This window comes from Mesoplodon mirus (genome assembly GCF_964341445.2).
Source record: "Mesoplodon mirus genome assembly, chromosome: 18".
NCBI classification, from domain to species: Eukaryota; Metazoa; Chordata; class Mammalia; order Artiodactyla; family Ziphiidae; genus Mesoplodon; species Mesoplodon mirus.
The window spans coordinates 31,016,263-31,088,041 of record NC_138994.1 but is presented as its reverse complement, the minus strand read 5'-3'; the positions used below and the strand labels follow the sequence as shown (position 1 = coordinate 31,088,041).

The 71,779-nt window shown below is 44.7% G+C and overlaps 2 protein-coding genes across 2 annotated transcripts; one reads left to right on the top strand and one right to left on the bottom strand.

Annotated features, from left to right (window-relative positions):
• Nucleotides 1-2,726: 2,726 nt before the first annotated feature.
• Nucleotides 2,727-5,680, bottom strand: LOC309793221 (forkhead box protein J1-like; the record flags this gene model as incomplete). Its single annotated transcript, XM_082603595.1, has 2 exons — nt 2,727-3,494; nt 5,183-5,680. The coding sequence occupies 2 exons, from the start codon at nt 5,678-5,680 to the stop codon at nt 2,727-2,729; spliced, it is 1,266 nt and encodes a 421-aa protein (XP_082459721.1).
• A 16,583-nt stretch (nt 5,681-22,263) lies between these two features.
• LOC309793387 (RAD52 motif-containing protein 1-like) lies at nt 22,264-50,636 on the top strand (the record flags this gene model as incomplete). The annotated part of the gene is made up of 6 exons (XM_082603859.1): nt 22,264-22,269; nt 45,468-45,590; nt 45,967-46,135; nt 47,086-47,184; nt 48,835-48,920; nt 50,382-50,636. 6 exons carry the CDS (start codon nt 22,264-22,266, stop codon nt 50,481-50,483), a joined length of 585 nt encoding a protein of 194 aa, XP_082459985.1. The 3' UTR covers nt 50,484-50,636.
• Nucleotides 50,637-71,779: the final 21,143 nt, after the last annotated feature.

Below are 71,779 nucleotides of genomic sequence, written 5' to 3'. Positions count from 1 at the left end.
CTGCAACTTACTGTTAAGGGCGCAAAATATATATTGACTGGGATTACATCGAATCTCTAAATAAATACGGAGTCACTGAACGTTTTTTCAAAAAGCCACCCAGCCAAGGGCCGGGGCAGGGATGAATAGGAGGGACAGGATCCACTCACGCTTCCCGCCTCCTCCACCGCCAACCCCCAAACGCTGCCTGCTGAAAGGGTGTGTGAAGCCCTGTGTTGTGGCCGCTTCGGAGCCCCCTCTTACCTTTGGCTGCTCGTTGGCAGCATCCATGGACCCTTAAAAGTGCCAGTGTTTGGGTCCCAGCCCCAGAGACGCTAGTCCCAAGCATAGGGATTTTCAGGAGCTCCTGGGGATTCTTCCTGACAGCCAGAAGCTTCTTCAGCCTTTCCTTACCTGGCAGGCAGTTCTGCCAGCCCCTGACCTTGCCCCTCTTCCCCCAGCATGGGCCCAGGCAGAGGGTGAGGAGGAGGGACAGTGACCAGCCCCACCTGTCAATCCAGGGTGTACCCCTTTTGTCGGGGGCTGGAGGCTGAGCCTGGGGACCAGTGGAGAGGCTGGAGCCCCCATGTTCCCCCAGTGCTGGGGAGCGTGGGCAGGAAGGCCGGAGGGTGGTGGGGAGAGGGAGGGAGTCGTTGCTTAGGGGGTGAAGGGAGTCTCAGAGGGAGGTTGGGGCAGCCTCCTCAGCAAGCGGTGGGAAGGGGATGGGCTGCCTCCTGAGCTCTGTAAGGCCCCAACCCGCCTGGCCCTGCAGTGTGCGCACCCTTCGGAAATATTTTGAGTAATTAGCAAGGGAAAGCAGCAAGTTGGCGGGGGAATGCCAGGTTGTCCTGGAGCCAGCCTCCAGTGCAAGGAAAGAAAGGGGCTTCAGGAGAAAGGGGCCCGTGGAGGCTGGGCAGGATTGTGTAGGACAGTGCCCGTTTGTGTGTGTGTGTGTGTGTGTGTGTCTGTGCGCACGTGCACGTGAGTGCTGGGGGAAGGGGCTGTGCACCACAAGGGCGTGCTGGCGGGGCCAGGTGCGGGCTCGGGGGAGAGATGGGTTCCAGGCAAAGCTGGGGTGAGGGGGTGGAAAGGTGCCTGCTGAGTGTCACATATTTGCTGTGCCTCAGTTTCCCCATCAGAACTCTGGTACGTTGATTCCTCACAGGCTGGAGCTGTAGGGTCTAGGCACCCCGTCTTCCGTCTGCCCTGATGGCCTCCCTCAGCCCCAACCTGCATTGGAGGGAAGGCCCTGGGCGGGGTGAATGAACCCCAGGGTGGCAAGTGGGGCCCCAGGGGCTGGGGCCCTCTGACCTCACACCCTGTCCCTTCAGGAAGGGACCAAGGGAGGGAGGAGCTGGAGACAGGCCCAGGCGAGGACCGCAGGTGAGTCTGGGCAGGCCCTCAACTTGGGCGAGGTGGGGAACGTGAGCCGAGCCCTGGGCAAGAACGGCCTTTGTGAGTGAGTCCCCAGGGCCAGGGAGGGGGCTGTGCCTCCTTTGCCGCCTGCTCCTCGGGGCTGTGGGTACAGTCTCCCCATTGCACATAGAGAGGTGCCGAGGCCCTGGCTGCAGGGGACCCCCGAGGGCCGCCTCTCAGCCCCTTTCTCTCTGGGCACCCAGAGATCCTGAGGAGTGCATCAGGGGACACTCTGCAGGCCTTTGGTGCCCCCCATCTTCCTCCCAGCCATTCCCCCTTGGGCCGTGGCCTCCCCAAAACTGGCCCATGCTTTTCCCCAGAGAAAGTTGCAAGCAGGTCCATTTTGAGACTTTTTAAAACTTTACTTTTAAAAATGTTTTTATTGTAAATCACTTTCTATGAAAAAGGTTAAATTACCCGATGGGTTAGGAGAGGGGATGTGGGATGCAGCCCAGGGCGTTTATGGTGGAGCAAGACACTCCCCTGCAGGAGTGCAAGCAAGGGCACGGGGCCATCCCCCCATTCTTGGTCCCAGTGGTTCTAGCAAGCACTGCGTCCCTCCCAGTTAAGCCTCAGCTCTAGCTACACTCACTACATTAGTCTGTCTGTCCCCTTTCCCTCTGCAGCTTGGCTGCCCCAGCCCCTAACCCCCAGATCCCCATCTCCCCGCTGCTCTCAGCCTCAAGTTGGGCTCAAAGATTAGGGACACATACCCTCTGCCCCACCTCTAGGGATGAAGCCAGAAGATCCCAGAGGCCTTAGAAAATCTCCTGGCTCCACCCGGCACCCCGGCCTCCTTTCTGTCTCCTCTCTCTTCCCCCCTCCGCCTAGCTCCTCCTCACAGACTGCCAGGAGAGGCCTCTTGGGTGTTCATTTGCAGTCACCTAATCAGCATTGGTTGTACCTGGGAACTTGCTCTGGATAGAGACCTGGGGAGGAGAGCAGGAGAGAGAGAAGCTTGGAAGCTAAGGTGTTCTGGGGCGGACCCTGTACTGATGTTTCCAGCTTGGCCAGGGCCCCTCCAAGCCGCAGCTCTCATAGTGCAGGGCCCTTAGCGTGTCTCTGGGGCAGGGAAGAAGTGGATCAGTGAAACACTGTGTGTATGGGGGGCTGGGGAGCGGAGGCAGCAATTTGGGTCCTGGGCCCCAATTCTCAGCCTGCTGGACTAGAATCTGAGGATGGCCTGGGCTGGGGGCCGTGTGGCCTGGTGGGGTGAGCTGGCCCAGCCCCTGCCTGGGCGGTAGGGTGTCCATGGGCCTGCACTGGCGGGGAGGGGGGCAGTCTGGGCCCAGACTTCGGTGCTGTCTGGAGGTGGGGCAGGGCCTGGCTTCTTACAAGAAGGCGCCCAGGCTGGCCCAGTCATGCAGGTCAGAGGCCAGTGTGGCATCCCCGGCCTCAAAGAGGGGCTCGGGGGGCAGGGAGCTACGGGTGCTCTCGTCCCAGGGGTGCTCCAGGAAGGATGTGGCCAGGAAGGTCTCATCAAAGTCCAGGCTGTCGGTAGCCTGCTCCGCTGGAGGCCCCCAGGTAACAGGGCAGTCGATGTGGTGGCCATGGATGGTGAGGTCCACGTCCCCGTGTGAGGCAGGGCTCAGCGGCGGGATCAGCTCCGAGGTCTCCAGCGTGCCCAGCTCCCCGTCCAGCGTGCCAGCGTCCAAGATGGCCTCCCAGTCAAAGTTGCCCTTGAGGGGTTCCAGCTCACCCTGCTCCTCCTGGGTCAGCAGCAGGGGGCTGGAGGGCCGCGGGACCTTGGCCTCCTGCTTGGGCAGCGGCTGTTGACGCTTACGCCCCAGCCTGCCCTCGCCAGCACCCCAGCCCGCCTCCCCAGTGGCCTCCTCGAACTCCCGCAGCAGCTGCTGGGCCTCGGTGCTCACGGTCAGTGGCCCGGCCCATGGGGCGGCGCTGGGCTCTGGCGCGGCCTGGCGGGCAAAGGCCGGGTGGATGTGGACTGGGGGCAGCCGCCGCTTCTTCAAGGCCCCACTCAGCAGCCGCTCGGCGTACTGGGGGTCGATGCGCCAGAAGCCCCCCTTGCCTGGCTCGTCCTTCTCACGAGGCATCTTGATGAAGCCCTTGTTCAGGGACAGGTTGTGGCGGATGGAGTTCTGGACACAGGGAGGTAGGAGAGAAGGAAGACAGCTGGGAGAGTGGGTGGGGTCAGTGATGGGGGGCTCCTAGCGCCACTGCCAGTCCCACCACCACCTTCTCTCCGATGGGGGCAGGGGAGACAGAGGCGCTGCTCCGAGCGGGAGGCTCTGGGACACCAGCCACGGGGCACCAGGAGCTGGGAGTGCTGTCGGGGGCTTTTGTTCCCTTTGGCCAGGATATCTGCCTGCTCGGTCATCCGAGCCCTGAGCCGCAGGGTGGCTCTCAGTGCCAGCCTGTCCTGCCCTCCCTCCCTTACCCCGCCGCTTGCGGCCTCTGGCCAAAGGCCTTGGCTCCCCCAGGTCCTGGACGGCCATCTCCCTCTGCCCGGGCCTGGCTGGCCTTCTCTGTTTGTGAAATGAGTGAGTGGGTGTGAGGGTGTGTGTGTGTGTGGGGGGGATGAAGTGTGGGAGGATCTGATGACTTTCCTTGTTTCTAGAGCCGGCTGCTGGCCTGGGCCCTCACCCACCATGTCCCCCTCCTCCCACCCCAGGCTCTGAGGCCTCAGTTGATTATTACCCAGCCAAGAGCATAGCGCTCATTCCTGGGGCCTCTCAGGCTTGGGGTAGGGTGGGGGGTGGTGGAGGGTCTCTGCTTTCTCACCAAGGTTACAAATGGTACCTGCCCCAGGGTCAGGGCCCAAGCAAATGTGGAATAGCTGTGATTACACGAACTCTGATCCTGTGACCTGTGCCACAGGGAAGGATCTGTGCATCCTCAGGGTCTCTGTCCCCAAGTAGCCCCTGATCCTGATGGTCGAAGAGGCTCAGGGCCGTGTGTGCCCAGCCTGAATCACCATCCTGCCTTGTTCACGCCTGGGTGCACAGTCCAAACCACGCTGGGGCACAGGGGTCTGGGGCCTGGTGGGTGGGGCCGGCAGGTGAGTAGTGCCCCCTGGCAAGACTGGGAGGTTTACATGGTGGTCTGTGCCCTTTGGCTGCTCTGTGCCAGGTTCCGGACACTTGGAACATGAAGCCAGTGTGGGAGGAAAGAGCCCCTGTGGAAAGCACGTGGCTGAGGTAATTGTCCCCCCAGGGAGGTTGATGAGAAGAGGGGGAGGAGTGTAGGCAGGAAACTAGGGAGGGCTTGGGGTGGGGGCTGGCACAGCAGCTTTCGGAAGGCCCCGTAGCCCTTCCACTGGGACACAGATGGCCTTCACACACCGCAGCACGCCCCTCTCCCCTCCCAGAGCCCCTCCAGCCAACTGAAAGCAGGCGGGATGCAGAGCCTGGCAGGAACGATGCTCTGCCTCCAGTCAGGCCCTGACAAACTGACCTTGAGGAGGGTAGTGTCGAGGAATTGCAGGACTTGGGACAAAAATGTGTCCCTCAGTCCATCAACCTACCCTGGGAGGCTGTGTCCACGCATAGTTCAGCCCTGGTCTTTGGGCTGAGCCTGCCAGACGAGTGACAAGTTCTTTCCACTTGAACCTCTATGTCGGCACCCCTGCAGCCCTCTGAACATCCTCCCTCCTCCACCTCTGAAGTCAAAGGGGCAGCAGTCCAAGCACTGGGCTCCCTTGAGGTCCTTCCTGGACGGCCTTCCTCTCTCGGGGCCCTGGCCATACCGCGCCTACTTGGCCTGCGGATCTGGGATGTGAGTCCAGTCCTCGCAGGCATGGGGAGGGAGGGAGGGAGTGCCTCCCTACCTGCCAGGTGGGATCAGCGTGGCGGAAGTAACAGAAGTTGTCCGTGATCCACTTGTAGATGGCCGACAGGGTGATCTTGGTGGCCTTGCTGGCCTGCATGGCCATGCAGATGAGCGTGGCATACGAGTAGGGCGGCTTCACGTGCGGGTTGGTGGCGTAGTCCACGTCGTCGGGAGGCGAGGCCTGCAGCCCCGAGGGGGCGCTCCGCGGCGTGCAGGAGGACGTGGGCTTGCCGGGTGTGTGCGGCTGCCCCAGGCAGGCGGGGTCCGCCGCCAGGGGAGACCCCGGCTCGGCCGAGCCTGCCAGCTCGTGGGAGCCGTGGGGGTCGGTGTCCCCCGAAGGCAGGGCGGGGAGCTCGGCGTTGAGAATGGAGAATTCCTGCAGCCACTGCAGGCTGGTCAGGCTGTCATTCAGGGCGTTGGACTCCTCCAGGCCGCCTTCCGGTCCGGCCTCCTCCGCTGCCCCTGCTCCCGAGACGCGTAGCCAGCTCTCCGCCATATCTGCGGGGACTCTCCGAGGGGGCTGTCAACATCCACGAGCCGAGCCGAGGGTGGCCGCCGAGCTCTCCGGCCCGCTGACTCCCGCGGCTTCAGTTACGCAGCCTCCCGGAAGCGGGCTTCCATCCCGCGATCCGGGGGTAGCCTCCTCCAAACGGAATGTGGTGCCTGCGGGGACCAGAGCGGGAACTGAGCCCTCTTTCCCCACCCCCGAGGGGAGAGTGTGGGCGAGGGGGGAGGCTCTTACTAAAATCCTTCCTGCAGCCGGGGAGGATCTTTTACTGCCGAGGTCTGGGAAACAGAAGGTGTGCCCGGGAGTCCGACCCACACGGGGTTCGCCTCGCTCTTTTCCTCTTGGATCTTTTAGAGGAGACTTAATTAGCCAAACGAGGGAATAGTGTAGGGGCATGCGAGGTCACCCCTTTCTCCCTCAAAGCGGGGAATTAACCCCCCTCTCTCCGTCCACAAACAATGGAAATGGGGCGAGAGAGTCCAGGAGGGCAGTACGACGGGTCGGGGGGCGGGGGAGGTCGTCTGATCTTTGAAAAGGGATATTAGGATGGGGCTCAAGGGGAAGGAAGGAAACAATACAGAGAGTTATAAGGGGGCGGGAAGTGAGTGTCCCCCAAACGCCTCTGATGTCAGTCCCCGGGCCCACCACTTCCGTCGGGGACGGATGGGAGAGCGGGCTGGTACTGACGCCCTCCCTTCCCACGGCCGGCAGCCCTCCCCGTCCCTTACCTGGCTCAGAGCGCAGCCCGGGCCAAAGGAAGCTTCTCAAAGAAATTCCTCCCACCGCCCACCCTCACCGCGGCTCTCTGCTCCCAGCTCCAGGGCCCAGCTAGCAATCCTCGTCGCCACTCACGCCCGCCGGCGCCTCTCTGAAAGCCAGCGGCCGGGGACCGGCACTCAGTAGCCGCTCGCAAGGCGTCCCCTGCTGCCGTGGCGACGCCCCGCCCATATAAACAGCTTCCGCTTCTGCCATTGGCCAGGGCATCTCCACAGAGACCGCGGGCTCTTAACCGCTCTCTCACGCGGTAACTCTCTTCCAGCTCCCTCCTGCCGCCCTCTCCCGCGCGCGACCCAGCCCCCTACCCGCCACCGCGTCCCGGCTCCGCGCATTCCCGCCCGAGGGCCCCGCGCAGGGCTCGGAGAGGCGCGCGGCTCGGCGCTCCCGCAGAGGCCCCGGGGCCCTTGGCGAGCAGTTCGCCGCGGGAACCGTCCCCGCCCCACCCCCTTCCCATCTGGGCTGCTCAGAGGTGGCGACGGCTCCTGGGACACAGCCCGTGGCGCGGGGGCCAGGGCTGGGTGCATGCTTGGGGCTTTCCTTTCCTCTCCTCTCCTCTGGGCTGCGAGTGGCACTTCCTCACGTTTCTTCGGCCTGTCCCGGTCTCCCGACCGAGTGTCGTCTTGGTGCCCGCAAGCAGGTCTGACTCTCCGATGCCACCTGCCGCTCAGGTCCGCAGAAACCGCAGCCCCGGTCGCAGGCACCCCAAGGCGGCTAGGGTAATCCAGTGTTCCCCGGTAAGCGCTCCCTCCCCGCCCCGTCCTCAGCAAGATTCCCAGAAGCTGACATTCCAGAGGCTTCTTCGGAAGTGCTCTCCCTCCTTTCCAGATAGCCGAGGAAACAGAGCCGCTGGGTGAAAGCCAGGAAAGCCGTGGACTTGCCAAATTCTTTGACTGGGGTCATTTGCCCCATTCATTTCACCAGCCTTTAAGTGACGGACTAACGGTGGACTGTGGTCCTTCCTCCTCCCCTCCCCCAGCCTCCCTCCAGTCACCAGCTTTCCTGCTCTTCAGTTATTGAGGAGCTGCAGTTGGAAGTTCTCTGGTTGAAGGGGGTGGGTGGAGGTGAGGGCTCCTTATCAGGCCTCTGGGCAGGAGCTGTGCCCAGGGGATGGTACACCTGTTCCCACCCAGAAATATGTCTTTCCCTCTACCCCTTGCCCTCTCTCACTCCTCCATGTCCAGCTTGTCTTGAGGCAAAGTTTTTTTTTTCTTCCCAAGTATTTATTTTTATTTTTATTTTATTTTTATTTTTTTATTAGTTTCTGCTTTATAACAAAGTGAATCAGTCATACATATACATCTGTTCCCACATCCCTTCCCTCATGCATCTCCCTCCCTCCCACCCTCCCCATCCCACCCCTCCAGGTGGTCACAAAGCCCCGAGCTGATCTCCCTGTGCTTTGCAGCTGCTTCCCACTATCTATCTACCTTACGTTTGGTAGTGTATATATGTCCATGCCTCTCTTTCGCTTTTTCACAGCTTACCCTTTGTTGAGAGTCCGCCTGCCGATGCAGGGGACATGGGTTCGTGCCCCGGTCCGGGAAGATCCCACATGCCACAGAGCAGCTTGGCCCATGAGCCATGGCCGCTGAGCCAGTGCGTCCGCAGCCTGTGCTCTGCAACGGGAGAGGCCACAACAGTGAGAGGCCCACGTACCACAAAAAACAAAACAAAACAAAACAAAAACATTTGTATTTCCACTAATAAACTCAAATTATCTTTGCTTTTTCCCATCGCACTCCCCAGAGCCTTTTCACAGAATTGTCACTGGTCCCCTGGCCACTCTCCTGCCGCCTGTGTTATACTCCATCAGATTCCTTGGAGGCCCGTCTACCTAGCACAGCCTCGTGATTCTAATCGGCTCACCACCTACAATGGTCAACTCAGATTTCCTCCCTTTGTGAACCTTGCAGAACAATCTCAGAACATACCATCGCACCCCCCCCCCCCCCGCCGCACCGCATTGGTCTTGGGGCCAAAGAAGACCCAGAGGCTTCTTAGCGGAAGAGGTGCTGGAATGACACAGGTGCTTTCTCAACATCACTCCCACAAGGGTGATGAGAGCAGCGAGGATGGGGACCTGAGCCATCCTTGCCGCGAACTGGGGCTCCTGGCAGAGCACCTGTGGGCCTGGGGAGGGTGGACCATGGTATGCTCCCCGGGCTCCCTCTTTGTGGGAGCTCCGTGAGGGGAGTGGCATCCGTGTGGGGAGGGAAACAGCGTGGAGAGGGAGACCAAGTGCCTGAGAAGCTGTCCTGATGGCCAAGCCAGCCTGAGGCACATCAGTCATAGGATGGAACTTTGAACTTACAGCTGAGCGTGGTGAGGTCTGTTGATTCCACGGGAACTACCACAGTGGATGCTCCTGTCATTAACCTGACATTAACCCGACAGATGCTTCCAGAGAGTTCCCCAGCTCTTTACTACCAGTGTGACGCTAACAGCAGAACCCGAGAAACATTTTACCAAGAGAGCAGATGCACTTTCCTTCTACCGTAAGAGCCCTTGAGACCTCGGGGTGAGGCTACGATGCGACCCTCAACTCCCTCTCCTGGCAGCCGCCACTGTCATTCGGTTTCATGTCTGGCCTGAACGGTGAAGCCAGTTTAATCTGAGAATGGCTGGCTCTCGAGATCACCATAAAGAAGCCCAGGCATTGTTTTCCTTCCAGGTCTCGCTCCCCTGCCGCAATCCCAGAGTGGAATAAACATCCACCAGCAGGTTGGCCCGAAGGAGTTAGGGAGAGGAGGAAGCACAAGGCCTGGGGTCAGTTTCCACCAGCATGGGTGGCTGAAACATTTCCCAGGAGCTCTCTCTGCCAAACACGGGGGTTGGTGGGGAGCCACTGCGGGGAGGCAGGAGCCTAGATTCCTCTCTTGAAGCCCAGTGAGCGGCTGGCCGGCACAGCTGCCACAGACTCAGGGCGGAATGAGGGCAGAGATGGCATCTTCCCCAACTAGTGACCAAAACAAATCCTGCCTGTAACCTTTGCCACAGAAGCATCCCCGCTTTTGTGGAACAGGGATTAATCTAGTCTCACAAATATTTATTTTTCCTGGAAAATTTCAGCATATTAAATACAGGCTCTTGCCAGTTAGGAACGGAAGCCTCAGCGAGGGCCCCCCGGATGTGCACGCGCCCAGCAAGCTTGGGGTTGGGTGTGGGTGAACATGAACTTTCACACGAAGTCTGGATAACCTAAATGAGTTTCAAAATAAACAAACCGGACAGACAGACGTACATTTGGCAAAAAGACATGAGAAACAAATGGACAGACAGAAGCCAGGTAAAGAGTAGGAAGGCAGGAAGTGAAGTGTACCCTGGACCTCAGCCACTCTGGCCCAGGCCTGGCTGGGTCAACGCTAAGTGGGAAGGGACCGGAGAGCCCCTGGGAAGGCTGTGGGAGGCGTCTCTGGGGATTACGGCTTCCTCCACCACAAGCCTGCATGGGGCCAGAGGGGTGAGGACCTGGGTCTTTTGCAAGCTGATGGAGAGTGGCAACCACAGGAGTTTGTGTCCCTCCAGCACCTGTAACCACGTCGCCAAGAGAGTAAAGCACTGGACCCATGACGGGACGTGGCTGTCCTGAAGCTTAAGTATGTCCAGGGCATGTTTAAGAGATTACAAACCACGCAACCTGAAGGCAGTCTCTGCTGTGAACCCAGGAGGGGCAATTTCGACCTAGTCCACCGGGCAAGATGTGGCTTTAGAGCCATGGTTGTTGAAGCCCTTGGTGAGCACGGAGCAGAGAGACATCAGTGCGCAGAGTGTGACTGACAGGTGGGCTCCTCCTGAGAACTCATCCCGGATTCAGTTTAGTGTCATGAGAAGGAATAAGGGGCACGTTGATGGCCCTGATCGAATTTATAGACTTAGGGCTCCAGGGAGAAGAGTCACCCTCGACCCCTGATCGTTCCTTTGGGATCCAAATCTAGGGAGCACAAGGCAACTGGTGGTAGCCCAGGGCTCACTGGGTCACAGAGCTAGTCTATAAAATGCAGGCTTTGAAATTCCTCTCTGATCCTAACTAAACACTCTCCTCTGAGGGGCTACAGGTTCCCTTTTCAAGGGCTCAGGCTCTCTTTCCAAGACCTTATCACAGAGGCCGCGTCTGCCTTAAACTGCCTGTTGATGGAAACAAGACCAGGCCCCCTGCCATGGGATCTGCAAGATCATGATGGAGGGGGCACGGTCAGGCCAAATCGGAAGGCTTTGGAGGTATTTTTGCGCCTTTCTCCATGCCCAAATAGATTCATTTAGAGCAGAGTCGCAGAGCTCTCTCGCTGCACCCGGGCAGTGAGGACACCAGCGGCCTGGCCTTGCCCTCACCAAATAGGGTTTAGATGGAAGGTTTTCCAAGGTTTGGCTGCTTTATATTTTAGAACTCCAAACTCAACCTCAGGGATGAGGGATTTGCTTTTCCCTGTCATAATGTTAAAGAAACACTTATGACAGCAGGACTGGGAGTGAGATACCTGCTTCTCCCCCAGCTCAGCCGCTAGACCGCCCTCTCATTGCAAGGGAGCGAGTCTCACTTCCTCTCAAGCTGGGGCCTATTTTGTCTGCCGCTTAGGTATTAAAGTGCTGCTCCCTAGTCCATCCGGGAGGACTCGGCTGACGGGGAAGGACCTGCAGTTGTTCCCACCCACCATCATGTACCTTCTGGGGAGGAAATTGTGGAGGAGAGAGGCGTCCCCGTGCAGGACGACTGGTCAATAGCTCCTTTCGGTGACAAGGTCAGGTTCTCACTTTCTGGGGTGATGCCACATTCCTGGGTGGGAAAGAAGTAAGCGCCAGTCAAATATGTTAGAGGGGAGGAGTCAGGGCAGGGCACCCGTGCGAGGAGGAGGAAAGGGGATCTGGGAAGGGCGGCAGGAGGCGACATGCAGAGGGAGGGCTGGTCTCTCCTCTCATCACTTCTGTGCACCCCTGACCCGGAGTGGCTGTCTCCCGGGGGGTGATGCAAGCACATCCTGCCCGAGGCCCAGCAGCTGCTGGAGCCACACAAAGACCGCAGCTCAGGTGACACTGGTCACCCAGTAGCTGTGACACGGGAACACCCCAGGTTTCCCCAGGATTACTAACAACTCTCCTTTTTTTTTTTTTTTTTTTTTTTTTTTTTTTTTTGTGGTACGCGGACAAATAGCTCTTCTTCTGAAGGGAGAGAACACAGAACCAGCGGAGGCCCCGGTACCTGCTGGGTTTCTCCTCTTGGATGGAGGGTTAGTTCCAGCTTGATGGATCTAATACAAACACCGCCTGTCCTTCAGCCCACGCCCGGCACCCCCATCAGTCACCTGGGCTCGCAACCTCGGTGCACCCCAGGGCAGATGCAAAAGCCTACTGATTCTCTTTCTACAGCCACAACTAAAAGTTCACATGCCACAACTAAGGAGCCAGTGAGCCATAACTAAGGAGCCTGCTGGCAGAAACTAAGACCCAGTGCAACCAAATAAATAAATAAAGATTAAAAAAATAAAATAAAGAAATGAATCCAGACTCTACATTATATATAGGAACTTGCTTTTTTTTTTTGGTAAACGATGTGGTCCTAGATATATTTGCACCTCAGTGGATACAGCTCTACTTTAGTTTTGCCTGAATACCAGTTCATAGTATAGATACACTATAATTTATTTAACAATTCCTGCCTGATGTGCGGAAAACCCACACACATCTAGTGTCAAAAGTGAATCAGGAGGGACTTCCCTGGTGGCCCAGTGGTTAAGAATCTGCCTGCCGATGCAGGGGACATGAGTTTGAAACCTGGTCTGGGAAGACCCCACATGCCGTGGAGCAACTAAGCCAGCGTGCCACAACTACTGAGCCTGTGCTCTAGAGCCCGTAAGCCGCAACTACAGAGCCCGTGTGCCACAACTACTGAAGCACGCATTCCTGGAGCCCGTGCTCTGCAAGAAGAGAAGCGACTGCAGTGAGAAGCCTGCACACTGCAATGAAGAGTAGCCCCTGCTCACCACAACTAGAGAGAGCCGCATGCAGCAACAAAGACCCAATGCAGCCAAAAATAAATAAATAAATAAATAAATAAATTATAAGTGCATTGGGGAAAAAAAGTGAATCAGGGACTTCCCTGGTGGCACAGTGGTTAAAAACCGCCTGCCAGGGCTTCCCTGGTGGCGCAGTGGTTGGGAGTCCACCTGCCAATGCAGGGGACATGGGTTCCTGCCCCGGTCCGGGAAGATCCCACATACCGCAGAGTGGCTGGGCCCGTGAGCCATGGCCGCTGAGCCTGCACGTCCAGAGCCTGTGCTCCGCGACGGGAGAGGCCACAACAGTGAGAGGCCTGCGTACCACAAAAAATAAATAAATAAATAAATAAATAAATAAATAAAAATAAAATAAATAAAAAACTGCCTGCCAATGTAGGGGACACAGGTTTGAGTCCGGGTCTGGGAGGATCCCACATGCCATGGAGCAACTAAGCCAGTGCACCACAACTACTGTGCTCGCGTGCCTCAATTACTGAGGCCTGCGCACCTAGAGCCCATGCTCCACAACAAGCGAAGCCACTGCAAGGAGAAGTCTGTGCACCACAATGAAGAGTAACCCCTGCTCACCACAACTAGAGAAAGCCGGCGCATAGCTAACGAAGACCCAACGCAGCCAAAAATAAAATAAATAAAAATTAATTAATTAATTAATTAATTTTAAAAATGTGAATCAGCATTGTAGGAGAATACTGAGAGCAGAGGAAACACACAGGCGTATGTTTTTCCTTTACATGGACACTCAGAGAAGTGAAATAGCTGGGCCACAGCTGAAAATTTACTAAATATTGCCAAACTGAATGCCCAAAACAAAAACAGTTGTACTACAGTTATAAAGGAAGGAAGAAGGAAAGAAGATAGCAGACAAAAGGCAAAAAATCCAGTCTAATACACACACACACACACACACACTCGGTAAAGAGGCCCATTCCTTCCATGGACTTTACATTGTGCTATGGACTCATGTCCCCCTCCCCCATTCATACCTTGAAGCCCAACTTCCAATGTGACTATATTTGGAGATGGGGCTTTTGAGAGATAATTAGGGTTAGATAAGGTCATAAGGGTGGGCCCCTCCAGATGGAATTAGTGGCTTTATAAGAACAGAGAGAGAGATATCAGTCTCTCTCTCTTTTGTTTCTTTTTGGCCACACCGTGAGGCTTGCAGGATCTCAGTTCCCCAACCAGGGACTGAACCCGGGCCACGGTAGTGAAAGCCGGGAATCCTAACCACTAGGCAACCAGGGAACTCCCAGTCTCTTTCTGTCATGTGAGGACACAGTAAGAAGGCAGTCATTGCAAGCCAGGAAGAGGGCCTTCACCAGCAACCCAGTCTGCCGGCACCTTGATCTTGGAGTTCTCAGCCTCCAGAACTGTGAGAAGTGAGTATGGGTTGTTTAAGCCACCCAGCCTGTGGTATTTTGTTACGGCAGCCTGGGCAGATGAATACAGGCTCCAAGGCAGTAGATACTGGGGTACTTGTGACCAACCGGTCTGGTTACACTGGGGCCTGGGCACAAACCAACCTGCAGACAAAACCCGTGCAGAGGATCCCATTTAAGTGGTAGCTGCCCCCAGGGACTGCTCCTCCGTGTCCTCTGCCTTAACTTCTCCCCTTCCCTCAACTCACACTGCCCACAACTTTTGAATCTGCACCATCCTTATTTTTTAATGCTGCTATCCTAGTTCAGGTAGTTTTCATTCTTAACTAAAACTATGACCTCTTAACTGGTCTCCTTAATCTCCTCCCTTTCTGATTCACTCTACACTGTGAGTTGATTTAAAGAGCTAACTTTCTAAAATGGAAATCAAATTACAATAGTTGTCATTATTTGAATTCTGAAAATATTCCAGCAAGATGGATTTTTTTTTACTTTTTTTAAAATTTTTAATTATTTGGCCGCACCGTGTGGCTTGTGGGATCTTAGTTCCCTGACCAGGGATTGAACCCAGGCCTGCAGCAGTGGGAGCATGGAGTCCTAACCACTGGAGCACCGGGAAATTCCCAAGATGGTTTTTTGTTTTTTTCCGGTACGAGGGCCTCTCACTGTTGTGGCCTCTCCCGTTGTGGAGCACAGGCTCTGGACGCGCAGGCTCAGCGGCCATGGCTCACGGGCCTACCGATCTGCGGCATGTGGGATCTTCCTGGACCGGGGCATGAACCTGCGTCCCCTGCATCGTCAGGCAGACTCTCAACCACTGCGCCACCAGGGAAGCCCTAATTGGGAGTTGTTATTGCAAGATCTCTAATCAATCTTCCCTTCTTTTGGTATTTTTTTAAAAATTGAGGTCACAGTAAAATAAATTAGATATCCTGCCTAAAAGTGGAAAATACTAATCTTCACCTATTTACTTTTGGACCAATGGAGTTATATCCTTGATTATTGTAGAAAATGGAATTGTACTTAAAAATAACTTCATACAAAATTAAAATATGGGAAAAAATTAAAAAGAAATAAAAAGAAAAGGAAATAAAAAGAAAAATTAAAATATGGAAAAACTGGCTATGGAAATCCTATTACATTTTCATATATTTGAAAAATCTTCATCTACATGGCATTTCAATAACATACTTTAAGCTTAAGGTCACAAAAATAAAAGGAAAGTAACAAAATTGTATTTAAGCACCTCTAACTGTTCAAGTCAATTCTAATGCTACAGTGCTGCTTTTGTTATTCATGTTTTTACCTATTTAAAAAAATTATACGGACTTCCCTGGTGGCGCAATGGTTAAGAATCCACCTGCCAATGCAGGGGACACGTGTTCGAGCTCTTGACCGGGAAGATCCCGCATGCCGCGGAGCAACTAGGCCCATGCGCCACAACTACTGAGCCCACGTGCCACAACGACTGAAGCCTATGTGCCTAGAGTCCGTGCTCCGCAACAAGAGAAGCCACCTCAATGAGAAGTTCACGCACCGCAACGAAGAGTAGCTCCCGCTTGCTGCAACTAGAGAAAGCCCGCGCCCAGCAGCGAAGACACAACAGAGCAAAAAATAAATTAAATAAATAAACAAAATTTAAAAATTATATAAGTAATACATGTCTTTGACAAAAAAAAATACAAAGAAGTACGTAATTTAAAAAGTGATAATCTGGGCTTCCCTGGTGGCGCAGTGGTTGAGAGTCTGCCTGCCAATGTAGCCAATGTAGGGGACACGGGTTCGTGCCCAGGTCTGGGAAGATCCCACGTGCCACGGAGCGGCTGCGCCCGTGAGCCATGGCCGCTGAGCCTGCGCATCTGGAGCCTGTGCTCCGCAACGGGAGAGGCCACAACAGTGAGAGGCCCGCGTACCATGAGAAAAAAAAAAAGTGATAATCCAACACTATGAAAGGTAACTCCATTATTAACAATCAGTTTGCAGCCTTCCAGATTTTCCTATACATATATAAACACATTCAGGTTTTCTGTTTTGCTTTATTTTGATATTTAACCTAATTGGGATATTACTCATATTGATCTGCATGTTGTTTTTTTTCCTAATGTACTGTACTCATCTTTCCATGTCTGTACTTACGGATTGACCTCATTGCCTCGTTGTTTTTTTTTTGGCCCGCTGCGAGCAGCTTGCGGGATCTTAGTTCCCCAAACAGGGGATGAACCCGGGCCTCAGCAGTGAAAGCGCCACAGTTCTAACCACTGGACCGCCAGGGAATTCCCAAACTCATTGTTCTTAATGACTACATAATAACCACCTCTTGGGCTTCCCTGATGGCGCAGTGGTTGAACGTCCGCCTGCCGATGCAGGGGGCAGGGGTTCGTGCCCCGGTCCGGGAAGATCCCACATGCAGCGGAGCGGCTGGGCCCGTGAGTCATGGCCGCTGAGCCTGCGCGTCCGGAGCCTGTGTTCCACAATGGGAGAGGCCCCAACAGTGAGAGGCCCGCATACCGCAAAAAAAAAAAAAAAGAAAGAAAGAAAGAAATAATTTTCAAATATGTAGATATTTTCTTAGTTTTTTTCTTGTTTTCTATCTTAATTGCATCACTGTCTGAGAATGTACTCTGTATGATTTAGAGCATTTGAATTTGTTGAGACTTGTTATATGGCCCAGCATTTTCATAAACATTCCATGTAGACTGGAGAAGAATTTGTGATCTGCAGTTGTGGGTGCAGTATTCTCTATACATCTATTAGGTAAGGTCTGCTTATCCAGTTGTTCAGATCTCTTTCTTACTAGCTCTCCATCTGCTCGTTTTAAGAGTTACTGATATATGCATCTTCCACTATATTTGTAGATTTGTCTCTACCTTCTTGCAATTCTGTCCATGGGTTTGCTTTCTATATTTTGAGGCTATGTGTATTAGGCACACACAAATTCAGAACTGTTATGTCTTCTTGGTGAATGAAGCATTCCATCATTATGAAGCATCCCTCTTTACTTCCAGTCATGCTTTTTTGCCATAATGCCTACCTTCTTTTGGTAGTTTTTGCATGGTTTGTCTTTTTAAATTTTTGTTCTTCTTTCAAAAATTGTGGTACAATGCACAATTTACTGTCTTAACCATTAAACTTTTTAAAAATTGTGGTAAAAACTCTGTTAACATGAAGTTTACCATTTTAGTCATTTTAAAGTGTACAGTAAAGTACATTTACATTGTTCTGCAATTAATCTCCAGAGGTCTTTTCATCTTACCACACTGAAGACGCTATATGTGTATCCAGTTAACAATTCCCCATCCTTCCTTCCTACCCCCTGCTTGGCAATCACCCTTCCTACTCTCGAAGAATTTGTCTACTCTAGATGCCCTCATACAAATACAATCAGACAGTGATTTGTTTCTTGCTGCTGCTTTATTCCACATAGCACAATGTTGTCAAGGTTCATCCATGTTGTAGCATGTGTAGCATTTCCTCCCTTTTGAAGGCTGAGTAATATTCCATGGTGTGTATATACCACAATAAAAAAAAAACTATTCATCTGTTGATGGACGCTTGGGTTCCTCCCACCTTTTTGTGATTGTGAATAATGCTGCTATGAACATGAGTGTTTAATATCTGTTTGAGTCCTTGCTTTCAATTCTTTTGGTTATATACCCAGAAGTGGAAGTGCTGGGTTATATGGTCATTGTTTAATTTTTTGAGAAACTGCCATAATGTTTTCCATAGTGGTCACACCATTTTACATTCCTACCAGCAATGGACAAGTATTTTAATTTCACTACATCTTTGCCAACGCTTGTTATTTTCTGTTTTTTGTTTTGGTTTTGATAACAGTTGTCTAAATGTGTGCGAGGTGATACTTACTCTGGACTTAAGTTGCTGTCAAAAGCAAAGGACCTTAGGGCACAAGGACCCCAAATCTTAGAATCACCTCCCTGTTCTGTCTACCCCTGATAGTTTTCACTCTTATTAACCTACCAGATGTTTCCAAGCAGATGTTTTGAGGAATACATTGTCTATTTTGTTTTAGTAGTCCTTAGTGGGGGGGGGGGTTAGTCTGAATTATCTGGACCACCATCACTTCTTTTCTGTATTTCAAGAAGAAATGAAGTGGGCCTTAAAGGTAGAAGGAGAGTAGGAGTCCATGGATTTAATATTTCTTTATTTTTTAACCCATGTTATTTCCCACGTCTATATTTTAAGTAACCTGGAGTAGATATCCTGGCTGAGTACTCGCAGTAGCTCACATTAACAGGCAGTGAATTTTTTTTTTAGATTAAGTGGGAATAAAAAGAGAAGAAAATCCATGGAAGAAAAAGGAGTGGAAGAAGAAAGGGAGAGAGAAGGAGGACCTAGAGGGATAGAGATGGAGAAGGCAGAAAAGCGGGAAAAAGAAAAGAGAAAGATGAAGCGGGGAGAACAGAATTAAAGGAAGCTCCATTTAGTTTTACCAAGACCTGTAGCCAGCGCTTCTGTAGAAATCCAGAGTTACTACCTGCTTAACAAGCAAACAAACAAAAAATTCCTTTCACATTGTCCTTTCCTTGCCAACCATTCACTTATTTTCATGACTGGTCGTGGAAAAAGGAAACTAATTCATTCACTCAACAAACATTTATTAGGTACCCACTATATGCCAAGCTCTGTTCTGGGCACTGAGGAGAAACAAATGAACAAAACCTACACAAGCCCTTGCCCTCACTGAACTTCTGTTCTAGTGGGCCACTGTACCCAAGGTACAGTGATTGAGGTGCTAAATGCTGTAACAAACAGATCACAACTTCTCAGCAGGTTAACATAATAAAGGTCTGTTGTCTGCTCAGCTGAGAGTCCTTGCATGTATTTTTGGTCATGCAGATCTGCCCTGCTCATTCAGAGTCACACTTCTGCTTCACGTCTATTGGCAAGAACTAGTCACATGGCCCCAAAGGCAAGGGCATGGCTGGGAAATGTAGTTCCCAGTAACAAACACAAGTCTTTGGTGATCAGCAAACTGATTCTTCACATGGAAAGATACAGACAAGAAACTGAATAACAAATTATTTATTACTTTCGGAGGTGATAAATGCTATGGGAAAAATGCAGGAAAGAAATAGAGTGTCTGGGAGGGGGGGGAGTATTGAAAATTTAAATAGACTGGTGAGAGACGGACTCACTGGGCTGAGCAAAGCTTGAAGGAAGCAGAGGCGTGAGCCATGTGAATATAGGGGAGATGGTGTGACTGGAAGAGGAAACACTCAAAAAGGAGCCCATTATGGCTGAAACAGAGCCAGCGGAGAGAGGCAGGAGATGAGCTCAAACAAATCAGAGGCAAATCGTGTGGGACTCTAGATTTATCCTCTGAATGAGACGAGAAGAATCAGATGGGTGTGAGCAGAGGAGAGCTAGGATTTGATCTGCACTTTATCGAGACCAGTGTGGTGGCTACGTTGGGAATACACTGAATGGGGGCAAAGGGAAGGAGATAAAAGTGCATGGGACCAGAGTGGCAACAATGGAGGTGATGAGAGATGTAGATTGCTAGATACAATTTGAAGGCAAAGCAGGATTTGTAGATGGATTGAAGATGGAGTTTGAGAGAAAGACAGGAGTGACTGTGGCCTGAGCAATTAAGAGATGGAGCTAGGGAAGACCATGGTGGAGCACGTTTGTGGGGGGAACTCAAGAACTCACCTCTAGACATGTTGAGCTTGCGACGTCCATGAGAGTTTCATGTGGAGACGCTAAGAAGCTGCTGGACTAGGGTCTGAAGCTCAGGAGAAAGCCCTGGGCTTGAGCTACAGGTTTAGAGTCCTTTCTCAGGGTAAAGACGCTACTCAAAGCCTTGAGACCGAAAGAGAAGGGCAGGCAGTGTAGTTGAAAAAGAGAGACCCAAGGACTGAGCCTTAGGTCTGGACAGAATAAGATGTGGCCATTGCTGGGGATGGGGAGAAAAAAAGTGAGGGAAGGAAGCGGGCGTGAGTGGGGAATTATTTGGGGCTGTGGTTCATCAGATCAGAATCAGAATGGAGCACCATTAATGGTGACCAAGGGGTCTGTTTCCCCCCAACTCCACTCCTACCTGCCTGCCTCTAGCTGTGTACAATCCCAGTGGTCTGATGATGGGCAGGGCCGTCAGCTGCTCATTCCATGCTTCTGCACTCTTTCACCACCACCCCTCGCTCTCATAAAGGTTTGGTCATTCATTCAACAAATCTTTGCTGAATGCCTATATATGTGCCAGGCCCTGAGTGAACAAGCTAGACAAGGCCTGTGCCCTTCTGGAGCTTATACTCCATAAGGGGGCTGGGGCAGATAATAAACAATCAACAAATAGACAAACAAGAACATTCCTAATCCAGGGTAAAAGAATAGAGAATGCCCTGCTTTGGTGCAGGGGATCATGAAAATTCTCTTCCAGGAGGGGACATCCGAGCTGAGACCTGAGCGCTAAAAGGATGATGGCCATCAGATCTGGGGGTCAAGGATCTGGCTGGAGGGAGGCTTGCAGTGCTGCAGGGGAATGTTGAAGGCCAGTGTGCTGATCATGGTGAGGAGCCCCCTCACATGGGACCTTGGAGGCTATGGTTAGGAATTCGGTTTTATTCTAAGTGTGACGAGGACACCTCCCGTGGGTTTAAGCAGAGGACTCACGTGACAACATTTCACAGACCTCACTGGGTTGGTCAGATGGAGAGCAGACAGTAGGGGGCAGAGTGGAGGCAGCGAAAGGATTTAGGAGGGTTTTCGAGCTGAGGCCACAGGTGGCATCTTGCACTAGGATGGGCCAGGATGCACGTTGTCTTGAACGAACGGGTGGGTCAGGCAGTCATACATATATCAAGCTCTTCTCTGGGTCCAGGCCTATGCAAGGCCAAGAAAAGCACCTCCTAAAGAAACATGAGCGAGGTACAGTCCTTGCCCTCAGCTTACTGAAAGCTGAATTACAGGAAACTCAGACCACACATATTAAGGTGCCGGGTAAACACAAAGCAACCAGTAAGTCAGTGCATAGGAGAGGCTGACTAGGTGCAGAAGGGGGACTGGAAACAGTAACTGGCTACCGCGTAAAGGGGAGACTTTGGAGCCTTCTCCAGACGGGCGGGGCGGCTCATTTTCCAGCGGGCAGTGGCAGAGGGTCGCGAGCAGCGCTGCCTCCCTGCCCCCAGCCCACGGCCCCGCGTGGCGGCGGGGCCTGGATTGTCCAAGAAATTGGCTCCGGGCTCCAGTTTCCCAACTCACTCGGAGCTCAGAGAAGCGGTGACAAAGGCGAGGGCCCTCCCGACACGCCGCGTTCTCAGCCGGCCTGCAGTGACTCACCACCTCGCTCCCTCCCTCACCGCTGACCCCGGGCCAATCCCTTAAGGAGTCTACACCCCACTCTTCTCACTTGGCCGGGACAATTGCCTGGTGGAGTTTTTAGCTCCCCGGGGGCAGGGCTTTTGTCAGCAACCGTCCAGGTTCCTCGAGAGAGGCTTCTCCTAGGGGCTGGTGGAGCGTAAAACCTTTGGGTGGACCCGAAGGCCCCAGGCCCTCCCCGTGCACCGAAGGAGGGCTTTAATGCCTGTGCATTCTTCTAATTTCAGAGCCTTTCAACAGCATTTTATACCGAATACAATTTCGCAAGTCTTGGTGTCCTGGAGGAATTTTCCCTTGGACACCTCTTGGTCAAAATTTGCTAGGGGAAAACAAAAAAGCAACCAGAGTAGGCCCCCAAAGTCTGCAAAGCAGAGACCAGTGGCAATGGGAGGTGAGAGTGCGGCGGACTGACCAACGGGCCCCGGGGCAAGGGGACCACCGCGCGAGGGCGCGGGCCGAAGCTCTACTCGCCCGCGCAACCGAAAGCGGGCGGCGAGTATCGCGAGAGCGCTCAGCTCCCCTGCAGCGAGCCCTCGGGCAGGAGCAGAGGCCCAGGCGGCGGGCGTGGGCTGCGGGGACGCTCGCCTGGTTCTCCGGCTGGCATCTCGGCGCCCCTACTTCCAGCGCGCCCCGTCGCAGCCAGGCGACCTGAGCGTCCCCCAACCAGCCTTGGGCCGGAGTGCTGCCCGCAGTCCTCCGCTCGCCCGGCCGCCGGCGCTCGCCGCCCGGCTGGGACCCGGCAGGTGGACTGCGGCGGGCGCACCCTCCTTCCGGCCCCGGCCCCTCCCTCGAGCCCTGGCGCGCCTCTGCTCCCCGGCCAGAGCTCGCCATCTGCGCCCCCGAGTTACCTGCCTCGGGAAGTCCCAGTTCGCAAGCAGCCGGGACTGTAAAAGGGTGGATTCGGCAGAGCCCAAAACCACATTTCTAGGGGAGGGGTGGGGTCCCCATCTAGAGGGTCGCAGATCGCATTACCGGCCGAGGGGAGGAGACAGCGGAAGGGAGAGTCAACAGAGGTAAAAGTTGCTTTTCGCTTACTACTCCCCCTCCCCCTCCCTTACGCGCTGCGATGCCGGTAGGCTCGGGGACACAGTGTCCGCCCCGGAACGGTTTGGCAGGACAGAGGTATCTTTCCATACGCGGATGCTGCAGTCAGAGCGCCGCTTGGCCTGCAGGGCTGCCGGGCTCCGGGGCCCCGAGGGCGACCCCCGTCTGCCCGGGGGCGGGAAGCAGAAGCCCGCCTCCGGGCACCGAAGATCTAGAGCAATAACAGACGCATAAATAAACCAATGAGCGGCTCTTTGCTGCCAGCAGCAGGGAAACCTCGGGCTGATTAAATGCAGACGCGGGGTGTCTTCCAGGACAGGAGGGCGGCGGGGTAGAGGGAACCGGCGTGGAGGCGAAGGGTGGGGGGAAGGGAGGCCGGGACAGGAGCGACGGGAAAGACCCAAAGCCACGTTTTTGTTTTTGTTTTTTTTTTTGCTGTACGCGGGCCTCTCACTGCTGTGGCCTCTCCCGTTGCGGAGCACAGGCTCCGGACGCACAGGCCCAGCGGCCATGGCTCACGGGCCCAGCCGCTCCGCGGCACATGGGATCCTCCCAGACCGGGGCACGAACCCGTATCCCCTGCATCGGCAGGCGGACTCTCAACCACTGCGCCACCAGGGAGGCCCCAAAGCCACGTTTTTAAACATGGCGTGGGGGGGGGGCGGTTTTAAAGGCAACCAGTACGGGGGAGGAGGGGACCGGTCTGCGGGCCTCTGGACCTTTTTTAATACATATTACTTTGAATACATATTACCATGTGAAGTGTTAGTATTCACTTCAAAGTGAAGTTGGTGGTTGGCCACCGAACAGGTTGTCACACGAAGCATTCTAAAATGGGAAATGCCATAGTACTGAAGTTTGTGGTGAAGCGAGGGTCTGTGTCTTTGAACACATCGCTTTTTTAGTCTGCCCTTTTGGCTGGGAAGCTGGGACAATATTTTTAGGTAAGGCGGGAGTTTTGGGGAGTCAGTAAGTGCCTCTCTATCAGCTGGTGTGCTTGATTTTTGCAGTTGTTAGCAAGAAGTTTCATTTCTAATACCATAAGTATTCAATCTACATTGTTTTAAAGTCTGTATACATTTATGGACAGTCCAGTGTTTTACTGGAGCAGGGAGTGATGCCAAAATAACAGGGGAAATCATTTCTACTTGCAAAGGACCTTGTGTAGTTTAAAACTATAGAGCATATTCATGAAAGGCTAAGAATATTGCAGAGGGACCTACAACTAAGTAGACCAGATCTTACACATGCACTTTTGTCCTCTGTTTAAGAAGTAGGCATGGTATTGATATTAAATGCAAATTAGTCTATAATTATCTGTCAGACTCTATTTAAGATTCTAAATACAGGCCCAGCACAAGAAGTAAGGCCCTTTGCCTGTTGTTTTAAATGCTTAACAGTTTGAAATGCCTAGTAGACTTGGGGCCAAGTTTATCAACTTGTCGATAAACAAGAGATGGGGAGGAGCTACTTAAAAATTATAAACAAAGTGTTATGGCTGTTTATTTCCATAAACTTAGATCAGTATACATGCAAATATAATTTGATTTCTAAATAATAGTTTGAATTGTTTTCTAGGAGAGAAGTATGATATGTGTGGAGAGTGTGGCCGCAGCAGCTTGTAGTTCATTTAAATTGCTGGGTGTAGTCAGGATGACTTCGGTAGCACTGGCTAGGAGCCACATAAAACTTAGTGGTCTGTCACTTCACCGGTGGCTGAGATTATACTTTTGAGCTATCCTGAATTTAATAAGGTTAATATTCCTCTTTCAAAAATAAATAGTAGATATAACATGAAGATTTTTAATTTATATGTATATATATGTGTGTACATATATATTTATATATGTATCTATCTTTATTTTAAAAGCTACCAATTGTCTAAAGCAAATTGAACGTTTTTCAGCATACTACTAAAGAGTCATACCAACTTGTTTACTGGTGTAAATTGTACTGGGTCAGTTTCTCCAAGGGCAGGAAGTTGTCTGGTAAAGCCAGAATTTGTTTTTTTTGTTTTGTTTTTTTTGCGGTAGGCAGGCCTCTCACTGCTGTGGCCTCTCCCGTTGTGGAGCACAGGCTCCGGACGCGCAGGCTCAGCGGCCATGGCTCACGGGCCCAGCCGCTCCGCGGCATGTGGGATCTTCCCGGACCGGGGTACGAACCCGTGTCCCCTGCATCAGCAGGCGGACTCTCAACCACTGCCCCACCAGAGAAGCCCCTAAAGCCAGAATTTGTGTGTTCAACTTGTTTTGACCCCCAGAAACCCTGATTCATCATTAGGTTCTTCAAAGAATGCAGGCACATTTTTTTGAGTAAACCATTGTGACGTGTGAATGTTTGTGATTTTTGTTATTTCTGTGCCATATTTTAGGTGTTCTCGGAACATCTGAATTTGCCTTTTTGCTTTCTTCTGTCGATATTCTCCTAGTGGTGAAAATAATCCTGTGAGGCGAGCTTCCTTTCAGTAGGCAATATGTGTAACTAATATAGTTTAAAAACTTATTTATTTTTATGTAAAACTGATGCATGCTATGGTCAACAAATCCAAGCAGTGCTAAGTGTATATAGGAAAAAAGATAAAAAGCCTCTGCTCTCCTTCCTCCATCGTTAGCCATGTCCCCCTAATCTGACCGTAGAAAGCAGTTGGTGTTACTTGGTGTTTGGAAGACCTCTCTTGACTCGGTGCGCGGGCAGTAGTGAAAGCAGAGGGAGAAGTCATGGAAGGCATGGCCACGGAACCCGTTTAGATGTTAGGCAGGTATTCCACCCTTATTTCCTGTGATGTTAATTAATATTGATCATCTTAAACTTCCATTAGTTTAAGATAACTGTAATTGAATTGTTAGTGAAACACTCAAACAGTTAATTGCATTGTCAGGTTGGTAAAGTTTTGATTTGTTGATCTTGTAAGGAAATAAATGTTTGGAAATTGAATTCACGTAACCTTAGGGCTGGGAGTAATGTTGGTAATTATCATCTGTGGAATTTTATGATGAGATGCACAGTATACTTACTCTAGGCTTTTTATAACTCATTATGTTTCCTTTAGTTTTCAGAACAACTCCAAGATAGCTGTTATTTCTGCTTTGCAGAGGAGATTTAGGTTAAATGTGAATTAACGAACATAACGTCGCAAGACCAGTAAGTGGTGGTGCTGGCGCTGTGCCTTGGAAAGGGCGTTCTCTTTCCACTGCAGTATGCTCTGCTGCTTCTATCTAGTCTGTCTTATTTTCCAGATGAGGAAATTGAGGCCTGGAGAAGTCAAGTGACTTTCCCAAGGTCATACAGCTGATTAGTAGTAACATTAAACCAAACTTTTATCTCAGGACTCTTGGTCCTGGCTGGTTATGCTACATTTTACTGAAGTACTGTGGACCAAAGGACCATATGCTGTGACCACTGGATACAAATGCTTCAGAACTGATACATCAGCAGTGGTGTTTTCTAGTATGTATTCAAAGGTTCCTTCTCTCTCTTTCAGAAATTATAAAGAGCTCTGATGGGCTCTTTGGGTGATACCCAGTGCAGTGAACTGCAGGTGAGTAAGGTCTGGGAGAGCCTTATTTACAAAGCAAGGACTTGGTAATGCCTGAGGAAAAGACCAAAGGGACTTAATCTAGAGGAGGGTGTCTGGTCAGCAAGATGAGCTGGGACAAGGTGGAGGAAGTAGGGCCCTGGTGCAGCAGCGGTGACCTGACTGAATTGGCTACTTCTGGGGCCGACTGGATGATGGTGAACCTACTCCAAACAGACTGCCTGATGCTTTGTCAGTTTGTTTGAAGAGAAGTGAGGGTAGGTTAATCTTCCACTTCTGTTTTGAATGAGTAACTGCACAGGGATTCAACCTATCTGCATATGATTGGCTCTTCAGAGGTCCTTCAGTTTTTGTGTCAACATTCTTGAGTGTTGACCACCCAGTGCTCTGATGAACGGGTTAAGTGTTACATTGTCTGTTTTTCCTGTTATCTACTATGTGTGTATTGTCATGAATGACTATATATCTGCATTTCTGAGGATCTGGATACCAGGAACATACCAATGGAAACAGAAGGTTAAACTTTTTCCCTAATGGTTGTATTAGTCCTTCAAATTATTTGTTTATTGCTGAAATGCCCTAAGAATGACATTTTAGTCTTGAGTATTTATTATTTCACAGTAATTAATCTTCTTGGTCCATTATAGTATCTTGGCCATTCAGTATTAAACTAAGAAAATGGTAATACTACAGAAAAACAATTAGAAGACTGTTCTAATATTGTCCTTGTGGGGCATCAGTGCTAAAATTATTTTTTGATGTATTTTTAATGCTAGTCCCAGAGACTTTAATGAGACAATGCTATATACTTTTAGGGTTTATAATTAAACTTAGGCTTGGCTACTTATTGATTGCTAAAGTAAAACATTGTTGTAGGGGTTCTTTGTTTCTTGAGTTAGGGTAGTTTGCACGATTCATCCCCCACAGGTTCATGGGGATGATCAGAAGGCTAGCTGAGCTGGTTTCTTGGTCCTTGGAAAGCTGGGGTCTGGGTTGTCATAGGTCATTGTGATAAGAAGTACATGAGCGTTCTCAGTTAAGGACAAAGTGAGCAATAAAAGAGAGGTGTGGACCTCTTCCTGAGACTATATCGAGTTTGCATCCTGGGACCCCTAAGTTTGCTCAGTATGGTAGAACTTTCTCTCTTAAATTATAAAATAATTTAAGAATTGTTATTAAGTAAATTGTTAAATATTTGGGTTACTACCCCTAAAACAGTTGATTTTATTTTTGGCATTCTGTTAAAAATATATATAGAGAGATATATATCTCTCTATATCTATCTATATATACATACACACACACATAGATTATTGTACTCCTTTTTAATTATAATGTATATAATTTGAATTTTTCCTACTTATTAGATTATGAAACATTTCCATGTTATAGTTGTCACAATTTTAATTGACATGATTACACTTTGAGAGGCTGCAAAATATTTCATCAAGTCATGCCGTCAATAATTTACTTAACTCTTTTTATGTTAGTTATTTATGTTGCTGGCTCGTTTTCAGTTAATACTTTAATGTACATTATTGTAGATATTATTGTACTTTTCTTCGGGCTCATTATATCTCTAGGATAAATTTTTGAATGCATTATTGTGTTAAATGGTATGAATGTTTTTATGGTTTTTGATATATATATCGCCATCCTGTTTTTCAAGAATGTTATACCAGTTTGTACTACTAAGAGATATACAGATGTACCTGTTTCGCCATAACTGGATATAAATACATTTTTTCCTTAAAAGTTTTTGCTTATTTAATAGTGTAAATTGGCCTTTGTACTTCTTTGTTCTATAATGTTGAATTTTTCTCTTTGAGTCTCTTCATGGTGAATTGTTTGTTCATATCCTTTGCTATTTTAATCAGTAAACTATCGATGTGGGCTTTGGATGGTAAGGCAAGTATAACCAGCTAATAAACAGGTGATTATTAAAAAGATGATCAGAACCTGTTCGGGGAGAATGTTCAGAGAGAGTCTAGTCTGGATGGTAAGTTTTCTTGAGAACATAGTGGTTGAAGGGGAACGGGTGAGTTATTCCAAGGTTCAGCTCAGCACATGTTTAGTGCGCATCCATTGTGTACCACGTGTTGCATCCTCTTAGTGCTTCTCAAGTCATCGTGGCGTATACTTGGCTGAAGGAGGAGGCTGCTTGAGGCTGCTTGAGGCTTGACTTGTGGGACTTTGGCTGCTGAAGTCTCTTTGTGGAGGGCTGAGGGGATGACTGACTAGAACCTCTTTAGCTCATTCAGGGCATACCACAGTGCCACGGCACAGTCTTTGAGAAGCTCTGTTCTGAAGGATACAAAGACGAATAAAGCATCATTTCCTCTGACAAGGAGCGAATCATCTAGTAGAGAGAGTAGGGGCACCAAAACAAGAAAGGACTAATAGGAATTTGAAGGGTGCTGTAAGAGGGGTTCAGACAAGGTGCTTAGGGGTTCAGTGGAGGGAGTGATACTGCCCCCTTGCGGATGTAAGGGAACGCTTCAACTGAGGAGGTGGCATTTAAATTGCACCATTAAATTGCACCACTTGCCCCAGGGCAAGAAGAGGGCTTTCTGGAGGGAAGGGTAGCTCGAGCAAAGGCTGAGGGGTGGTGTTGGAAATGAGGTGGATGTCCGGAAACTGAGTATCCAAATTACCCGGACCCTGGGTTACATGAAAGAACATAGTGGACAGTGAGGCTGTTGAGAGGTCATGACTGGGTTTTGGAGAATGCATATGATGGATTGTGAGTGAGGAGAAACTAGAGACAGGGTTTTCAGTCGAGTTCATGGCACTACTCCAGGTGAGGGATGATGAGTGCCTGAGTTAGTGTGCTTGGGAATGAAAGGAGGTGGTGGAGTCAAGAGGTACTTTGGAGGTTGAACAGAGAGATGTGGTGACTGATTAGGTAGGAGGGGAAGGAACAGTCAGTTCTGTGTCTTAAGTCAGAGATGATGCTGAGGTATTTGTGGTTGGATGGCTGGCAGAATGGGACAGCAGGAATACAGAGGTCAGGAGGAAGAGCAGGTCTTAGGGGTTTAGAATAGAGAAAAGATGATTTTGGTTTTGTGTGTTGAGTTTAAGGAACTAGTAGAAAGGTGAAATCAGAATCTTAACCCTGGAAGGAACAGATGAGGAAGTTCAGGGCCCAGAGGAGCTAGAGGGACCAGTGAGGTCTCACAGTTAGATAAAGCAGAGTGAAGACTGAAGCTTCCTGATTCCCAGTGCAGCACTCTCTTCAGTGCCTCAGACTGAGAAACTTCTCTGCTGTGGTGTTTTCCTCGCACCCAGGTGTGCTCAATAGGAAGTTGGAAGTGGCAGAGCTTATGTTGGGAGTGAAGAGTTTATTTTTTAATTACATTTTTTTATTATGGAAAATTTCAGATGTATAGAAGTGGAAAGGGTATAATCAATCCCACTGTACCCATTGTTCAACTTTAATAGTTAGTGATATTGTTTCCTCTGTTTCCTCCCTCTCCATCAATTCTATTGAAGCAAATCGGATAAAGTGTTTTGGTGAACTTGAACTCTGCGTATCTGTAGTTAAGGAGAATTGAACAGTTCAGTAGGGTATGTTCTGAGCTTTCTGGGTGGGGGTCTAGAGTGAACAGAAGTAGCATTAATTGCCAGGATTCCTGGGCAAGTCACTTACGTCTTCTGAGCCTTCGTTTGTCTGTGAGACGGAGGTAATAATGGCAGCGTCACAGAATCACCTGAGATAAGGTGTAGAAAACCCTCTGTGAACTGTGAGCCTGAAGTGTTATGCAGATTTTAGTTGTTGGTAATAACAGAAAGGTAGTGCTATTCCTTTGGGCTTCTGTGTTGCTGGCATTCAATACATTTTTATTATTCAACAAAGAATGATGTGAGGTACCTGAGGCTTCAACAGGGAACAAAACAGACAAAATCTCAGCTCTCCTGGAACTCATGTTCTAGGTCTGGAGTATAATAGGAAGCTACTACCTTCATAGTGATTAGTGTGGGCCAGACACTGTTCTAAGTGCTTTCATATTTTACCCTATTTAATTCTTGCAGTAATGCCTTGAAGTGTAGCCCTGTTATTATTCCCATTTTGCAGATTTGGAAATCAAAGCAGATTTTTAAGCAGATTGCCTCAGGTCACAATGCCAGGATTCAGATTCAGGCAGAGCTGGCTTCAAGCCTGTACTCTTACCCCTGTGCCATTAAAACGCTTTAGCTCATTCATGGCGTACTAGTGTTTGGTACAAATACAAAAGGTAGGCCCTGATTGAAATTATTCCTAAACAAGTAAGTGTTCTCTTCTTGAGGGAGAAAAAAAGACAAAACCAAATGAAAAAAATGGCAGTACACAGTTCTCTGTGGATGGGGGTATATTAGTATTCTTACACAGAAAAGAATGTTTCTTCCTAACTTTTTATAGGCTTCAGCAACTTTCTTGGATTCTTTAGATACAAATGGCCACCTCAGTGGAACGAAGTCATTTTCCTGCTGGTACTTGGGAAGAGTCTCTTCTTGAATGAATCTCCTTCTTGCTTACAATTCTTCTTTTTTCTCCTACTCCTCTCTTTCCTTACCTTGGGGCAGTTCCCTTCTCTGATTTCCCCTGTTGTCTGATCCTCCTTTTCCTCACAGCTGTGGTGTCCCTTCCCAGTGTCATCAGCTGCCCATGTTCTCAGGGATTTCCTTCCTTCTGCTTTTGCCTTCTCTTCCCTAGCCTGCCTCTGTCCGTCTTCTTGGGCCTTACCCTCTGTTGTGGCTCTTCTGAGTTTCTTCAGCGGGACTAACGTCAGGACCAATTTCCCGCCTCTGGCTCTGGCTCTGCCTTGCCAGCTCGTGGTTCTTCTTCCTGGGCAGGGAAGATGGGGAAATGGGCAGTGAGCATTCCTTAAGTTTGCATCAGGATTAGGACATGGGCCTCACTCCTTTTAAGGAGGGTTAGGAGGGTATTATGGCTTGCATACCTGTGGGGTTTTTTTTGAATATTGTTAAAATATACATAACATAAAATTTACCATTTTAATCATTTTAGCATACAATTCAGTGTCATTAAGTGCATTCACATTGTTGTACAACCATCACCACCATCCATCTCCAGAACTTCATCTTCCCAAATTGAAGTCTGTACTCATTAAACACTAACCCTCCATCCCCCTCTCCCTCAAGCACCTGGCAAACATCATTCTACTTTCTGTTTCTCAGAATTTGAATAGGGTCCATTCATACCATAGGTACCTCATGTAAGTGCACTGATACAATATTTGTCTTTTTGTGACTGGCTAATTTCACTTAGCCTGTCTTCAAGGTTCATCCATATTGTAGCACGTGGCAGCATTTTCTTCCTTTTTAAGGCTAAATACTATGCCACTGTATGTAAATACCACATTTTTTAAAATCCATCCAGTTTTTGATAGACACTCAGGTTGCTTCCACCTTTTGGCTGTTGTGAATAATGTTGCTGTGAACTTGGGTGTATACATATCTGTTCAGGTCCCTACTTTCAGTTCTTTCAGGAAATACCCAGAAGAATTGTTAGATCATATGGTAATTCTGTGTTTAATTTTTTGAGGAATCCCCATATTGTATTCCATAGCAGTAGCACCGTTTGATGTCCACCAGAAATGTAAAAGGGTTCCAATTTCTCCACATCCTCGCAAACAGTTATTTTCTATTTTTTGGATAGTAGCCATCCTAATGGGTGTGAAATGATAATATATACTTGTTTTTAAAGGTGTTTTATGTAGAATAATAGAATTTCAGGACTGGAAATGGTATTAAAGATTTCTGGTTCAATTAGCTGTAGACAGCAACAAATGTTCTCATATGTCTTAGCATTTTCACTTCTTTCTCAGTTGGAGAAAGGCATTTTGGGCAGATGGGTCTCTACTGGATCTTCGGCTCAAGATGAACTATGTCTGACCCAGGCAGGGTACATGGAATGCAGCTTTGCCAGAGATCTGCTCTTCTCTTCTGCCAGTGACTCTCTTTCTTATACTTCTTTACAGTTTCCAACTGTGTCTTCTGGGTTATTTAATCTTCTTTCCAGCTTCATTAAGGGATAAGGTAATTGTATTCAAATAAACATTTTTATTTAAAAAAACTAGGTAAGTTAGCAATTAATGAGCCCAAGATCAGTATAAACTGCTCAGATGATTAAAAAGACTCTATTCAATATCAATTTGAAGGAAACCTAAATATTACTCCTGGATGTTAGCTATAATTCCTTACTATGGAAAATAAGTCACCCCTTTTCAATTTTTTTTTTTTAATTTGGAGGAGATGAGTTAAGCAGCATAAAATAAAATATATTTTATATTTACGAGAAGATTATAACTTCTGGATTAGTTTGGGTTTTGAATCATTTTTTTTTTTTTTTTTTTTTTTTTTTTTTTTTTTGCGGTATGCGGGCCTCTCACTGTTGTGGCCTCTCCCGTTGCGGAGCACAGGCCCCGGATGCGCAGGCCCAGCGGCCACGGCTCACGGGCCCAGCCGCTCCGCGGCATATGGGATCCTCCCAGACCGGGGCACGAACCCGTATCCCCTGCACCGGCAGGCGGACTCTCAACCACTGCGCCACCAGGGAGGCCCTGAATCATTTTTAAGTTAAAGAAAACTGTTAGTTTAATTTATATTATGAAAATCTTTACGCCTACAGCAAAGTTGTAAGAATAGTATAATCAATACCCAATTGTTAGCGTTATGTCATAATTTGCCTTGTCTCCCTTTCTCTGTCAAATAGATAGAATTTTTTTTTTCCTGAGCCAGCTGAAAGTAAGTGGCAGACATCTTACATGGCATTTCATTCATACTTCATCATGTGTCTCCTAAGAATGAGGACATATTTCTTCATAAACATAATACCATTATCACACCTAAGAAGATAATTCAGTAATACTAATAGTTATACTATCAGATATCAAGTCCATGTATAATTTTTCCTATTTCTTCCCAAAATATATTTTATTTCTTTAGTTTGTTTTTGACTCTTTAGTTTCTTTTTTTTAAATTAATTTATTTAATGTATTTATTTTTGGCTGCGTTGGGTCTTCGTTCCTGTGTGTGGGCTTTCTCTAGTTGCGGCGAGCAGGGGCTACTCTTCATTGCGGTGCACGCGCTTCTCACTGTGGTGGCTTCCCTTGTTGTGGAGCATGGGCTCTAGGCGTGTGGGCTTCAGCAGTTGTGGCGCACGGGCTTACTTGCTCTGCAGCATGTGGGATCTTCCCGGACCAGGGCTCAAACCCGTGTCCCCTGCACTGGCAGGCGGATTCTTTACCACTGCCCCACCAGTTCTTCTTTTATCAAAAAATTATTTCCTCATTTGTTTTTATGTGATGATGCCTTTATTTATTTATTTTTATTATTGTTTATTTTTGGCTGTGTTGGGTCTTTGTTGCTGCGCGCGGGCTTTCTCTAGTTGTGGCAAGTGGGGGCTACTCTTTATTGTGGTGCGCGGAATTCTCATTGTGGTGGCTTCTCTTGTTGCGGAGCACGGGCTCTAAGTGCGCGGGCTTCAGTAATTGCAGCACCCAGGCTCAGTAGTTGCGGCACACAGGCCCTAGAGTGTGTGGGCTTCAGTAGTTGCGGCGTGTGGCCTCAGTAGTTGTGGCTCGCAGGCTCTAGGGCACAGGCTCAGTAGTTGTGACGTACGGGCTTAGTTGCTCTGCGGCATGTGGGATCTTCTCGGACCAGGGCTGGAACCCGTGTCTCCTGCATTGGGAGATGGATTCGTAACCACTGCACCACCAGGAAAGTCCCAGACGTTCCTTTTTTTAATGACAATTTTGAAGAGTCCTGGTTCATGTATTTCATAGACTGTCCCTCAACTTGGGTTTGTGTGATGTCCTCCTCATGACTGGAATGGAGTTAGGGTTTTGGGGAAGGAGATGTTTACTTTTAATATTTTGTTTCATCTCTCTCTCTTGGCTTTTTATATAAGATATTCAGTGCATATAGATATATATTTTAAAAAGCATGCTTGTAGACTATTATTTTATAATCTGCTTGCTATTTTGTAATCTGGTTGGGATGATGGTGGTATGCTTTTTTTTTTTTTTTTCAGTACGCGGCCTTTCACTGTTGTGGCCTCTCCCGTTGCGGAGCACAGGCTCCGGACGTGCAGGTTTAGTGGCCATGGGTCACGGGCCTGGCCGCTCCGCGGCACGTGGGTTCTTCCCGGACCGGGGCACGAACCCGTGTCCCCTGCATCGGCAGGCGGACTCTCAACCACTGCGCCACCAGGGATGCCCATTTTTTATTTTTTTGCGGTACGCGGGCCTCTCACTGTTGTGGCCTCTCCTGTTGTGGAGCACAGGCGCCGGACGCACAGGCTCAACGGCCATGGCTCACAGGCCCAGCCGCTCCACGGCATGTGGGATCTTCCCGGACTGGGGCACGAACCCGTGTCCCCTGCATCGGCAGGCAGACTCTCAACCACTGCGCCACCAGGGAAGCCCGGTACACTTTTGTTTTAATTATGCAGTTGGCTCTCTTGCGTTGATTTACATTTTATTTATAAAGCTCCACTGCTTTGGATTATGATGTGTTTACAAGGCTACACAGATAATCTGGAAGGGAAAATGAAGAAATACAAATGACAGAAAATATTTTATAATAATAAAATTTTCTTGGCAAGCAGCAACCTTTTCTCAAAGTCAGTCTTTTAATATAATTTGCTTGCTTCATAAATATGGATTTTTTGTTTTTTCATATCTTTATTGATTAGTAAGCATATTAAATGACTTGGGAGGAATCTCACTCTCTTCAAGAAATAATTTGGAATTATTGATCCAGAATGCTGACAGTTCTCAAAAATGGGTCAGGAAAATCAAAGTAATAGATGGAAAAACAATCTCAATTTTAGCTCTTGATATAACTTTTCTAAAATTTAAGGTTCTTTTTTATAATTTAAGTTACTAAAACAGATGGTGGAAGGTCCATCAAGATATTTATTTTATGTATTTAAAGCATTTTACTTTGCTGTATTGAATTCCATTCATTCTGGAATTTAGGAGAATTTACCTCTTTATGAAAGATGATTCAAAGTAGAAAATGATTGCTGACCTTGGCTTCCAGTTTTCTTCTCAATAGACTTAGTCTCTCTTCTAATGCTTCTTGCATACTCAGTAATTGTATAAGTTTTAGAGAAAAATGCAAGTCTGGCTGAATATTAAGCACAGTACACTAAATAAAGCTTTTTTCCTTTGCAGAATATTTTACATGTGTGTCCCATAGATTCATCAGAGATTCTAGTTTTGGATAAAGGCAAGTACATTTCAAGACAATACAACATCCCTATCTAGGACATTGGCATTCAAATGAGAAGTGAATTTGGTTCAGGACAGTTCTTGAAATGCTTAGCATTTAGGTTATTTTAGGTCAACTCTTTGGGAAATTCAATTAGAGTATTTATTGAATGGTTTTAGTGAGCTGATTGGTTGTCATGTCATGTCATAGATGATATAAAACATGACTCCTATTTATAAAATAGTTGTGTTGGTCAGATAAGGCATCTTACATGGTGTATTTAATCCAAGATAATGGATGAGTAAGAGGCAGATCATTGTCTAGGAAGTAATTTTGGTTTTGAGAGAGGCATTCTTAGGGAAATAGGCCTTGAAGTGTTCATTTAGAGCTGGGCAGGATTGAGGTCCGGAGAGAGGAGGGAAAGGATATTTGGGTAGAGGGAAGGGCATTGGCAGAGCCTCAGAGGCCTGACGGTTCCTGGGGCCTGTGTGGGAATGGTGGGAAAGTTGGGTTGCAGTCAGCCTGTGGGTGGCCTGGACGTTGGGTAATGAGCGTGGCCGTGAGTTTATGGGCGCCCTCTCTAGAGTGGTGTGTAACTTGCTTCCTCCCTGAAGAAGTGTGACACGCTTGTGCTAGCTGCAGTGTCTTCCCCACAGCTGTGCTGTCCATTGAGGAGAAAGGGGCCTGCTCTGCCATGGCTTCCTTACTCCTCAGGGTATGGCGTGTGAGTTATTTTAATAATGTATCAATCTGCCTTTTTTTTCTTTTATCACAATGCATTTACTTTCTAACGTGGTCTTGTTTTCAGGGTAATAATTGGGTTTCCACAGGGAAAATAATAATGTGTGAGGCAAATTATTGACTTAAAAAATGAATCTCTAATATTTTTCTAGTAGTTCTTCTTTTGTTTAAATTTTTGTTTCGTTAGTTATGTAAAGAAACTTATGGATAGTAATTTCTGCTCAGGTGGATAGTGGTACTGTTTAGCACAGCTCATTGGTCTTCTGAAACCTTTACAAATGCAGTCTGATTCATTCCAGCCAAGTTAATTATGAGGTACATCATTTTTTTCCCTTAATGGAGACAAATGTAAAAGACAGAGATACAGAAATCATCTTCCGTTTAGATTGAAGAAATTTTAGTTACTACTCTTTGTTCCTGCTATTTGATCACAGTTTATTTTTATTTTTTGAAGTCTGTCTCTAATCAAATAAGATTTAATGTTTTAGAAGTAATAGAGGACCATGACTAAACTAATAAGAAAAGTTAATTTAAGGACAAGAATGGATTTTTAAAAACATAAAAGTACATTTCATGACTTGATTTCAAGATGATCTGGTGGTATCCTTATACTGTCACAGAAGGAAGTCCACAGTGGGACGAGAATGATGCTTACAAATCTGCACCCTTATTATCTATTACTGAACATGTCTTAGTCCAGGCCAGTCTGCCTACCACCTCTGTGGAACACTGTTGATTTCATTTTTCTTCCAGTATTTACTTTTGGTTCTGGACCAATTATCTAGCTGTGACGGGATTCTTCAAAAGTATCCTACATTTTGTACTTAGTGAACTAGTGATTGTTCTGTTTGCAGACATTCTTTCTGAGGCTCTACTCTTGCCTCGAAAACCTACATTTGCAGAAAGGGAAATGTATAGGTTTTCCTTTTCAATGTATTTATTTTTATTTATTTTTTATTTATTTTTGTCTGTGTTGGGTCTTCGTTTCTGTGCAAGGGCCTTCTCTAGTTGTGGCGAGCGGGGGCCACTCCTCATCATGGTGCGTGGGCCTCTCACTGCCGTGGCCCCTCTTGTTGCGGAGCACAGGCTCTAGATGCGCATGCTCAGTAGTTGTGGCTCACGGGCCCAGTTGCCCCGTGGCATGTGGGATCCTCCCATTCCAGGTCTCGAACCCGTGTCCCCCCCCCATCGGCAGGCAGACTCTCAACCACTGCGCCACCAGGGAAGCCCAGGTTTACCTTTTATTAACAAACTTATCCTTCTTTATTTCTTTCCAGTTTTTAAAAACCGTGTCCATTGTGACATTGAGATTCATATTTAAACATAATTTTAAAATTTTATTCTTAAAATTATCATACAGTAAAACTAACTTTTTTCTTTTATCCTGTTAATTTAACACGTGTAGTTTGTGCAACCATCACTACAATCAGAATACAGAATAATATTATCACCCCCCAGAATTCCCTGATGCTATCCTTTTATAGTTAACTGTCCCCATCCTATAACCTCTGCAACCACTGACCTTTTCTCCATCCCTATAGTTTTGTCTTTTTGAGAATGTCCTATACATGGAATCATACATGTAAGCTTTTGAGACTGGGTTCTTTTACTCTGTCTTTGAGATTCATCTAAGTTATTGCATGTATTGAAAGTTTATTCCTTTTTATTACTCAGTAGTTTTCCATTGTCACTCATTAAAGGACATTTGCGTTGTTTCCAATTTTTAACATTTAGGAATAGAGCTGCTGTAAACATTTGTGTACAGACTTTTGTGCAAACATAGTTTTCATTTCTCTATCTCTAGGGTAGCTGTCTCTGGGGAGAGGGGATTGCTGGATGGTATAGTGAGTATATCTTTAACTTTATAAGAAACTGTCAACCCTTTTTCCAGAGTGTCTGTACCATTTTATACTCTCCCACTAGCAATGTACGAGAATTCCACCTATTCCACATCACTGACACTATCAGTGATTTTAATTTAGCCATTCTAATAGGTATGTGGTAGTATCTTATCATGGTTTTAATTTGCATTTCTCTGATGACTAATGCCATTGGACATCTTTTCATGTGCGTATTTGCCATCATTAGATCCTCTTGGTGGAGTGCCATTGAAATCTTTTGCCTAGCTTTTAATTGGGTTGTTTTCTTACTGTTGAGTTTTGAGAATTCTTTATATATTTGGATGCAAATCCTTTTTCAGGTATGTGATTTGCCGTTGGTTTTTTCTCAGTCTTTAGCTTGGCTTCGTATCCTTCTAACATAATAGTGTCTTTCAAAGAGGAAAAAGGTTTAATTTTGAGAAAGTCCAGTCATAAATTTTTTTCTTTTTTATATTATACTAAGATGGGTAGATTTTAAAATAAGTTTCTGTTCTATAAAAGTGGTGAAAAGTAACTTAGTGATGGGAATGTCCTCATAAAGTTGACTTTGTGGAAGGTGCAAATGTTATTTTCTGGAAAGGTAGTACTAATTAATATACCTCTTAGTCTTGGGAACATCTAGGACTTTTGTTTAACCAAAGGATGCAATTGGTTGAGGTTTGTGAGGGTTTTCACACTTTTTAAAAAAATGATGATCACTAATGTGGTTAAATATGTATACTTTCATAATGCAGAACTATGTAGGAATTAGTCCTTAAGACTCTTCCAGGGTTAAAAGAGTGGTATATTACATTCCCATTTGATGCTTTGGGGAGTGCCTGAGTTTGAGTTTCTGCTTCACTGGAACAGCATTAGAACTCTGAGCGTAGGTTCAGATTCAGTGTCATGGCTAAAAGCACGAGCTGCATCAGAATGTCTGCATTTGAATCCTGCCTTTTATTTACAGTGTAACTGTGGGTGAGTAACTTAACTTGTCTGTGCTTCAGTTTCCTTATCTGTTAGTGGGAATGATAATAATAACATCCACCTTGTAAGGTCATTATGAGGACTCAAGCAGATTACATAATATAGTCATTTCAACGGCCTCTGGCCCGCAGGAAGCATTCAGCAAATGGCTCTTGTTATTATTCTTATTCTTATTGCTGAAATAGCTTTATGATAAAATTGTTTAAACAAATGTTTTGGAATATTTTCAAGAGTCAGAATAACCACATATCACACTAAGTCATTTCTCTCCCATGCCCACTTTTTTCTCTTGGCACTTGTTATTATTAATCAATACCTGTGACCAGTGTTTTTAATAATCATGTATATATACACTGTTTTACAAGCCAGCTCTCAGTTCATTCCATTTTTCACATCCTGTGAGGTACTAATCAGATATACACATATACATCAGTTCGCTTCAGCTGCCTGAAATATCAACCTAAATTGGCTTAAGCTGGAAAGAAATTTGAGTTAGGCTCACCTAACTGCAAAGTCAGGCACAGCTAGCTGGATTCAGGGCTCAAGTAAAGTCATCAGGACTCAGGTTCTCCCCACGAGTCAACTCTGCCTTTTCCTGTATGGACTTCAGTTGTCGGAACTGTATGTTAGAAACTTGGCTGTAGCATATTCACCGCCTGTAGCCTGTCAGCGTTTAGATTCAGCCGGAAAGAGCGCCTGTCTCTTTCCCAGAAGCCTCAGCAAAAGTCTCATGATGTCTCATTGGCTCTTATGGGGTCACATGTCTGACCTGGAGCCAATCGCTGTTTGAGGCTGTGAGACTGGGATTGGCCAGTTCTGGTCACGTGTCACCCGTGGCTCTTTGGCGGAGTCGAGCCCACCGGAGCCACGCTGACTGAGAGGCGGGGAGAGGTACCTACTCTGAGGGACTTTGTGGGCTTTTATTACCAGAAAAAGGGCTGGACGCTGGCTGGTCAAACGACTAATGTGCTGTTAGGCTCTTTTTGTAGATCGGCAACGGATCACAGGGGTTAATGGATTTGAATTAGACCGGATTTGAATTAGAACCTTGGTTACTGATTCCAGCTTTTTTGTCTCCAGGAATGCCGTTCCCCACAGGGGCAGGAGTTTGCAGAAAGTTAGTGTTGTGTATTCTTTTGGTGAAAGTCGGATAATGTTTAACAGGAAGAGAAAGAGTCAAGGCAAATAGGGGTGGCCTTCTCAATGGGTGGACGTGGTGCTTCTTCCCACACTGGTGGGTTTAAGCGACTCAGCGCCCTTCTCCGGGCCTTTCTGTCCCCGTGGCAGAGGCTGTACAAGACCCAGCTTGGTCAGTGTCTGTCCGCTACATGGCAGGGTTGCATGCTGTAGACACGGGTGTATCCGTGTATCCCGGCCAAGAGTGTTGGCTACATGGTGAGGTGTGTCTGGTGCTGGCGTCGTTTAGAGGTAGTTTCTAGATCTCTGTATTTTTTATAGTCCATTTTAGTGTGGCTTGAGACATTGTCTCACTTTGACTTCGGCTGGCAGTTTCTATTTTATGTTTTTCCAGAAGACGCTTGAACTTCTTCAGGAGTATGTGTAGCCAGGTCATGCTGTTTTCTGAAGAACCAGAGAAGGCAGTTACCAGAGACCTGCCTTGTATGGAGAGCTACGCTACAGAAGTACCCGCAGTGAGGTTCAGGGAGACCGCAGTTAGAAATGAACTGTTGGGACCTGATTAATTGTGGTAGGCATCTTCATATCCAGTGCTGAGGTGGGCACCTGAGCCTACATATCAGAGACATTAACTCTTGAAATTAAGTCAGTTCCCCCCATAGCTCCCGGAGTTAGTAATTCTGTCCCTAATCTCTACTTCTGTGTTACTTTTATTGAGATATCCCTGGCTAATATGTTTGGTGATTAATGTTGATGGTAGGCTTTGTGATCTCCCCTCAGAGCCAGTTTTAGGGGTTAGCTTGTGTTTGTCAGTGATGTACAAGTACACTTGTTTCTCCAATGGCTATTGGAGAGCATAATCATTCTTATGATTACATAATCATAACCATTATTATTTTACCGAGATGGTGAAAATGGGTGAAAATAATTCCTCTGTCAAGTAGATAAAGTAGTTACATAGCATGATATTTTATTTTCTAAAACTAGAGTGTTGTATGTTGAAATCTGTAAAGTGATTTCCACTTTGTATAAATTGAAAATATGGAATTTTAGTGAAATAACAATAGCTAACACTTACTGAGCACTCACTGTATGCCAGGCATTCTTTTAAGCACTTTACACGTATTATTTCGCTTAATTCTTAAGAGAAAATAAATAACCATAGGAGGTAGGTATTAGTTGTCTCCTTGCCATTTTAGAGGTGAGCAAGTTGAGATACTTGAGGCTAAGTCATTTGCTCCAGGTCACACAGCTGGTGAGTGACACAGTTGGTGAGTGACAGCTGGTGAGTTCTGAATGTAAGTCCTCTGGCTCCAAGTCTGTGCTTTGGATCACTATGCTGTGTTCTGTCCCTAGTAAAGATTTTAGCTCATGTGTTGTTAGTTTTTCTTTTCATTTTGCTTCTTTTTGTAATATTTTCTAGATGTGGGCTAGGAGTTTTACAGAGAAGATTTGCTAATTCTAGGACCTTTGGAATCCATGGATTTATCCATCTTCTGTTGCTGTTATTTGGCAAGCAAACACGCTATGCTTGTTTAGATCAGTAGGTGTCAACCAGGAATGATTTTGCCCCCCAGGGGACATTTGCTGATGTCTGGAGACAGACATCTTTAGTTGTCGTAAGTCAGGAGACGTGCTCCTGGCACCTAGTGGTCAGAGGCCAGGATGCTGCTGAAACATTTATGAAGCACAGGACAGCCTTCCGCAACAAAGAATTGTTCAGCCCAAAATGTCAATAGCATCAACTCTGGCCTATAGAATAAGTGACTGATGATCTTGTAATGCCATTCTGATCTCTAACGGGCAAAGTCACATTAGTAATGTAGAAATGATTACTTTTGATGTTTGTTTGATAATTGATTTCCCCAAATGAATGCATGTTTGTATAAGGGACATAAACACCAACCATAACTTAAATATTGAAGTTCCCTTAAAGTAAACTGGGAATTATAGCCCACTGAGGGAGAGCTGAGGAAGTTTAAAGGGAGGCCATGTAATGCCTGAGGATACAATACTCTAAATATTTGTTGGATTACCTTGTGAATTACACAATTAGATTTCATTTTTTGTGTTGTATTAACTTGTCAAATGTATAAACATTTTAAATATCCTGTAATTTTTAAAACCGTGTTTTGGTATATTTTTAATTAAAAATTTCATACTGAGAAAAGTGGAGAATCTTACATTGTACCCCGTGTATGTACCACCCATATTTAACAAATGCTAACAAATACTGAAGTCCATTTTGAGCTCTTTCTCATCCCATCCCTTAGGTGTTTCTACATTTTTTATTATACCAAACATCTCAAAAGTTGAAGGGGCCTGGAACTCTTCCGTTGTCTGTCGTCAGGCCTCACTCACTGCTGCTGCCTTTTGTCTGCCTGTCAGCTTCTCCCCTCATCTTTCACTGCAGTATATAGGCGGTAGAGGGCGGAGCCAGGTTGTCTTTTCAAAGCTGGAAAGGCCAGGCCGAGAGTGGATGCGTAGGCTGGAGGGAGGCGGGAGGACAATAAGTATGGGTTTCCCCCAATGACTGAAAGCAGAGCGTTCCCATGAAGCCTTTCATAAGCCGAAGTGGCGTAAAGCGAAGAAGCAGTGACCATAGGACACATCTTGCTAACGGATGCACAAAATAAATTGAGCTAAAGTACAGAAGCTCAGTGACAGTTCAAAGCTATGGTGGCTTGATGCTGAGGTGCTGAGTGTGGTTCCCAGGAAGGAGCTGGGTGGTGCCCCTTGCACCCGCTTTTGCAGCGCACAGTGCGAATTGCCTCTGTACGGGCTGCTGCACAACATGTGCCGGGCACTGTTCTCATTTTCCCCCCTTTTTTGTGAAAATAGATACCTCTTTGGATTTCTTTTGGTTGGGAAAACAGGCGCTAACGTGGGTCTTTCTTAAAAGCGAAGTGGCATAAATTGAGCTTTGGAAGGATGGAGGAGACCTGTACCTTGGGGCCGTTTGGTGAGGTAGAAAGTGGGGAGAGTGAGCGAGGGTGGGAAGAGGCAAGAAGAGCAGTCTCGGAACCAACAGAGATGGTGGTGGGAGGTCTGCAAGCGTGGTCCGCCGGAGCAATGTTGTGACTGTCAGGTCAGAGGATCTTAGGTCTTCTTTGCCCAGGATTGCTGCTCCCTGCATTATGAGTGGTATAGCTCAGGAGAGGCTGCGCTTGAATTCTCAATCTCTATTACTTGGACTGCTTAGTGGTTTGTTATTAATGGCAATGCCTGCTTATCACCAGTTGTTCACAGGACTTCTACATGATAGGTTCCTTTTTTTTTTTTTTTTTTTTTTTGACCACACCATGCCGCCTGCGGGATCTTAGTTCCCCGACCAGGGATCAAACCCTCTCCCCGCCCCTTTCCGCCGTGGAGGAAGCGCGGAGTCCCAACCACTGCACTGCCCGATAGGTTCCTCCTTTATTTAAACACCTCCCATCATGCTCCATTGCTATGGAATAAAGCCCTCACTTCTTGTGGCATTGGAGGGCATTCTTAGCTCCTTTCCCACTTTCTCTGACACACCTGGAGTGTATCATGTGCTTTTTCTTGTCTTGGTGACTTCTTGTGCATTCTCTCTGATAAACTCCCCTGTGCTCTCCCTATCATCTCTGCACAGTGAACTTGTGTTCTTTTGAGGGCAGCTTATGCCTTTCGGCAGATGGAAGGTATTTCTTGCTATTTTTCATTTGTGCTTTGCCTGTCTTGCTAGAATCTGAGTTTCTTGAAAGCAGTGATGGCATGCTTCCTCTTTGCGTTTAGTGCTGCTAACACAGGGCCTGGCCTCAGGAAATGTTTGCTGAACTGAATTAATAGCCAGTTCGAACTTGCCCTTGAGCCAGTGTTTTGTACTGGTGGGAAAAATCCTACACGGTGTGGACTTTGATTCTCTGAAGTGTCAGTTACAGTATTGTAAGACGGAAGATAGGAGCCTGGGATAGGAAACAGTTTTGCACCTTCTGGTTTTTTTTTTTTTTTTTGCGGTACGCGGGCCTCTCACTGTTGTGGCCTCTCCCGTTGCGCAGCACAGACTCCGGACGCGCAGGCACAGCAGCCATGGCTCATGGGCCCAGCCACTCTGCGGCATGTGGGATCTCCCTGAACCGGGACACAAACCCGTGTCCCCTGCATCGGCAGGCGGACTCTCAAACACCGTGCCACCAGGGAAGCCCTAGATTTCTTTTGTTAATGCAGAGCCTTAGTTTACTACCCACACCCCCGATATTATTACCTCCTTTAATTATGTGTTCTTTGTAAATTTTAATTATTTATTTATTTGGTTGCACCGGGTCTTAGTTGCAGCATGTTGGCTCCTTAGTTGCGGCTCAAGGGCTCCCCAGTTGCAGCAGGCAGGCACCTTTAGTTGCGGCTCGCAGGTTCCTTAACTGTGGCATGTGAACTCTTAGTTGCAGCATGCATGTGAGACCTAGTTCCCTGACCAGGGATCGAACCCGGGCTCCCTGCATTGGGAGCACAGAGTCTGAACCACTGCACCAGCAGGGAAGTTCCAATTATGTGTTCCTTTATTCATTGGCATGTATACATAATTCTTATCTTTTTTCCCCTGTATTTTTATAAACACAGAAAAGTGAATAACATCTTAAAATAAAATGAAGGAAAGGCCTAATGTATCTGAGTTTTTCTCAGTAGCACGAAGGGAAATGTTTGCCAGCAAGAACTGTGGCAAGGTTATCCCAGATGTCAACTGTCTCTACTACCAGGGGCTCAGAGCCCTTCTGAAGCTTCCTAATTGTCCAGGACAGCTCCATTATGGCTCACCGTACAGGGCCTAGCCTCTCATGCGACACTCAACATTTAAAAATTAGTCTTCATTTCTCCTTCCCAGCAGGCAGCTTCAGTTGGAGAAAGTAACTTCATTTTCTTATGTACTCGTTCATTCACTCAGTCAACAGACCATCACTCCTCTATTATATGCCAAGATCTATGCTTGCTTCTGGTAACAAGGAAAGAATGGTTCCTTGTTATGGTTCCTTCAAGCACTTAAGGAGCTCATAAACTAGTGACAGAGGAAGATGCACAAACCAATCAATAAAGAATTAACAATGCTTTGACTTTCTTTGTATTATTTGAATTTTTATGACTATATTTATATACTACACCCTGTTCAAAGTGGAAATAGATATTTAAGAAAGAACTAGTGATGTAAAAAATCCACAGTAATATGTAAGTTATTTAGAGAGTTAAGACTGGCGATATTTGCACTCTCCAAGAAGCTTGTTCATGCAGATGAACCCCTACTTCTTTTGGTTGCTTTATTTACATTTATAGAGGTATAGGTATTCCCTCTTCTAACAGGGGTTAGTAACTTGGGGAGGGGGTGCTACAGATTAAGGTCCTGATTCAGTGGCAGGTCCATCTTACCTCCTCTTCAGGTCATATTGTCAAGCAGGAGCTACAGGATGAGACGAGTAAAACAGTTCACTTCCTTTGCTTACCCCCAGCCCCATGATAGGCTTCTGCTGGGCTTCCTTGGTTGCTTTCATCATCACTTTCACCACCAGAGGTCAGGGAACCTTCCGGTTAATCAGGGGCCCTGGAAATGATGCAGAAAAGTACTGACTTAAAAATAATAAATAACATTTATTTAGGGCTGACTGTGAGCTCATTGCTTAAAATGTCCTACTTAATCTTCACAACCACTCTAGGAAATTGGTATTGATAAATCTCAGGTATATCCAAAACAAGTCTCTATGTAGGATTGTGATATTTTTAGGACTTTTATGTCTTTAGGTTCGTCTTGGCACCAGACATAAGGCGGTTCAACATAATACGCTGGCCCTAAACAGCTCCAGATGCCAAGAATTGGCAAATCACTACTTTGGTTTCAATGGGTGGTCAAAAAGGATCATCAAAGTGAAGTCTGTAGATTTTCTTTGACTCACCAGACTCCTTTCAACATTGAACTCCTAGACTTTAGAGAGAAGAATAGAACAGGGCTATGGGGAGGAGATGTGAGAGCCTTCCACATGGAAGTATGTGAGCATTGGCCTGCCACCTAGAATTAGTGATAATCTCAATGACTTGGATGGCGGTGTCCATAATTTTCGCCAGTATTTGTATGGTATATGATAAAAAATAGTTGTCCATATCTAGTCATTCATTTGCAAGTCCCAACTTGATTTTGAAGCTATTGCATACCTAAACTATTACCTGGGATTGCTGGAGTTTCGTTTTTATTTCTAACAACAGGATATTTTGAAGCCTAGCCTTTAATTCATAATCCTAACAGCTTCAGGATCTTTCTAACCTTGAAGAAAGGGAAAATGAAGCTATTGTGACACGAATTCAGAAGCAAAGCCTGAAGTTCTTCTGTGCTTTAGAGGTGGTGTTGCCCTCCCATGAGTGCAGGAGTCCCGGAGTTGTCATGGCTGAGGAACCTTTGCATAAGTTGGAGGAAGGTCTGTTTTCCAGTATGTTTGTGTGTGGGGAGGTGAGGGAGTGGGATTTCTCTTTTTTCCTTTCTTTCTGAAACTCACCTTTTCAGACACATCATCGCTTTTCTAAGCCACTAAAGCCCTGGGCAGATTTTTTCTGCCTGACAATATAGGTTTTTATCTTAGGCAATACCTGACAGCACCTTAAACTTTAGAATTTGAGAACTGACCGCCTGCCAAGAAGCTTAGGAGGAAGGAAAATTAGTTAGTTTTTGTTGTGGTTGTTGTTAATAATTTGTTATGTGCTAAAATATTCCTTCAAATACAGATGTCTTCTGGCCTTCAGTTATCCCAAGAAAATCATTGTCTAAAGATTGAAATAAACCCTTGTGTAAATATTCAGTCCTTTGCCTCCTATAGAAGGGCCTGAGCAGAAAAAGTTAATGTAGATCCCTAGAAAGGGGATTCCAATTGGTACTGAGTTTTTTCCTAGAATCCATGGCACTTGGGCTTAGGGTTTTAACTCAGAGGCAGAGCTGTTAGTGAATGGAGTGGAGGAGGCTCCACCATCCACCTGAGTGGGTGATGGTTGAGGAGAGGCCAGATCATCTGCACTACCGCCAAATCTATGTCACTGTATGAATCCAGCCCTTTACGCACAGGAGAGCAGGGTCTGTAGCAGTGCAGCCTCAGCTTGTCCCTTTGAAATCTGTGAGTAGTATGAGATTTGTGCACGTTCTTGGTTTGCATTTCCCATCGAGTGTTTTAGGAACTTCCAGAATAGCAGTCAAAATGTGCCATGCCAGGCTATACCTACAACAGAGACATTCACCCGTACCCCAGTGTTGTGCCTGCCCTTAATCACTAAGATAATGATCTAAGAATCACAGATGCATTTTTAGTTTTACACACATAACCTAGAAATCAGTTATGCAGACAGGCATTTTACATTCATCTGTTTTGGTTGGATTTAGGGTCATTATCATTCCTTATGGAAAGGAAGGTAACCCAGAAGCTTGCTATTCAGAAGGCTATGACAGATGCCTTCCAGAAACTGCTGATTGTGGCTTTAGGTAAGACCTTTTTGATTGTCCTTGAAGTACTTCAGTTTCAGTGAGCAAGTAAAGTTACTTGAAAAGTTAATTGGATGAAAATAATGGTTAGCGAAAACATTACATATTCTTTCATTCACCAGGTGCTTTCACAGCAGCAGTCTTAAATTTGTTCTTTGTGGCATTTATGAGAAAAATGACAGCAAATATTATTGTCCCCAGTGTTTAGATGTAGAGTGACTTGCCACAGTTCCTACAGAAAGCGTTTGATCCCGTTCTTCCCCAATTGCTTGCTTATCTTCCAGAATAGTGCAGTGATGATAAGCCTTGGGCACCTGCGTTTGAGTCCTAACTTCGTCTCTTAGATTTTGTTGTTGTCGTTGTTGTTGCAATTTTAGGCTTTTCTAGCCAGAGGCATTGGAAGGTATTTAATATCTCTAAGCTGCAATTTCTTTATCTGCAAATAGGACTAGTAATACAGCTTATCACCTAATGGAGGCTATTGTAAGAGTAAATGAGATGATGAATGTAAAAAGCTTAGAACTATGCCTGAAACATAGTAAGCAGAGAAAATATATTGACTATTATTATTATCGTTTTTTTCTTGTTGAAGAGTTTATTAGATGATGTTTTTGAAATCAGTTTAATTTCAGTTTTCATTTCTGATATATTGGGTGAATATGATTCTTATATAATAATTGGCTACGTTTTTGTGAGCCTTGAAAGTGGTCATGCTATTGAATAGTGTTGATTGTGTTCCCTATCGAGTTATACAGTGGTGAGAATGTCACAGGCTGTGCCCAAAGGAAACTTTATGATGAGTAGATTCCCGGAACAGAATTGCTCCCCTGCTTCACAGCCCTGCAGGCTTAGAGAAAATCCGAGCAAAGTTGTCAGAGACCTTATTTGCTTGTAAGAGTTGACCCTGGATTGGTCTTGGCCTTCCAGCCTGGGCAGTCCTTCCAGTGAAGTTTGACTTCCCTGGTCATCAGGCAGAATCTCCATCAGCTGTCAACTCTGGGTAACAACCTTTAAGAACGAAACTAAATGTCTGGGTTGTTTGTCCCTAATATGCCAAGGTATTCCTTATATGTACTCCAAACTCCTTAGACCAAAAAGCCTGGTGGCTCTAGCTTGCCTTGAGGAAAGCTGTATTGTCCAAAAGGTACATGGGCTAGTTTCTGCCAGTAGAGTGTTCAAATGCTGTCTCTCTCTGTCTCTGTCTCCAAAGCTTTGTTCATTGTATCTGGTAGAAGTTTGGTCCCAAGGAGTAGGCCCTGGCCTTGCTTCTAATATGAAGTATCTATTATAGTCCAGTGGTATCTCTCCAGGTTTGAACTCATTTTGACCCCCACCTAATGCCTTCCTATTTCATTGTATTGTGATTGAACATTTTTGTTTCCACAGCTTTTAATTTCTATGTCATTATTCCTTAGTTCTTATTTCTAAGATCATAAAGGTTTTTGAACCAAAGTTGATACTTCTTATATATTTTTTCACAACTAATTATGATAAAAACTGGAGTGTCAGATGAGGGAACTTCTAGGAAAATGCTCTTATTTTCTGCTTTTAGAAATCAAAAGAATGTCTAATTATTGGGTGCTACCATTGTATACAGGAAGTTTTAGAGCAAGAAAACTTCTGCATTGATCCTTGTTAACTTTATTTCAGAAATTGGTAAAACAGCCGTGGCATATAGACTCTGTGAAGAGGTCACAGATGCTAGAACCAAAGAGGAACTACAGGATTTAATTCAAGTATGTGTATGTGGAGATACAAACTCAAGGGGTACACAGCCAGTGTAGCCATAATTCAAAACAAGCAGCAGGATTTGGAAGACTTTGGCATGTCTACTCAGCTCTGTCTTCCTTAGGAAAATGTGAAACTCTGAAACTGCTTTTGAGGCAGGGAATTTCTAGGACTTTTCCAAGTCCCGAGCCTTGTCTCTGGCCCATTATTTGAAGTTTGGAGAGCAGGATTGAGGGCCATCAGTGTACGTCTACAGTTGTGGACACAGGAGAAGACACAGGCCCTTTAGAACTCCCCTCAAATAGAATTGCAGGGATTTGGGAACAAAGTAACTATGGCCTTAAGTGTGATTATGCTACAGTGTTTTAAAACTATTCATGCCTTTCAAGTAAGGTATATTACCCAGATCTCAGCATCTCATATATATCTTGTGTTAAATATTTTGCCGAAGCACCTTTCTGTAAACCAATTATATGGATGCCTCGAATTAGGGATTAAGTTGTCAACGTAACTTCTAAAAGAAAACATTAATGTACTGTATATAGGATTTTTATTAAAAAGGAGCAAAAAATGTGTTTCATGTCATTGAGAGCTTATTTTGGGGCTAGTTTTCTGATTATTTAACTCACCCCAACGTTGCAAAGTTTGTTTTGAAGGGAAGAAAGTAGAGAAAGAAAAGGTGGTTATGTTCTGAAAAATGTAGAAATTTTGAAAGTTTTTCCTGTACAAAATAATTATTTTAATTCAATTGAAATCAGTCAAGGAAACTTCAAACGTATCCATGTTTGGACATTAAGAAGTCTAGCTTCCTGTGAAATGTGAGAGGAAAGGACTCCATATTGATAGTAAAGATTTCGGAAAACTGATTGTAACAACAGATCCATTCCTAAATGAGGCCAATCTTGGAATCAGTTCCATTGAGAAACCATTATGTGCCAGGCACTGGAAATAAGATGAAGCTCCTTCTCTCTTGGAGTTTAGGTGTTACAGGTGTACCAGACAATTAAAAAGGACTAAAATTAAATAGATTATGAAAAGGACTGTGAAGAAAGTAAACTGGGTGCTAGTTAGAGTATTTGGAGAAAACTACTTCACATGCTGACTTTAACATTCTAAGTGTCTTCTCCATGTCTGCACACAGGGTAGACCTCTGAAAAGTGACACAGTAGTTTTTTCTAGATTAATGGTTCTGTTGAGACAAGGTGGGATGGGGGAAGTTTTCCCATGCTAATATAAAGGGCCATTCGCTTGGTTTTAGACACTCTTTCCCAGAATGAATTGCTCACCTGCCCCAAACCCCTCCTACAGAAGTTCTGGAGTCATCACTGATTCAGTGGTAACCTCTGATGACAGAGTGGTGAATTAATAATGAGACGTGAATACTGAGAGTTTGGAGGAAATGGCAACAATTTAGAATAATTGTAAGGTGTGTTCCCCTCCCGCCACCCTGACTGGTGCTCATTTTGCAGGTCAGCTACTTTTCTTGTCAGCCCTGTAGCCAAAGGGAGGAAGAATGTCTCTCAGACTTCAGCTTCGAGGAGGAAGAGTTCAGATTGTCAGAACTGGACTAGCACTTTTGAATTTCCCAGAATGCCACATCCTGTGGTTTCCTCGGGAAGCTCTGCATCCTTCCCAACCCCCCTCCACCCCTGGGCTGCTGGAGTTTGGGGCCACTGGGGTCTGCAGCCCAAATCCCGCCTCATTGTTTGGGGCCTGGGAGGGCAGGGCGGGGTTGGGAAGGGGGCCCGGCAGGAGGTAATTGTCTCCTTTGCAAGGGGAAGGGTGGCTTGTGCCCTGGGGACTCTGGGAAAAAGGCTCACTCTGGTGGCGTGCATTGGATCTCCGCGGGAGCCTAATAAAGGTGGAGTAACTACAGATGTCATAAATAACGGGTGGGACGTTAGGTGGGGGAGGGGCGTGCGGTTGCTAACGGTTGCTAACGGTGAACCCTCACGTCGCAGCGCTGGCATAACGGTTCAGTTCGGCTCTGAAGGAGGATGTGGCTCTGGCTTCTCGCTGGCCTGGGTCGCTGTGCCTGGGAGCCGCCACATGTTATGTCCTGGCTGTGCCTCTGTGTCGCTGCTGCGCCCCACGGCTCCTCCTCACATGGCAACGACTGTGGCTTCTAGTCCAGGCAGTTCAGCCTCCAGAGTGGGCCCTGAGCCGCGTCCAGGTGACCCCCTAACCCCCGCGCCTGACCGAGACTTGGTCTTCATACACCTCAGACAGCCCTCCCAAATTGCCCCTTGCCCTTACACCCCTGGAAGAAGCCGGGGGCTTTAATTACTTGACGTCCTCGTCTCCAGTCCAGATGTTGGCCCTGCCTCATCAGGAGTTGAGTGAGACTGAGGCTCCATACCCGGACACGGATTCCGTTGTAGAGCTGCCTATAGGGCCAGATCAGTTTGCTGTTCCACATCAGTATCTGAATAACGAGCAAATCCAACATCAAAAGCTCCCAGAGGCGGTTCCAGTGCTAGAGTGGGATCAGAATCAGCCCTTGGTTCTGCCTCCTCGACACAAAAGTAAGACTAAACACATAGGTCTAGATCAGGCTGAAGGTCACCAATCATTTGAAATACTTGTTCCACCTCTAGGTAGTAAGAGCTCAAAACCAATGAGCTTTATTGTTTCACCCCCAAACCTGAAGAAAGATCTAGTTCAGCATCGACGGCTTGCCAAAGTTGTTGTTGGAACTATAGGCCAATTTGAAAAAAAACACTCAGTGTCTAGAACAACAGTTGCAGGGTGATTATTTACATCCAAGTATGGAGGCCTTTTATCCTGAGGAGAGCATACCTAGGGATTTTCTGGGGAGCCCAGATGAACCTCCAGAGCCCCATGAGGAAGCTGAAATGTCTGAATCCCAGCAGGAGGCCCAAACTCGTCATCCAGAGCTCACTGAGGAGGCTGAATCTTTACCTCATCAAGAGGCCCCTGCTCAGCATCCACAGACCCCTGAGGACGTTGAATCTTTTTCACCCCAGGCAGAGGCCCAGGCTCAGCATGCAGAGCCCACTGAAGAGGTAGAACCACCTCCACTTCCGCAGGAGGCTCCATCTCAGCCTTCAGAGGCCCCTGAGGAACTAGAAACTTCAAGTCCTCAGGAGGCCCTCGCCCGGCCCTTGGAGACACTTAAGGAGGTTGTAGTTTGACCATGTGTTCATCATGGGGTAAATGAAGCTCAGCAGTCACACTTGTACAATGTCACTGTTAAATCTCTGGCTCTGGCACTTCCCATAAATCCACAGGTCACTAAAGAGGTTGAACCTTCTCCAGTCCAGCAGAAGACCCCATCTCAGCCTCCAGAGCTCCGTAAGGAAGTTGTAGCTCAGTCTCCATTGTATCCCGAGGTGACAGTTCCAGCACAGAGCAGGATCATGCTGAGCATCCAACATCACCCAGTATCAAGAGCAGTGGTTCTCAACCAGGGTGATTTTGCACACAGGTGACATTTGGTAGTGTCTGGAGACAGTTTTGCTTGTCAGAACTGTATATGCTACTGGCATCTAGTGGACAGAGACCAGAGATGCTACTAAACATCCAACAGTGTACAGGAGAGCCTCCCACAGCAAAGAATTATCCAGCCCGAAGTGTCAATAGTGCTGCCTAGCTAGAGAAATAAAGATGACTTAACACAAGTATTTAATGAGCATTTAGTATTTTGTATCTACTGCACCACATATATAATCATGAAAGTATAAATCATAATATCTCCCACAGTGAGATTTCTTTAGTGTATGGAGGGAGTAGTGATGTTATGTTTCATCATATATAAATTAGAATTATTGCCAAAGGATAAATGTTCTGAAAGAGTATCTACTTTTCTAATTCTTTTGCTTGTGTCTTTTTTTGTAGAAATCTTGGTTGCAATTTACTCCCAGAACTGAGCTTTGGAACGTTTCAGGCCTGGCATGGAATGCAGTTTTTACACAAGTTGTAAGTGAAATAGAAGATGAATACATGTAAACAACTGTGTGTAAAAACAATCATGCAGTTATTGGTTAGCTGGGTGTAAGTAAGCCCAGTATGAATTCTGGAAAGTATGTCTTGAGAGCCATTTATTTTTTTTTTCAAATGAGGAAACTAAGGTACAAAGAGGCCAAGAGACTTGTTTAACTCATATATATGAAAGGCTCTGCTTTCCATAGTACTGATCTTTGGCATGGTCAATTAAAGGCCCCGAACCAAAACACTCAGATTAGCATTGTCATGGAATCCCACGGATGCCTCTCCAATATGTGAATGGTCCAGGCACTTCCACTTTTGAATTTCACTTTGATTCCTTTTCATGTGCAAAGTTCCTAACTGCTTAAAATGTATGCAACACAGAGCTGCAGAGAACTAAGTTTAGCAGGGTGTGGTTCAGTGGGTGTGGGTGCTTCCCCAACCATCATTAGCTCTTTTAAATGGTAAAGCAGAAAGAATTCCTGAACACCCACCACGGGGCTCTCCCCAGCCACCCAGAACATTATTTTTCAAAAAAGCATATATTGCTGAAGTGAATTATCTGTGGCCAATAGGAACCTTTGAGGTATGGAAAAAGACGTTGTTTGTGTTCAGCTGTAGTGTGAAAAATATAAAGAAAAGACTTTGCTGCGGCCTAATTCAATATATTTTCTTTGCTGACTACTCTTCAATAAGAAGTGTGGGTTTTACACCCCTTCAGCTCAAAATTTCTCTTATTTCTCATGACACAAGGAAATGATAGTGGGTACGTTCAATGGCCCGAAGGCGATTTTAGACTCAAGGTAAAGAGCTCTTCTACACCTGGCTTTGGAAAAGACTCTCCTACCTGTCTTGTGGTTCAGAAATCCAGTTTCACACAGTTCCCACATTTTGGGTTAATGAAGGTGTTGAGGCTGTGTCTGGAGCTGGATTAACAATTCCTGCAGATGCCTATCTTTAGCGGCCTCCTTCCTTTCCCTTGTTAGTTTGCTGACGCCTACCTTGGGGAGAGAGCACCAAGGGTCGGTTTTTCTTTTGTTAGCACACCGGAGAGCAGGCTCGTGAGGTCCCTTCACCAGGAGGTTTTAGTAGCGTCAGTACAACGTCTTAAACTCACCACTTTCCTAAACATCCTAGAACACCAAGAGTTCCTTATAAGAATCAGAGTTTCACTAGAGTTATGTAGGCAACACAGGACAATACATTGTGGAAATAAATAAATAAATCACAGTTTAAAAATTAACGAATTCATTCCAAAACATTCACTGAGTGCCATGCCCACTGTCTGTGAACACTGTACTAAGTGCTGGGGATACAAAGACGCATAGGGCAGGGAGTTTGTCCCCAAGAAGCTTTCATACTGGAAGGAGAAATATGGATGTCGATGGGAAAACATATATGAGAGCCATTCTAGCATCTATGCAGCAGGGTAACAAGGTGAGGGAGGGGTGTGATGAAGTAGAAAACGGGTGGTAGGTTAGAAAAGATTTGTAATGGAAGAGGCACCAACATGTTCCTTTGGAATTTGTGCTCCTCTTAAATGACAGAAAAAGGTAGTGAAAGAATCAGAACTATCTGGTGTTGTAAATAAATTAGTACTGTACTCCGAAAACTCATTCACAGTTACTTTCAAAAGATTGTCACAGTATAGTAAGTCTTTGTTTTGGACTAAGTCTTTCTAATAGACAAAGCTAATTTGCTTCAGGATACATTTGCCATGGTGAGATATAAACTTTATTGCATCTCTTACCAAAGGCAAGCCACCAAGGGAAGATGCCACCCTCGAGTTAAATCATTTTACTACCTATAATGACATATTACTGGGGTGTTTATAAGTTGCCTGCATTAAATAAGTTTGGAAAAGGGCCCCAGCTGAGGTGGACTTATCATGAATTCAATGAACCTTAGGCTTCAGGGCTCCTCACTTGCATAGGTCCCTTCCAAGGTCTTGAGAGGGGTCCTAGCGATTTTTCTATTTATAACTTTGCATGTTTTTATTAGATAGGATTTCCCAAAGTAGATGAGGTTCAGGCCGCACAAATCCTTGATTCATCACCGGGTGTCAGGTAATTATAAGTCAGTAGGTTTCTTGAATGAAGCCTCTATGTTACTGAGAAATATCAGGTGAAGTAGTTAGCAGTGTGGTAGTCTATTTTAAATCCGAAATCTACCTCAAAGATGAGCCAAGAGCTTATTAATAAAGTACCACTTTTTGAATGGTGGTAGTAATCATATCTCTTTCAGATAAAATCAGGAATGAAATATACTATGGAAAACCGGCAGTGGTTGATAATCCTAAATGTTAAGTATGCTTTTTTTCTCTGACTGTAAAGTGTTTCTCCTTCATTCACCTATGCAGGTCCAGACGGATGGCTTATTTTTAAAAATTCTTTTAGTCACTTCATTGGATCTAACAATACAAGCTCCATGATTTTAGAAACTGAAGGACTCTACAATGTAGAAAGGCTATATAACTTAAGCAGACAGAGCACATTCTCATGCTGGCTTGTCCGTGGTACATCAATATTGTACCAAGAACATAAGCACGAAGAGAGAATAAGAGGAAAATCAAAGCCTTATCCCTATTGAATTATTTACCCCATTGTTGAGAATATCAGTGCGGGAGGTGTGTCCACACTATGAAGGCAAATTGAGCTGCGGTCACAGAGCCGCCCTAATGCTCCCCCAGTCAGCTAGCATTGGTTTCCTTTACATAGCTATGTACACACAAAAGCTTACACACTTGAGGGTGTTGTCCTCACTTTTTGCTATGTACTAGAATCCTGGCAGCTTCTCAGATTTAGAAAGGCATAAACACTAAAAGCAAAAATAACTTGGGTCTGCCCTTTGGGGTGGATTAGGGTGGCTGTTTTATTTGTAATAGTTCAAAATTTTGAGATTGTCACACCTAGCAACTACTATACTTTTCTTCTCCCCACTGCATCTTATTCTTCCCACCTGTAGTATTTTCTCCCATTCCATAGGTTTATTCACTTTCTTGATAGTGTCCTTTGAAGCACAAACTTTTTAGTTTTTATAAAATCCAATTCATCTATTTTTCCTTTGGTTGTTTGTGCTTCTGGTATCATATCTAAGAAACTGTTGTCTAAAGCAAGGTCATAAAGATTTACTCCTGTGTTTTCTTCTAAGAGTTTTATAGCCTTAGCTCTGACATTTGGATATTTGATCCATTTGGAGTTAATTTTCATATACGGTGTGAAGTGTAGGAGTCCAGCTTCATTATTTTGTGTGTGGATGTACAGTTGTCCCAGCATCATTTGAAAAGACTGTTCTTTCCACATTGAATTGTTTTGGCACCCTTGTTGAAAATCAATAGACCATAAATATGAGGGTTTATTTCTATATTGTCAATTCTGTTCCATTGATTTACATGTCTGTTCTTATTCCAGTACCACACTGTGATTGCAGTAGCTTTGAACTGAGTTTTGAAACCAGGATGTGTGAGTCCTCCCACTTTGTTCTTTACCAACATTGTTTTGGTTATTCTGTTTCCTTGAATTGCCATAGGAATTTTAGAAACAGCTTGGCAATTTCTGGAAAGATGTCAGCTGGGATTTTGATAGGAATTGCAATGGAACCATAGGTCGATTTGGGAAGTAGTGAAATTTTAATAAGATTATCTTCCAGTCCATGAATCCAGCATGTCTTTATACTTATTTAGATCTTCTTCAATTTCTTTCAACAGTTTTGTACTTTTCAGTGTGAATCTTGCACTTACTTGGTAAAATTTTTCCCTAAGTATTATATTTGTTTTGATGCTGTTCCACATGGAATTGTTTTCTAAATTCCATTTTTTGATTACTCATTGCTGGTGTGTAGAAATAATATTGATCTTATATCCTACAACCTTGCTGAAGTCATTTATTAATGCTAACAGTTATTCTCCTAGATGCCCAGGAATATGTCTTGTGGTCTTCCAGTTTCCCAGGAATACATTGGAATATTGCAAAGTGTCTGTGGACATCTCATTCCTCAGCTTTTCTTTTAAAGCTTTGCGGTTGGGTTGTTTTTTGCCCCAAACTGTTATCCATTGCCTCATGCCACCGCCATGTTAAAATATTTGCTTGAAAATGTTTTCCAGAAATGCCACCTGAGCAGAGGCTTTTCTCACTAGACAGCCCTCAGTCAGGTCAAAGGCAAGCCTTTCAAGTGAGGTCTTCCAGGGGACCACCAGACATGTACAACAATGACAGTTCTTTGGGAATGAGGCTTTGAAGGACCTCCCAGTCCATGCTGCTCGTTCTGGTACCAGGGATGTGGGCTGTTTTTCAAGGCTACCACTGGCATGGAGACCAAAGGTCGAGGGCAAGTTCAAGCAACACAGATCTCGTTGTTCTTACAGAAATTAATTTGTTTTCCTTGAATAACTTGCTCCCCCATTTACTGCCAGCGTGTTGGTTAAATTCCCAGAGTTCAGAAGACGTTGATTCTGACCATTTTTGCCAGTTTTGTTGTTGTTTTTGTTGCTTCTATGCGGGGATGAATTTTCAGATGTCCTTCCTCCATCATTTTTACTGATTTTCCTGCAATTTTTTAAAAAAAATCTATAAAGTCTCAATGGCCATAGGCTAATTAAATATTTATCACGAGAGATGATTAAGGAAAAAATAAATAAAAAGAGAAATAAATAAATAAATAAATAAAAAGAGAAAATATTATTCTCATAGAGGCTTTCCCAGATGGGTAGATGAAGTTTGAAAAGGTATTTCTATATTTAGTGCTGTCAAAATTAAGGTTAAAGTAACAGATGTTTCAAAAAAAAAAAACAACCCTTTTTTTTCATTCAGGTTAAACACAGGCTTTAGAGTCAGAACTGAGTTCAAATTCCAGCTCTGCTTCTTACGAGCTTGATGACTTAAGACAAGTTATGTAACTTCTCTGTGCCTCAGTTTCCTCATTTGTACAATTGTGTAATATATATATCACATAAGGTTACTGTGAGGATGAAATGTTAAATGCTGATCACATATGCATGGCAACCCAAAAGATATTAGTTTTGATAATTATCTTTATAATATTCTGTAAAAGTACACTAATAATTCTTGAGTAGAGTTAACCTAAAGTCAGATATTCTCTTCTTTCTTCCTGTTTCTTTTCTGTTTTTTTTTCCCCCTTATTTGTTTTAAAGAACTAAGGGGGAAAAAAAGAAAGAAAGAAAGAACTATGAAGAAAATCTATTCCAACATTTTGGAATAAAATTTTGTTCCCCAAAATTAATTTGTTTATTTTATTGATATATAAACAAAATGTTATTTATTTATTCAGCAAACATTTATTAAATGCCTAGTAACTATTAGGCACTATGTCAGGCACAGGAATAATAATGACAATAAAGTGTGGTCCCTGCTCTCAAGTTGCTGACAATCTAGGAGAGTGACAAGTAAACAGTTGATTACATACACAGTAACAAAGGCTATGGCACCAGAATACACACAGGACTATGTGATGGGAGTATGGCTTTCACCAGTTCCTCTTGGATTTCTCTCTTCTTTGGCTCCAGAACCAAGGAATTAGCCTTATTTTTGTCTTTAGCTGGGTAGTTTAAATCATGAAATTTTTCAAACTTTGTAGAGATGAAAGAAAAACACCTTGAATTATGGAGGACACTAGAAATAGTACTTTTTTACAGAGCAAGGGCTTCCTACCAGCATAGTCACTTCGAGGGTTTTTAACGTGAAAAGTACTTTGGCATATTTTTTCTTTGCTAGCCACTTTTTTTCTATTTTATTGTTTGTTTGTTTGTTTCTTTTCTCCACTTTATCATCTAGAGACCTGGGTAGTTCCCAGTGAAAGAGTGTTTTACAGATTCTAAGGGAGATTTATAGGTAAAGACAGAAAATGATTTTTTTTAACCTTCAAGTTCCATACGCAAAAAAAATGACTATAAACTTTCATGGAAGTAATTGAAAATGCAGATAATTTTAATTCCATTCCATTTTTCAGAATTCTCAATCGTAATCCTTTGCCAACAGTGGAAGATTCTTGTCTTTTTAAAGTGCCAGCATTAAACTATTTGTAAGTATTGTAACAGTTTCATGGCTCATGAGATAATTTCTGCTCCTTTTGACTTTCGTCAAAAATTGAGTACTTTGGCTAAACAGTCATAATTTAGATTTTAACTGGGTTATTGAAAATAAGAGTTATTGGCAAAGAAAAGGATTAAGAAAGAATATATATGGGTAAGAGAGCCAGCAGAGGATGAGAACAGTGTTGAAGAACACATATAGGTATGGAACATGAAGATGCATATAGGAATAGTATTTATCCAAGAAAGCAAAAAGGAATAAGGGGTACATTATTTTTTTTAAAAAGAGTGATCAAAAGAGGTAGACGCAATTGAAAATGAGAAGTGAGGCTAATAGAAAATGATTGTACTGTTCAGCACCAAGGTCATTAATTTGATGATGCAAATTTAAATTTCTTCCAAAAGAGCTCTTTGGAATTATCATCTATGGCAAGTAAGAAGCCAAAGTGGAAGTAATCCCATGTTACGTATCTTTTTCAGTTTAGAAATTTTGTCTTTGGGTTTTATATCATGCATGTTTGGGCTTCTCCTTCAGAGACATGGGAACAGCACAAGTGTCACTTACAGCAATTGAAAGCATCCTCATGATGACCCTTGAATTGGAAACACTGTAAGTTGATTTTTCTTACATTGATTTTCACTCAATTGTATTTTTAGGTTTGTTTGATTATCTTCTTAAGTCAGGTTTATTTATGTATAATTTTCATTTAACAAAATTCACTCTTTTTAAATATACAGTGTGATGTGTTTTGACAAACGTATAGTTCTGTAGCCACCACCACATTTGAGGTAAAGAAAACTTCTGCACTCCCAAAAGACCCCCCATGTCCCTCTGTAGTCAATCCATCCTCCTGTCACTACCAGCCCCTGGCAACCACCAATCTGATTTTTGTCCGTATAATGTTGCCTTTTCCAGAATATTTGATAAATGAAATCATGTGGTATGTAGCTTTTTGTTTTTGGCTTCTTTCACTTAGCCAGTCTCTTTGGAGAGTCATCTGTTTTGTTGCACCTGTCAGTAGCTCATTCCTTTTGAGCACTGAGTTGTATTCTAGTTGTGTGGATACACAGTTTGGTTACGCATTCATCGTTTGATGAACATTTGAGTTTCTTCTAGTTTTTTGGCTATTATGAACAAAGCCTCTGAAAACACTCACATGTGTGTGTGAACATATGTCTTGTGTGAGCATATGTTTTCATTTCTTTGGGGTAAAATACCTCAGGGTGGGATTGCTTCATCATATGCTAAGTGCCCATTGAACTCTTTTAGAAACTGCTGAACTGTTTTCTAAAGTGCCTGTGCCATGTTGCTTTCCCACAAGCAGTCTATGAGAGTTGCAGATGCTCTACATCTTCACCTGATCCTTATATTTGTTTTTTAAAAACATTTTAGCCTTTCTAGTAGGTGTGTAGTTGAATCTCGTGGTTTTTGCCACATTTTGCATTTCTGTAATAGGTGATGATGTTGAGTGTCTATTCATGTGCAAATATCTTTTTAAATGAAGTGTCTGTTCAAATCCATTTTTTAATTGGATATTTGCATTGAGATTTAAGAGTGTTTTATATAAAAAGCAATGGAAAAAGTCCTTGCTCTCAGATATGTGTTTCGTAAATATCTTCTCCCAGATTGTGACTTATCTTCATTATATTAATGTGTCTCTGAAAACTAGAAGTGTTAAATTTTTGATGAACTCTAATTTAGCAATTTTTCATAAATTTTCATATTTAATTTATTTATTTGGTTGTGCTGGGTCTTAGTTGCGGCAGATGGGCCCCTTAGTTGCGGCTCATGGGCTTCTTAGATCTGGCATGCGAACTCATAGTTGAGGCATGCATGTGGGACATAGTTCCCTGACCAGGGATCGAACCCGGGCCCCCAGCATTGGGAACTCGGAGTCTTAACCACCAGGGAAGTCCCTTAGCAATTTTTCTTAGATGGTTTCTGCTTTTTTGCGTCTTAATCTAAGAAATCTTTCTCTGAGACCCCACTGTCTAACCCAAAATCACAAAGATTTTCTCCTACGTTTTCTTCCAGACGTTGTATAGCTACATTTAGGTCTATGATTCATTTTGAGTTAATTTTCATATATGTTGTGAGGGAAGGGTCAAGTTTTATTTTTTAGCAGTTTAAAAAACTATTTCTGTAGGACCCTATTGTGACAGTTTATTACACAACCCACTGCACCTTAAATTGTGCCATCCCCCCTCCCATATGGCAAGCTAATAGAAACTTTCTGTTACGCCAAGGCTAGTTGAGGGGATTGCGTGAGATTAGTATGCGGAAACGGCCCTGGATTTAGCAGTCTGTTCCAACCGTCTTTGTCAGGTCACCTGACAAATGACTGTCTTCACCGTGCCGTCACGCATTGGTCAGTGCTCTAGCCTCATCTTCCTCAGTGTCCCACGGCATCTGCCACAATTGTGATCCCTCTTGTCAGCTAGATGCCCTCCTCTCTGTATATTAAAAAATTATTTCCCTGTGTAACAACGATACTGTTAATACACAGTATTGAAGAAATTAAATTCCTACACAATAATATTACCTAATAAAGTGTTGCTATTCAAATTTCCCCCATTGTCTCTCTTATATAATATCATTTCTTTTAACAGCTTTTTGAGGTATAACTGACATGCAATAATCTGTGTTCACACACACACATACATACACACCATGAAGACATCATGAAAATCAAAATGTCCATCACCTCAGAAAGTTTCTTAATGTCTCTTTGTAATTCTTCCTTCCCATCGTTCCTTGCACTTCCCAATCGCCATGCAACCATTGATCTGCTTTCTGTTTGCATTTTCTAGAATTTTATGTAAATGGAATCTTACAGTGTATACTTTTTTCTAACTGGCTTCTAACCCAGCATGATTATTTTAATCTTCATCCATATTGTTGTATATATCAGTAATTCATTTCTGTTTATTGCTGGATAGCATTCCTTTATATGGATGTACCACCATTTATTTATTGACCATTGATGGACATTTGAGTTGTTTCAGTCTTTGTCTATTACAGATAAAGTTGCTATGAATATTTGTGTACAAGTCTTGTATGGATGTTTACTTCCATTTCTCCTGGGTAAATGCCTGCCTGTAGAATGGCTGCATCATTGGTAAGTGTATGTTTAAGTTTTTAAAAAATACCTATTTTCCATAGTGGTTTGATCATTTTACATCTCTACCAGCAGTGTATGCGAGCTGCATTTTCTTCACGTTGTGGCCAACATTTGCTATGCTCAGTATTTTTAATTTTAGATAGTTTAATAGGTGTGTAGTTGTATCTCACTGTAGCATCCCTAATGATTAATCATGTCAAACATCTTTTCATATGCTTATTTTCCATCTGTATATCTTTGAATCTTTTATCTATATTTTTCTGGAGTTTTGAGAGTTCTTTATATATTCTGGAAATTAGTCCTTTATCCAATAGGTAAGTTGCTAGGTATTTTCTCCCATTCTGTGACTCATCTTCTCGTTCTCTCAGGAGTGTCTTTTGCAGGGCAGAAATTCTTGATTTCGATGGTGTCTAATTTATCTATTTTTTTCTTTTATGCATTATGCTTTTGGTGTTGTATCTAAGAAATCTTGCCGAACTCAAGGTCATAAAATTTTTCACCTGTTTTGTTCTAGACGTTTTATACTTTTATGTTTTACATTTAGATCTTTGAACCAATTTGAGTTCATTTCTGTATATGGTTTAGATGGAAGTTCCTTTTTTTTTCCTTTTTGCACCTGGATATTCAGTTGTTCCAGCATCATTTGTTGAAAAGACTATCATTTCTCCACTGAAATGCCTTTGAACCTGAAAGTCAGTTCTCCCCCTCTCTCTACTTCAGAACTTTGTATTCTGTTCCTTTGGTCTTTTTGTCTCTCTTTACACTACTATCACAATGTCTTGAAGGTGTAGCTTCATAATCCTTGAAATCAGTTACTGTTAGTTCTTCAACTTTGTTCTTTCTCAAAGTTGTTTTAGTGATTCTAAATTTTATTTCCATATGAATTTTAGAATTAGCTTGTCAATGTCTATAGAAAAGCCTACTGGGGTTTTGATGTATAAATCGATTTGGGGAGAATTGATGTCTCAACAATATTGAATCTTCTGATCCATGAATACTTTATATCTCTCCATTTATTTAGGTCTTTCTTAGTTTCCCCCGGCAATATTTTACAGTTTTCAGTGTGCAAGTCTTTTGTCAGATTTATTCTAAGTATTTTATATGTTGGATTCTTTTATAAGTAGCATTTTAAAACTTTGATCTCTGATTGTTTGTTGAGACAAATTCATCTTTTTGTATGTTGATCTTGTACCCTGCAAACTTGATAGACTCATTTATTAGTTCCAGTAGCATTTTTGTAGCTTCTATCAGGTTTTCTACATAATCATGTTATCTGCAAGTAAAGATAGTTTTACTTCTTCCTTTCCATTCTGAATATCTCTTTTCTTTTTGTTGCCCTATTGCACTGGCTAGAACCTTCAGTGCAATGTCAAATAGAAGCAATGAGAGCAGATATCCTTGCCTTGTTCCTGATCCTGGTGAGAAAGTACTTTGTCCTTCACCATTAAGTATGATGTTAGGTTTTTTGTAGAAGTCATTTATCAAGTTGAGGAAGTCTCCTTCCATTCCTAGTCTACTGAGGGCTGTTTTTTTTTTCTTTAATCAGGAATGTATGTTAGATGTTTTCATTCTTTTCCTGCATCTATTGCAATGATTATATGATTTTTCCCTTCTTTTCTTAATTTGTTTATTTATTTTTGGTTGAATTGGGTCTTCTTTGTTGTATGTATCCAGTATTCTTAATCTTTTATGTAGATCCATATTCCAATCTGGTGTCATTTTCCTTCTGCTTAAAAATACTTCTTTTAACATTTCTTATTGTGAAAGTCTACTAGCAATGAATTCTTTCAGCTTCTGTATGTCTGGGATAGTCTTTATTTTGCTTTTGTTTTGACAGATCTGGGTATAAAACTCTAGCTTGATAGAATTCAATTCACTACTTTAAAGATGTTATTCCACTGAGTTCTCGTTTACGATTTTTCAAGCAAGAATTCTGCTGTCATTGTTATCTTTGTTCCTCTGTATGTAGTGTATAATTTTTTCCTCTGGCTCCTTTTAAATTCTTCTCTTTATTGCTGGTTTTGAGCAATTCGATTATTTTTTGTGCCTTGGTGTAGTTTTGTCCATGTTTCTTCTGCTTAAAGTTCATTGATCTTCTTGACTTCGTGGGTTTATAGTGTTTACCAATTTGGAAAAAATTTGGCTGTTATTTCTTCAAATTTTTATATTTCTCCTCTCCTTCATGGACTCTAAGTACACATGTATTAGGCCACTTGAAGTTGTTGCACAAGTCACTGAGGCTCTATTCATTTTGTTGTTGTTTTGTTACTCCTTTTGTTTCATTTTGGATAGTTTCTGTTGCTATGCCTTAATGTTCACTGACCTTCTGCCGTGTCTAATTAGCCTTTAACCTCCTGCAATATCTTTTTCATTTAGACATTGTTTTTAATCTCTAGACGCTCAATTTAGGTCTGTTTTACATTTTCCATGCCTGTACTTAACATTTTCAGAGTTTAGTCTGGGTTTTTTAACATATGAAATACAGTTATAATAACTTTTCTTCATGTATAATAACTTTTTAAAAGTTCTTTTCTGCCCATTCTAACATCTGTATCGATTATGGGTTATTGTTGATTGATTGCCTTTTCTCCTCAGTATGGGTCATATTTTCCTACTTCTTTGCATGCTTGCATGCAATTTTTCATATGATCCCAGATATTGTGAGTTTTACTTTATTGTGTGCTATGTATATTTATATTCCTGTAAAATGCCTGGGCTTTGTTTTGGGTGAAATTAGGTTACTCAAAACAATTGTATTCTTTTAGGTCTAGCTTTTAAGGTTCGTTGGGTAGGAGTCCAAGTAGCCTTTAGTCTGGAGCTCATTATTTGCAACTACTGAGACAAGTCCTTTCTGCGTATCATGAGGTTTTCCAGTCTGACTTGTAGGAACAGGTACTATTCCTACAACCCTGTGTGATATCCAGTTGTTCTTCTTATTCATCCTTTCATGTGGTTCTTTTCCTGGCATCAAGTTATTCCTCACACAAATGTACTGACCCATACTTTGTTGAATTCTCAAGAGCTCCCTCTGCATATCTCCAGAGTTCTTTGTCTGTGCACTTCTTTTCTCTCTGATACTCTGCTTTGTGAACTCTAGTTACCTTGGTTTTCCCAGACTCTTCTCTCCATTTCGTCTGTCAGGGAGCCCACTAGTCTCTGTCTGGACTTCTCTTCCCTGTACCATGACGTGGATACTCTCTCAGAGAAGTAAGGGCAATTATAGGGATCACTTCATGTATTTCCCATCTCCTCGGGAATCACTGAAATGTATTGCCTGAGGTTCAGTTTCTTGAAGACTGTTGTTTCATATGTTCCATCTGATTTTTTCCTTGTTTCAGCTGGGAGGTTAAGTTGGCCCTTGTACTTCATCTTGGCCAGAAGCCAATAACATTCTTTAAGTCTGTTTTGTTTTGATACAGGGTCCAATTAAAGATAAGGCATTGCATGTCATGTCTGTGTTTCCGTTAACCTAGAATTTTTCCCTACTATCTTTTTTTGGTTTTTTATGACATTGGCTTTTTTGAAGAGTCTAAGCCAGTTGTCTTGTAAATTGCCCCACAATCTGTATTTGTCAGTTTCCTCATTAGATTCGAAGTAAACATTTTGGGGAAGAATACTATATAGGTGATGTATTCTTCATACTTCATCCCTTGAGGTGGCCCAGTGCTAAGTCTGATCACTTGATTAAGGTGGTCTATTCCATATCTCTCCATTGTAAAGTTATTTTTCCCCTTGGTAATTGATAAATAATATGTGGGGTGATCCTTGGGATCAGTGAAGATCCTACTTTCAAACAACTCTTCACCCAACTGTGCATCAATGATAATCCTTGTCTGAATCGATTATTACATTGATAGTTGCAAAATAACACTTTCCTAATTCTATCCTTCCTTTAGCTGACATTATTCTATAAAGAAGAGCTCCCCCACTTTTCATTTGGAGTATCATTATGAACTCATGTGCTTTTTTTTCAATTAACTACGTTATACCTTATTATAATGATAATGTTATTCTTTGGAATGTTCCTTTTGTCCAGATTTGGTCAATGCGATCTCTGTTATTGTTTAGCCACATGATGCTTTTTTATTACTAGAATAATTTCTAATATATTACTCCTCACAAATAGGAACTGAGAAAGTGACTCCAGAATGTGCGGTCTAATTCATACTCTTCTTAGAAGTCTGCCTTCTTCCTGTGTACTCTCAACCCAAAGTGAGGCTTTCGGGTTGGAAGGAGATACTTCTGAATTAAACTGCAGTTCAATGTCACCCAATTCTAATCCCTATTCCCTTTTTTCTAGGCATATCATACCTACTGCCATCCTAATCCTTCTGTTGGGCACCTCTCTCCTCCTCGATATTTATTTCCAACAGTCAAGGGCAGCAACTGGCCAACCGGCCCCTATCCAGTTCTATAGTCCATATGCCCCAAGAACTCCTTTTTGCACTGGTCTGTGGTGGCCTTGGCCTACCTCTTCTACCTACTCAGGTAACTCTTTTACCACGAATTTAATGACCTGTGTTTCCATTTATAGGATCTTACCCAGCCGTAGGGCCTGCTGCCTCTGCCAATTTAAAAATACTATTGAGGTCGTCTGTGAGACAGTCAAGCTGCGTTGTGACAGTGAACGCCTGAGGGATGTCACACGTTGTGGTGAGTCTCAATTGCGGGATAATACATTTTTAATTTTTAATTTAATTTTTTATTTTTAATCAAGGATGATACATTTTAAAACTAATGATGTAATTACATTATTTTAATACATTCATTCAGAGTTCCAGCTCCCTAAATTTCTAAGAATTACCCCCTTGCTAAAAATCAGATTCTTGGTTACATTATTAAGCTAAGAATAGCCCAGTTACATTATTAGCTTCATAATGTAACTGATCTGCATATGTAAAGGAACCAGAGAAAGGAATGGAAGGGGGAAGGGAATTCACATTAATGGCCACATATCCTATGCTGCCCTCTGTGCAAATGAGAACTTATTCACATAGTACATCACAGTTTGTAAACTGATTTTATATACATTAGGTCTCAAGTACCCTTTGTCTTATAAGACAGGTGTAAATATAGTTTTGTTTATTTGGTTTGTTTCTGCAATTTTATAAAGAGTACAAGTGATGCTGTTTTAGGTCCTATCTGGAGCCTGAGAGTTTCTGGTTCCATAAGCAGAAGCTGCTACCAAGCCCTTCTAATGCATGGGAGAGCTAGTTATTTCTTTGACTGTCCAGCTCTGAACTTGCTCTGAATCGCAAGTTTTTCCATCCAGAAAACACTCAGGGGCTTTCAACTATTTTTCTATATATTAGATTTATGGGCACTAACTTGATGACTTCCAAAATGTGCTTTCATGCCCAGGTAGCTTGAATACAGGTCTCTTTCAGTGATCTAGAGCACATCATAAATGATAACACTTTGCCACTTATATAAAGCCTATATTGCTGATTTTTCAACACAATTTTTTTTTCCTTTGGCCACAAAGCTGGTGGGATCTGAGTTCCCCCACCAGGGCTTGAACCCGGGCCACAGCAGGGAAAGTGCCGGGTCCTAACCACTAGACCACCTGGGAACTCCCCCAAACATTTTTTTTACTAATTATATTACTCCCTTCTCCCCCAGAAGTGGGCAGAAAAGGCATTTTTACTCTCCTTTTACAGGTGAGGAAAAACAAGATCAGAGGTGTTAAGTGCTATGACCCTAGGACCCCGATCTCCTGTCCCCAGTTTGGGGCTCTCTGCTAGCCTCTGCTCTTCCTTTCTCATGACCCTTCCCTCCTCCTTTGACCCTCACCAAAAATACTTTTAATCCTTTTGGGAGACAAGCCCAGCTACACAATGGTACACATTACCTTCACACAGTCAGAAGATTTGGATGGTTCCCCAAGTAGAGCTGGAAACATTAGAAGTAAAATGAATTGAAAGCAAAGTAGCCATCCGACAGAAGTTGCTTTTTCCCGTCTACATTTTAGGGCCTCAAGTATTATTCCATTGATTTGTTGAACATTCCACATGGGCATACAATCTGGCAAATCTCTTAACTTATACCCGAGATCCCTGCCCAAATTTTAGCAAAGAGCCAGGGCGGACATAGTGTTTTTTTCTGTATAGAGCCTTCTGTTATGGGGACTGGGATATATAGAAGCAGGGACTAAGCAAAGGACTCAGTGGGTAGTTGGAGAAGGACATGTCCAGATGACGACCTGTTAGCGGCAGTGGTTGTCGTGGAGATCTGTGATAGCAGCAAGAACACAAGCACACTGAAGAGGTGGAGAGAGGAAGCCTCACACTCCTGTGCCTCTAAGGCAGGACAGGATGGGGTATATGAATGTGAGGAGTCACAGTAGATCTGCAGAGAGTCCAGCTGATTAGGGGAATATTTGTCTTCCAGCCTTGGCTTTTCTTGAGTACTGGCCCCTGGGAACCAGTGGAGTAATCCTGAATATAGTTCCTATGTTTCACGCTACAGAATTTTCTGAGTAGATAGCCCCTTTTTCAAGAGAGCCTTTTTCACATTTTGTTGTTGCCAGTCATAGGCTTAAGTGTGGGTTTCTTTTTCTCCTAAGTGGCACTCAAACTTTGACTGATTCCTCATTTCTTTGGCTGTGGACTGACAAAAGGCTGTCCCATCAGTCTTCAGTGATGAAAAACAGTCCCTTCTTTTTTTGACAGATGAAGAAACATCTATAGAGAATGCAGGAGGATCGTTGATGAAGTTGTTCCAAGCCCAGAAGAAGAACAACAGCATCGAGCTGACTATTGAGTCAGAGAGGATGTCCTCACCTAACAGTGCTGTCAGCTTGTCAGGCTTCATGAATGAGCAGCTGGACTTTAATAATAAAAGCGGTATTATCAGTACACTAAATTACATACTGCCTTATATCTCAGAGGGAAATCTAGGAGATGTGGAATCAACATTATTACCATTCATTCAACTTCTTTTTTCAAATACACAAGATGGAGATATGCCACTGGGCCTTTTGAAAAACAATACAAGGAGCCCTTCTGTTAAACCTGTACCCAACAATTCAACTAATAAAAACAAATTGAGGGAACTCCATTTTGTGGAAAATTTGTTAGATGCAGAAACTCAAAAAAAAAATTGATGAGGTTAAAAAGGAAGAAAAACCTGCCACGCGTACGCATTCCAACCTTTTAAGTGCCATGTTTACACGCTACATCTTTCAAAAGAAATTAGAAACTGCCCAACCACAGAAAGACAGCCTAGCAAAGATTGAGAGTACAGAGGAAAAGCTGCTGAGAGTGAACAAGGTCCTCAAGGGGCATACAGAAAATGCACCTCAAAGCAGTGGGAGATGAGAGCGTCAGGAGGAAACAGATTGCCCAGCCATCTGTGACGAACACTGCCAAAGAATGAAAGCTCAGGAGGCCATCCCCAAGAAAGCTGAAACAGCTTCTCGTGGTGCAGAGGCCCAGGAAGCTGGTGGGAAAGTCCTCCAATGCAGAGTCTTCATTCATAAAGGAACACAAGGCCGCAGGCTCCTCTTTCCTGAAACCGTACTTCAAGGGCAGGCCTTGTGCCTCCATCCCGCCAAAATCCCCATCTGAGGCTAAAAGCAGATCAAAAGGCTTATCCAACGCTATTCATGTTTTCGAAGATGCAAAGGCAAGAGTTAGAAATATTAAGGACTTTGAATTAATCTCACATTCTGGAAAAAAAATAACATCTTCCATAAAATTAGGTCTCATCGGGTCCACAGAAAACCCAAAGTTAAAAGGAGTCGAGGGGCTTCCCTGGTGGCACAGTGGTTGGGAGTCTGCCTGCCGATGCAGGAGACACGGGTTCGTGTCCTGGTCCGGGAAGATCCCACATGCCGTGGAGCGGCTGGGCCCATGAGCCATGGCCGCTGAGCCTGCGCGTCTGGAGCCTGTGCTCCGCGACGGGAGAGGCCACAATTGTGAGAGGCCTGTGTATCGCAAAAAAAAAAAAAAAAAAAAGGGAGTCGAAAGTTCAGAAAGAAAAGTTCACTTGATAGAATGATGCTTGCAAGCCCTCCGTTCTCTGTCGTGAGGAGTCTCATAAATTCCCCTCCACGAGAGGCTGTTTCGTCTTCAAGAGAAGTGACTTCTCAGGAAAATCCTTTTCCAGAATTATTTTCTCTTTCAGACCCTTCTGCAGAAAACACTACTTCAGAAAACAATACTGCACAAAATGTTTCTGAAGCAATTATTTCTACAGGAAACGCTACTCTGCCAGGAGGAACCGGCCCTGGAAACACTAGCCATAGGAACGTCTCCACTGCACATTCTACTGTTGCTGCAGACAGCAGTATGCCAGCTGTTCAACACACCAACAAAACACAATGGGAGCACCACAACACGGTCACTGAATTATCCTCTAAGCCCACAGGCTTCACTTTCCCAGGGCTCGCATCCCCGGGTGATCAAGTTGAAACTCAGGTAAACCAGCAGCTCTGGTCCCTCATCCCCAACACTGACGTGCAAAGGCTCATTTCTCATGTTATCCAGACTTTGAAAATAGACTGCTCGGACACCCACGTGCAGCTGGCCTGTGCCAACCTCATCTCTAGAACAGGCCTCCTGATGAAGCTTCTCAGCAAGCAGCAAGAAGTAAATGTGTCCAAAGCGGAATGGGATATGGACCAGTGGAAAGCTGACAACTATATCAGTGAGAGCACAGAAGCCCAGAGTGAGCAGAAAGAGCAGGAGTCAAGTGAGGTGAGGATAACCCCTGACACATGGGACTTGGACTTTTACTCAGTTTAGGACATGCCATTAACGTGCCCAAGCGGGAATACCACGGGCTCCTAGTCAGTATCTTATCTTCAGCCATGAAACGGGCTAAGACAGTGATCTCCAACTTTGCTCATTGAGAGAGTGTGTCACTATTCCTAGGGTAGACGCGAAAAGGACATAACACAAGATAAATAAATTGTAGATAAATTGTAGAAGAAAATGCTAATGATAAGACTAATAACATTCAATTTGGCTTGTTCTTATAGAAGCTACTCGCCTGGAAGGATTGGGTTTCATAGTAGTTTAAGAAGAGTTAGCTATCGTTTAGAATAGGATTAAGAATCGTAAGTTTTCATCCCTTCTATCTCCTTGTTTTTAAAAATTGTGATATATTTCTTTAGCTCACAAAAGAAGTTCCAGGTTATGACTATAACAACAAACTCATCTTGGCAGTATCTGTACCTGTAGTAGTGACGATTTGTGTTAGAATTCTCTGTCTCAGTGAGGTAAGGACAATAATTAATTCAGATTCAGAACCCAGAAACTGAGAATCAAATCCACCTTTCCACCTGCTACTACTTGATTCTGCCCTTTAGCCATGAGGACTGACATACACTTTGTTCTTTTAATGAAAAGTATATTCCCAGGATGTTTTTTTTGTGTGTTTTTTTTTTTTTTTTTTTTTTTTTGGCTGCCTTGGGTCTTCATTGCGGTGCGTGGGCTTCTTACTGACGTGGCATCTCTTGTTGTGGAGTACGGGCTGTAGATGCACGGGCTCAGGAGTTGTGGCACAATGACTTAGTTGCTCCGCAGCATGTGGGACCTCCCCAGACCAGGGATCGAACCTGTGTGCCCTGTGCTGGCAGGCGGATCCTTAACCATTGCACCACCAGGGAGGTCCCCACAGGATTTTTAAAAGGAACTTCACTCCCAGGAGATCCCTATGGAATTGGATCCCTGATAACAAGCTATTGGACTATTTTGACAAGTGAAGTTTATAAGAAGGCCAGAGTTGACATGATAGTAAATTTTCT